The sequence below is a fragment of the Camellia sinensis genome, chromosome 5 (assembly GCF_055761805.1).
Source record: "Camellia sinensis isolate YWXY chromosome 5, ASM5576180v1, whole genome shotgun sequence".
NCBI classification, from domain to species: Eukaryota; Viridiplantae; Streptophyta; class Magnoliopsida; order Ericales; family Theaceae; genus Camellia; species Camellia sinensis.
This window is the reverse complement of record NC_138965.1, coordinates 133,215,612-133,287,700: the sequence shown is the minus strand read 5'-3', so window position 1 is coordinate 133,287,700 and position 72,089 is coordinate 133,215,612. Positions and strand designations below refer to the sequence as shown.

At 39.7% G+C, this 72,089-nt stretch overlaps 3 protein-coding genes and 1 long non-coding RNA gene across 5 annotated transcripts; 2 read left to right on the top strand and 2 right to left on the bottom strand.

The window, feature by feature from the left end:
- Positions 1–7,827: 7,827 nt before the first annotated feature.
- On the top strand, positions 7,828–8,652 carry LOC114275566 (uncharacterized). The gene is made up of 4 exons (XM_082868016.1): positions 7,828–8,055; positions 8,137–8,214; positions 8,310–8,395; positions 8,551–8,652. Exons 1-4 carry the CDS (start codon positions 7,960–7,962, stop codon positions 8,615–8,617), a joined length of 327 nt encoding a protein of 108 aa, XP_082724142.1. The 5' UTR covers positions 7,828–7,959; the 3' UTR covers positions 8,618–8,652.
- Positions 8,653–10,740: 2,088 nt separating this feature from the next.
- On the top strand, positions 10,741–11,885 carry LOC114309030 (uncharacterized). The gene is made up of 5 exons (XR_014328882.1): positions 10,741–10,823; positions 10,978–11,081; positions 11,154–11,369; positions 11,474–11,539; positions 11,643–11,885. It is a non-coding gene; the product is annotated as an uncharacterized LOC114309030 (long non-coding RNA).
- A 30,691-nt stretch (positions 11,886–42,576) lies between these two features.
- On the bottom strand, positions 42,577–49,042 carry LOC145790871 (zinc finger BED domain-containing protein RICESLEEPER 2-like). 2 transcript variants are annotated; one of them, XM_082869822.1, is made up of 6 exons: positions 48,746–49,042; positions 46,862–46,945; positions 44,099–46,072; positions 43,946–44,008; positions 43,769–43,825; positions 42,577–43,037 (listed from the first exon to the last, which is right to left on the bottom strand). In XM_082869822.1, the coding sequence occupies exons 3-4, from the start codon at positions 46,044–46,046 to the stop codon at positions 43,983–43,985; spliced, it is 1,974 nt and encodes a 657-aa protein (XP_082725948.1). In that variant the 5' UTR covers positions 46,047–46,072; positions 46,862–46,945; positions 48,746–49,042; the 3' UTR covers positions 42,577–43,037; positions 43,769–43,825; positions 43,946–43,982. The 2 variants fall into 2 exon arrangements, with proteins under 2 accessions (XP_082725948.1, XP_082725949.1); XM_082869823.1 differs by lacking the exons at positions 46,862–46,945; positions 48,746–49,042 and having other exon boundaries at positions 44,099–46,646.
- On the bottom strand, positions 47,068–47,793 carry LOC145791694 (zinc finger CCCH domain-containing protein 18-like). The gene has a single exon (XM_082872110.1). The coding sequence runs from the start codon at positions 47,791–47,793 to the stop codon at positions 47,068–47,070; it is 726 nt and encodes a 241-aa protein (XP_082728236.1).
- Positions 49,043–72,089: the final 23,047 nt, after the last annotated feature.

Sequence of the window (72,089 nt, the reverse complement as noted above, 5' to 3'; positions counted from 1 at the left end):
CTAGTCCCTAGGAAGCACAGATACAGATACGGGATACGGATACGATACGATACGGATACGGCGATACGAAAATTTTTGAAAAACTAGAATACGGATACGGCAGGGATACGTTCGTAAAAATATTATTTTTACAATTTTTAGTAATGCAGTATGCATAAAAATAAGACAACTTGATAAAGAAGAAAGATTCCTACAAAACTAAGAGTCTTCAAGGTCAATAGCTTCAACTTGTTCCCCCTCATTAGTGAATCTCACAGGACCTTAGCTAAAGCCAAAAAATCATTATTAAATAAAAATTTCCGCAAATATACTTTTTTAAGTCATCAATGATTACCTAGAAAGCATGGATACGGATATGGCGATACGTCAAAATTTGAAAAAGTATGATATAGGTACAGCAGGAATACGTTCGTAAAAAAAAAAATATTTTTATAATTTTAATAATGTAATATGTATGAAAATAAAACTTAAAGTAAATTAATAAATAAAGAGAGAGATTCCTATTAACCTAAAAGTGTTCAAACATTCATAAAACATCCAAAACTAAAAACAAAAGCAAATGTAAATTAAACATCATCCTTACATGCCAACACCAAAAAAAGAATGAGAGCAAAGACAAGAAACGTGAGAGAGCGAGAAAACGAGAGAGAAGTGAGAGAGACAATAAGGATACATCAATTTGACAAATTCTATTACTTTAACTCTTACTATGTTCCTCTTATCAAAGAATTAAACAAAATATTATATGTAATATGTAACTTCGAGTATCCGATACTTCAAAATTAAGTATCTGATACTTCAAAATTAATAAAAAATTAATTAAGAAGTATCCGACACTTTTAAGAAGTATTCGATACGTATCCGCGAGTATCCAACGAGTATCGATATCCGATACGGATACGTCTCCCTTTTTGAAGTATCCGTGCTTCATAGACTAGTCCGAATTGCAGCTTTCAAAAACTGGCCTTTTCAGCAACTTCTTATAAAACAAGCATTAAAAATTCTTTAAATTTAAAAAATGACCAAGATGGATGCTTTGAAAACACAACAGAATTTGAGCCAGTTGGAGCCTATGTTACACAGACTCTTCTATTTCCCCCAAAGTACCCGTGTCCACCGGATATGACAAGGGTAAGGGTGTAAGATATGTGTCCGACACTCGTACCCAATTTAGACACTCAGATCCTTTAATTTGTGACAATACATGAAGAAGAAGAAACTCATATTTGTTAGTAAAGCAATATTTTTAGACTAATAGATGAATTAGATATAAAAATTTCATATTTTTTCTCAATCATATTTAATTTTAATATATTTCTGCATAATTTAAAACATCTCATCCGAAAATATTATATAATATGCAATATATATGTGCATATGATGTGTCCCCGTACCCATATCCAATTTTGGATACATATCCCAAGATCTTAAGATTTAAATTTATGAAGGTCTGACGCTTGGATACACACCCACACCCGCACCCGATACTCCGAGTCCATGTAACATAGGTTGGAGCTATTAATAGGCACTGATCTGATCTTTTACAAAATAAATACTGCTCTATACACAATAGAGAATGACCCATATTTTATCAAATGTTTGATCACTTTCTTTGTATCATAAATATGCTGTTACAGAAATCAGAATACATAATCGCACTAGCCAAACACTTTTCCAATCATTTTAACTGTATTCAGTTACTTGAAATGATTTCAAGACAATGCAAAACAAATTAGCCCAACTACAAACCCACCATGAAAAATAGGGCTGAGCAAGGAATCCGTGAAATTCGTAATCCGATCCAGTCCAGTCCAATCCGATAGGTTTGGATTGGTTTTTTGAATCCGCGGTTCGGTTCTGGATTGAAAAATTAAAAATCCGTAGTCCACGGATTGGTTCCGGATTGAACCCCACGGTTCCGGATTGGAACCGATCCGAACCGTATACAAATAGTCTATATTTTTATTATACATCCTCCCCCATAGTATCTTCTCTTATTCTATATAAAATCTAAACTCAAACCTAAAACCGTATAATATCTTATTTTATTACTTTTGTTTGTATTTTCTTATGGTTGTTTAAATTCAAGAACAGTATGTCACTATTATAGAAAAACATGTTGCTATTATGGAAATGATATAGCGCTATGTTTATATTTTTATGAAATTAAAGTGTTATATATATATATATATTTGTTATTTAATTATGTGAATCCGTGGTCCTAAACCGATCCAATCCGTATTTAAATGGATTGGTTCGGATTGGTTCCATGATTTAAACGGATTGGATTGGTTCCAATTTTTCAAGAACCGTAGATAACGGATTGGTCATGGTTTTACCCCAATCCGGTCCAATCCGGACCATGCTCACCCCTAATGAAAAAGGAAAAATCAGAACCTAGGAACATGCAGTCTATGTACTTCATACCACATTCACAAGAGAAATCAAATAACACTCCCTACAACATCCAAAACCAATATCAAATCAACAAATTACTATAACAACAAATTACATAAACAATTCAGATCAATGCAACAAGCCTTGATTTTACCACTTTCAAACAAATGGACCATTAATATGACAAATTTTCAAAAAAATTAATTACTACATCAATAGATTGAGTATTCTTTGTAAAAAAAAATTGAGAGCAGCTATGATGTAAACCTTAAAAAGGTGCATATAGAACACACTCTACCACTAAATACCATACCATAGATCATTAATATGACAAATTTTCAAAAAAATTAATTACTATATCAATAGATTGAGTATTCTTTGTAAAAAATAATTGAGAGCAGCTATGATGTATACCTTTAAAAGGTGAAAATAGAACACACTCTACCACTAAATACCGTAAAATGATTTACAACCTAGTTTGATTTTTAGCTTTCAAAAACAGTTTATAAGTTTTAAATTCGTATTTTTATATTTTTAATGATTTTTAAAAATATTGTAATCAATTTTTTTTAAAATTTTTTAATTTTAATATACTCAAAAAGAAAACAAAATATAAAAATGTATTAAATCTTCATTTTTTTTTTGTGCAATTTTTATATTTGGTAAATTTTTAAATTTTTTTTATAATAAATATCAAACTTTTGAAGTATATTTAAATTAGGTGTATTTAAAAAATAAAAAAATTATGTAAAATATTAAAAAAATTTACTAAAAAATAATAATTTCAATTTTCTGAAACCAACTATGATAAATATTTCTTACCACAAATAACTCTTATCAAACCCAATGAATTTGCCATTTGTAACTTCAACCATAAACTAACATAACACACGCACAAAAAAAAAAAAAAAATAATTGAAACTTTCTTACAATAATTTTTATGGAGCAGCACATCATAGATTTCACATAAAATTTTATAAAAAAAAAAAAAATCTCACGTCTCAAATACCCACAAAATTCAAAATTTCCAAATCATATAAAAAATAATAATAAATCAAAAAATAAATGCTATTTATTACAGAAAAAGAAAAAAAAATTAATATTTAAAATTTCAATTAGTATGGTGTGAATTTAAACTTGATCCGTATGTTTCAAATTCCTCGTACGCTATAATGTTTAAAATTTGAATATACGATGAGAATTTAAACTTGATATATAGAGATTCGTATATTTCAAATTCCTCGTACCACATAACAATGGTGTTTACCTAGGAAGCACGGATACGGATACGGGATATGGATACGATACGATACGGATACGGCGATACGACAAAATTTGAAAAACTAGGATACGGGTACGGCGGGGATACGTTCATAAAAAATATTTTTTAACAATTTTTAGTAATGCAGTATGCATAGAAATAAAACCTAAAGCAAAAGACAACTTGATAAAGAAGAAAGATTCCTATAAAACTAAGAGTCTTCAAGGTCAATAGCTTCAACTTGTTCCCCTTCATCATTGAATATCACAAGACCTTAGCTAAAGCCAAAAAATCATTCTTAAATAAAAATTTCAGCAAATATACTTTTTTAAGTCATTAATGATAGCCTAGGAAGCACGGATACGAATATGGTGATATGGGGATGTGGATATGGCGATATGTCAAATTTTGAAAAAGTACGATACGGGTACAGCGGGGATACATTCATAATTTTTATTTTTTTTATATAATTTTAATAATGTAATATGCATGAAAATAAAACTTAAAGTAAATTAATAAATAAGTAGAGGGATTCCTATTAACCTAAAAGTGCTCAAACATTCATAAAACATCCAAAACTAAAAGCAAAAGCAAAAGCAAAAGCAAAAGCAAATGCAAATGCAAATGCAAATGCAAATTAAACATCATCCTTACATGCCAACACCAAAAAAAGAATGAGAGCAGAGAGAAGAAATGTGAGAGAGTGAAAAAGCGAGAGAGAAGTGAGAGAGACAACAAGGATACATCAATTTGACAAATTCTATTACTTTAACTCTCAGTATATTCCTCTTATCAAAGAACTAAACAAAATATTATAAGTAATATATAACTTCGAGTATCTGATACTTTAAAATTAAGTATCCGATACTTCAACTGGATCTATTACAAAGTATTCTAGATGTTTTGCGTGATTTCAATTCGTTGAAACGTCTCTAGATGTTTCGCGCCACATCAGTCCTCTTAGATTTTGCCACGTGTGAGTCGTAGTCGATAAGAGCTGTCAGAGATGGACAGGGATTGTGCTCATCGGCAACTGGATCTATTACAAAGTATTTGCAATCGGGTAGTTGTACGAACCCAATTCGTGAAGATGTCTAGACTTTTTTTTGTAGTGTTACATAGGTGGCAATGTTTGGTTGGTGGAGGTGGTAGATGGGATGGAAAGGATTCCTTGTAACTGAAACAAGTGGTACAGGAGATGAATACCCAATAATCCAATAATAATTTTCCTGAATTTATGAACTATACTTGAAGGTGCCAATTTCTAACCCCCCGATCGGAACTTAATTTTTTTTTTTTTTTTTGGGCATGTTAGGTTTTTTTTTTTTTTTTTTAGTTATAAAAAAAATAAAATAATTTTTTTAATTTAATAAGACAAAATATCACATTTAACTCATAATTATTTTATTTTTTTTCTCATAAAAATTAAAAATTTATCACAAACGAGATTTTTTAATTCTAAATTAAAATAATTAAAAAATCAAAAAATCAACTCCTATCTTGGGTCAAATATATGAGTTAAAAAATTAATGTGTGAGAAATATTTTTTAATTAAAAAAAATATATAAAAATTATAGTATATAGGAATGAATCTTTAACTTTGTAAGTTGAATGAGAATGAATTTTTGATTTTTTTTATATGAATATTTTTTAAACTAACACTACAAGAAATATCTGTTTTGGAGGCGTTTTTGAAAACGTCACTGTTTCAAATATTTAATGACATTTTGTAAACGTCACCTTTTCGTTTAATCAAAACGGCGCCGTTTCATGAATAGAAGACGCTTCTGAACGCCTTCAAATGGTGTTGTCCCACGCGCTCTTTATCTCCGTCTTTTCAACCTTTATTTTGAATATAATAAGCTATTTTGATCTGATAAGCGAAAATGAAAATCTGGAGCTCTCTCTCTTTGCGCTGTCTAAGATCTTTCAAAATCGAAGTCACAGCCATTTCGAAGATCTTACATCGGTGATTCATCAGAGCCATTTCGAAGTTCTCTCTCAAAATCGATTCAGATCGGTGAGCTCTACTGCTGTCTAAACCCTAATGATCTCAAAGATTCAGATCGGTGAATCGATTCAGATCGGTGAGCTTCACTGCTGTCTAAACCCTAATAATCTCAGGGATTCAGCTCGGTGATTCAGAGATTCAGCATGGTCTCAACGAAACAGATTGGTGATTCATCAGAGCCATTTCAAAGTTCTCTCTCGAAATCGAAATCGAAGTTCATCTCAGCGATTTAGATCGGTGAGCTCCACTGTCTCTGTCTCTCTCTCTGTTTCTGTCTCTGTCTCTCTCTCAAGCTGAACTGATGGTGCAATGTCGATTTGGTTATTGAAATCAATCCTGTGAATTCTATGAATGGTTTTGATATTTGAATGTTGATGTCCTGTTGTTTCTTCTCACTGAACGTGCTAATTGTTTGTTGGTTCATATTTTGTTTCTGAAAATATTTCATTTTATGCTGCTTTTGAATGATTTTGATATCCTTTATGCTTGTTCAGTATGGCTGTTATTCTCTAGTTGGGATTTCAGAAGTGACAAACCTGCACGATCACACCAACACAAATTAGTGTTATGTTCAGATCATGGATTTATCAAGTGGAAAGTAAAAAAAAAAAAATTTTATTTCACTTCAGTTTCTTCTTGACTTTTCCCACCACAAGTCAATGATCGAAATATAGCCCAAGGAAAAAGCTGTTAAAATTGATTGTAGGATCTTAGGCTTGTGGCAAGAAATTTCTGATAAACTTGTTCTCTAGGAATAAGAAGCTCTGTTTCATCAACTGTTAGGACAATAGGATGATGAGTGTTTGTTTTTACCATGAATGCTCTTTCTTTTCAAAGCTATCTGCTATGTAAATATACCAAATATCTACGATTTTTCCCTTTCAAGTAATGATGTGGCTATGAATTATTTTAATGGCACCCCACGTTTTTCTCTATCTACATGCTTGTATTGCATGTTCATTGAAGCCATCAGTTGACTGGATTGCAGCTTCAGACCTTGGAGATGAAACTGCAAAATTGGCATTGGGCCTTTACTAGTTGTATGTTGGATATTCTATCAAATGTTTTTGAGGACAATGTGTTATTTCATTGTTCCTTGTGCAGGCACCAAAAGATCATGCTACTGCATGAGAGGCATTGAAGGTAAGTTTTATGGAATCTCTCTCTTCTTCTTTTTTGCCTTAGTTTTTTGGTGTGTGGCATCTTCTTTTTGTTCTTATATTTTTCTTCCCAATAGGTCACACATCTTCAATAATTTGTTTGTATTCAAATGGGAACTCTCTTGTTTTGCGAATCACATTATTTAAAACATAGTTTACATAACAGTCTACATGAGTGGCATCCCCATTGATTTTTTTTTTCTAATACATTTTTTTTTAAAGACAAGAAATTTTAGCTCTCCTTAAGAATAGAATAATTAAGAAGAAATGGATTTTGAAATAGGAAACTAGTTCTATGTGGATGAGGTGACCAGTTGTACAAAAAAGTGGAAAAGTATCAAGATGGTTGTGTGATTGCACGATTCCTATTAAGTTGAACATGTGAATTGAGGAGTAATTTGATCCATGTGGAGGGTGATTAAAAAAAAAATAGAGGAAAACCGAGGAGAACCTGAGATGTGGTGATAAGAAATAACATGATTAACTTAAATTTAATTGAGGATATAACTTCAAATAGAATCAATTGGAGGAAATAATTGACCCCAAATAATTGGGATATTGATTTGTTGAGTTGAGTACTTTTCAGAAGAAACAAAGAATATACACACACCTCACATAATTTGTCTCTATTTACATTATTTATTTTCATGATTACAGAAGAACATTATTGGGAATTTTCTAACCTCTTTGTATTCGTTGTTGGCTATATGGCCAAATCTTCTGATTTTCCTCTTTCCCAGCAGTCTTCTGATTTGTTTGGAATTTGGTATAAATAGGTTTGTGATTGTTTCACTGTTTCATGTTTCTTCCGTTCACGCCATGTTATTTTTTATACCAGGATACATGTTATCTATAGATGCGTGTTTATCTATAGATGCATGTTTTTCTTACTTCCTTTTATTTTTATTATATTTTTAATCTTTTTGATAGTTGAGTGTTGAGCATACTATTTGTTCAAACCTAAGCAATGACCATCTTGATTGTTCTTAAGCTAGTATTGAGTAGGACTGCCATTAATTTTTTAGTTAGAACATTTTCACCAAATCATACAAATTTGGTTACCCAAACATTTTCAGAATGCAGCATGTGTCTTAGTTCCTGGTGGATTTGGAGATCATGGTGTGAAAGGAATGATGCTAGCTGCAAAGTATGCCAGAGAAAATAAAGTTCCATATCTTGGGATTTGCTTGACCATGCAGATTTCTGTTATTGAGTATGCTAGATCTGTAAGTGACGTTCCTTCCAATAGATTGACATGTTTCATATGACAGACCATGTACTAACCTTATTTTCATCACATGTTTTAGGTTTTGGGTTGGGAAAAGGCAAATAGTACAGAATTTGACAACGAGACACCCAATCCTGTTGTAATTTTCATGCCAGAGGTGCTTGCATTGTATTGCATTTTTTTGAGCTACTCCTTTGCAAGAAACACTGGTTATAGCAAATTAATAACCATCATCTTTCTATTTTTATACAGGGTTCAAGAACACATATGGGAAGCACAATGAGACTGGGGTGTCGCGAAACGCCGTTTCAGACTCCTGATTGTATCACTGCAAAACTGTAAGAGATATCAATGCTCCATTTAATAATTTCCAAAAGTGAACCCAACATCCCTTTCTGCGAGATATGAATGTCCACATTTTCCAATCAAGTTTCTTTGATTTTTTCATCTTCCTTCATGCATGCATAATACTATATTCTCTGTTTATTTCTAGGTACCATAATTCAGAGTATGTGGATGAACGACATCGGCATAGATACGAGGTTAGTTATGGAGATTGATTTGGTGGAAGAAAAGTGTTCATAGACATAATACTTATCATGGGATATATACTTGCCCATGGCATTATTGTTATAGGTGAATCCAGATATGATTGACTTTTGGTTGAGCTGATTTTCTTTACTAGACACTTGAGAAGGTCCTAATAATCGAACCTCATACTATTTTCCGGACCCTTTAGGTTGAAAACAAGTGCATAAATGTTTTTGTGTTTATTTGCTAGATGGCTTTCAGTTTCGGGATGAATTTCGCAATTTGCAGTTTTTATACGTTTACATGAGAAACACTAGTTTTGATAGTTTATTTTCTCAGTTCATGTTTGGTGGCTCAGAAAAGTATGTTCTTTTAAAGTCACATTATTTGAACTATTTTAATATCTTCATAGCTTACTCTTTTAGAGTCACAACAGCAATTGACTTTCTCCTTTTTTGGATGTCTGCAATTAGCATGTATTCCTGAATTTCACATACAGCTTTCTAGTCATACCTAGAAATTGAATTTGATTTATTTATTTATTTGTTTGGGTTCATGTGACTTTTATCAACTTTGATTGCTCAGTCATTAATTAATTTATTCTTTCAGGAACACTAATTGAAGACATTATGATTATCACTTTCAATGTGCAGGCCACAAATATTAAAAAATGTGAATGAGGTGCTGACCTTATGGAACTTCCATATTGTACCGTTAAGGTAAATAGTAGTTTTTGTCTTTGAGTTTTAGGATATGTAATTATCATTTTAGCATCTCTAGTATTATTTTGTCCGTTGAGAACAAGATTTAACGCAATTTAGTTGCACCAAATTAAGTATTTCAAGATTTATGAATGAAATAAACTAAGCATATCCTCCCAAATTTCTTTAATATGCCACAGGTGCATCGTTTGATGTGCCTAGAGCTTAAGAAATGCATCGACAAAATCTCGCAGATATTTTCGTCCATTGAATCTTCTCGACCAGGATGCCAATCAGGAATGAAGGTTCTGTGCGCTTTACACCTTGCCATGGAGAGAGCCAATTCACTTATTCTGCACTGCTCTGAGTCTAGTAAACTCTACTTGGTATTTTTCACTACTATTTACATAATTGATTAAACTGTTGTGATTTTTTGTTTTAATTTTTGTTGAACATGCTTATACCAATATTGTCAATCTATCGTGTGGGATTGAACATGCTTATACATATATTGTCAATCTAATGTGTGGGATTGAGTTTCCATTAACCACCTCATCAACTGAAAGAAAATTTTCATTCAATCTTCAACCTCAAATACTTCCAAAAGCCAAACAAAATGGGTCACAGCAGAATCGAACTTTACATAATGTAAAGCAGTTTTGTCAGTGAGGTTCACCTCTTAAATGTTATAATATTTATCCACCTTCTTGTAAGGACATAAGAAGATAATAAATTGAATGGCTTAATCACAATATATGATTATCCTCGTGTGTATATATATATACTAAATTGAGGAGGTTACAATTTAGGAAGGTAGAATAACAATAAAATCAAATATAAGGAAATATGCCTAAAATCCTGTAATCACACAATATACTGGATTCATACAATATACAGGATTCACATATTCCAACAAGGACCGTCTAGGTTAGATCTGTGTGAGGTTCTATGATTGAATTGATTATATTAAATTATATTGTGTGGAAATAACTGAATAAAGTTCTATATTTATATCTACAAAAATTATATACTTTAGGAATTGTCTATATTGAGTTCCAGTAAAGCATATGTAAAAACTCTATCATAGAACTTACATTCAGCAAAAAGAAATCTAATAGTCTTATCAAAGTAAGGAATGATGGTCTTTTATTACAAGGGAAATTGGAATAATATAAATTGAAGTTTTATTTTTGGTGCAAATGATAAAAGTGCACATTAAACATTTTTTTTTTGTTGTTTTTTTCACACTACTTATCTTAGGAACTATTTTTTATAATTTAACCCCTAACTATTACTTTTCACTTTTTAAATTCTCATGTAATTTAACAGCACAATATTAAATGCTATTAAATGAAATTATGAAATGGATGTTATACATGTGCATTATTCTATTTATTTATTTGGTTGTTTCCAGGTAATTAAGAACCAATCTGACCTCATTGATAAAAGATGAGTGTTTTACTCAGACATAAGAGATGACAATCCATTGAATTCCATTGTGTCAAAAGTGAAAATTGTGCAACTTGCGGCAAAAGTATGACCATCACTTACTTCTGGCTACTGATATCTTTGTCTGTTTGTTTTTATTCTTATGATTATTTTTGTCTCTGTTTGTGTGTGTGTGTTTCTAAAACTCTGTTCCTGTTTATTGCTTTCCAAGTTTCTGAAATGTTTTCTCTGTGAAACAGGCTGACTTGGCTGAAAAAGAGAATACTTTTGTCTTCAGACTTGTATTATGATATGGCATATTCATTGCCACACTTTTCGTTTACAACTCTAGATACAGCTACAGGTTAGTATGTTTACCCAAGGACTACAATCATTTTTTAAAATGAATTCTTCTAATAGATGTTGTCTGCTTCAGCAAATCCAGAAAACTTAAAGATGGATAGTGATGCATCCTCAATAAGTGAAGCTAGTTCAAATAGTGCACTAGGAGACAACTGACGCTGCAAAGTCTTCCCAAGTTTCTAGATGTCAAGAGTATCGGATGACTTTACTAGATTTATACTCTGGATGTGGAGCCATGTCAACTGGTCTCTGCCTTGGAGCATCCGTATCTGGTTTGAAACTGGTTACTGTAAGTCATGAAGTGATTGTAAATGTGATTTTTGTAAAACTTGTTCTTCTATGCACTCTTCCATGCAAAGGCTTATATATGTTTTATTTGTATTTGTTTATTAGAGGTGGGCTGTGGATATAAATTCTAATGCATGCGAAAGTCTAAAGTTGAACCATCCTGAAACTGAGGTAGTATATTTGTTCCCTTTCCTTTACTTTTTTTATTAGTAATTTATATATATATATATATATATATATATATTTATCAAGGACAAGTCCAAAATGATTATAGGTGAGAAATGAAGTAGCAGAAGATTTCCTATCTTTGCTTAAGGAGTGGGAAAAGCTTTGTAAAGAATTTCAATTGTTGGGTTCCCATCAATCAGAAGATTCCAATTCTGAACAAAACAGCTTGGACAGTGATGATGATGTTGATGATGGCTCTAAGGTTCCTTCTGGAGAGTTCGAAGTGGGAAAATTACTGGCCATTTGTTATGGTGACCCAAACAGTGTCAACAAACATGGGCTGTATTTTAAGGTATATAGACTTTAACCAAGAATGACCTATGAATGTCTTCCAATGTGATTGCTTGCTTTCATGGATTTTTTTGCCTCACCAACTTAATTGATCAAAACAGATGCTTATTTTGATGAACAAATTGGTCACCTTTTGTAGTTCAAAAAGTAATAAACACTTAACATCTGAAGGAAAGAAGGAAGAAAACTAGTTCGCATGTCTCCGTTGTCCCTTGAAAACAAATTTATATTGCCTGTCCAGTTATATATGTGTATGTGTGCGAGTAAGTGTAGATACGTACATTTGTTCACTTGTCTGCAACTATGACTGATGTTTTTATTGTCCTGTGTTTTTAAACTTTTATTGGCTTTAAAATTTTTCAGATATCAGGTGGTTGGAGACACACCATGGCACTGACATCTGATGGAAAACTTTACGGTTGGGGTTGGAATAAGGTTGATGACTTAATTCTCCTTTATTTTTTTTAATTGAATGCTACTGCATCTCTATATCATGAAAAAGTTTGCTAGTTTGATAACAAACAGAAGAAGGTATTGCTATCTCCATCAACCAATTCGAACTTTCTTTTTCTTGTACAGTTTGGACAGGTTGGTGTTGGTGACAATGTTAACATGAGACAATAAGGCATAAACTTGGGTTTAACCTGCAATTAATGAGAACCAGCATTGGGGAATGCCTTGCACATAAATGGAAGAAGGACCTTGTTTACTTGATTGTTTAAACTTCGATTGTTGCCTTAAGTTAAGAGGACTCATGAATTAACCCAAAGCATTTTCTAGTATTTGTTAGCCAAAAAACATCCTTAAAATATAGTAGTTTTGCCCAAACACATAAAACACTTGGTCATTATTACTCAGTCTCTTGTTCTTAGTAGCAAGAAGTATGCAAATCAGATGGCACCTGAAACATTGAGTTGCAGTCTCACAAAATGAGACACACATCATTATCAAATGTAACATAATTATCCTTTCGGCCTGATTATTTATCATTGTGGGTATTTCATATTCTACCCGGATTGTGTTTATGCCCCGTTTACAACCTGCACGACCTGATTAATCTGTTAGGTCTGAACCGTTTCTTGCTGTATTCTGATCTTAGTATATATTATATGTTATTATGGGGATTAGGGATATGAGATTGGAGTGATTAATCTGTTAGGTCTGAACCGTTTCTTGCTGTATTCTGACTGCAGGGAGTATCTTTTTCCCATGGCTGACATTGTAACTCCAAATTTAAAAGAAGCATCTGCTTTACTTGGTGGTGTTCAATTGGAAACAGTCGACGACATGCGTTCTGCTGCAAAATCTATCCATGACATGGGTCCACGGTTAGTGCTTTGCATTTGAGTTTTTATTCTTTTTGAGTTAGGCTTATCAGAAGCTGACAAACTTTTCCACAATCCCTCCAAAAGTAGGAAAAATTATATTTCGACACCTTGTTGTTTGGCACCATGTCACTTTAGCGTTGAATTTACTGACATGACACTTATCTAGTCTTTGTGAAGGTAACTGACACGTCACCTTTCTCATGGATTCAGTAGAGTCTATTAGTAGAAGTTTGGGCAATGATAAAGATATGAATGCCAATTGTGATTTGTGAGAGGGAGGTTTAAGTGTCACGCTAGGCACTGTGAGAGGCAGGTTTAACTTTGAGTTTGCATAGTCAATGTGTACATATGGGCTTGCTCTTTTATTTCTTAGAGCAGATTACTATTGTTATTCACCCAAAAAAAAAGATTACTATTGTTATTATGGTGGTTCATATTGTTATTTATTGAAATAAATGAAAAAACCAATTTTAACCTAGACAGAGTAATCTGATTATCACATTGTCTGAGCTTGAGGGATCATTTATCAATTCACTTTTTGCAGGTGGTTCATGTTGTAAATTCAGATTCCAGACTCGCAAATAATGATCTACCTGTTGATATCCAAAGGTTGAGATGTCGTGCTCTGTGTTATTCAAAGCGGACCTCAACCTGCTACACTTGAGGGCAGCATTTCACGAGCATATCGGTGATGTTATGGGTGCCTTGCGAGACTATCGAGTTGCTGTCTCTGTTGACCCAAACCATGAGATGCTGGAACTTCACAGCAGTCAAGAGCCATGAACCCCCAAAACACAAAATAGAATAAAAAAAAAAAAATGGGTTTTTTTTTTTATTTAAAATTTTAAATATTGTGTCACCATTGTATATTTTGTGAGCATGTGCAATGCCATGTCCATGTTTATCTTCTTTATAATTTTTTGGTAATCAATATCATGGACTGTCCTCACCACTGTTTCCAAATGGCATGGATTCATCAAGAATCAACACTTAAAACTACGGTAGAGTGAGTGTTAATTTATTTTGGAATGGATCAGCTACTGCATGGATTTAACTTATTGGATTTTTTTCTTGAAGGATGTTGTATTGGGTACTATTATAGATGTGAGGGAATAATAATCTCATAGAAATATGTCTGTACAAAATTTTATTCATTATTGCTATTTTACAAGTATATTTTTAAAGTTAAAGCTTACAAAATTAGTAGTTTAAAAAAAAAAAGGAAAAAAATCTATTGCGGCGTTTTTTAAAACGTCATTATAGTTATATTTTTAAAATAATAAAAAAGCTATTGCGACGTTTTTGAAGCGTCGCTGAATACTGTGTGACGTCATGTTACCGTTGCTGCGACATTTAGCGGCGTTTTTATAAACGCCGCCTATACTAATTTTACGACATTTTTAAAGCGTCATAAACTTATAGCGACGGCCGCGTCCTCGACGTTTGGTGGTAAGCGTCACTAAAGGAATTAGCGACGTTTTTCACACATATAGCGGCGTTTTTAAAACGCCGCTAAAAGTCATTTTTCCAGCAGTGTAAATTAACTAATTGTCAAGCAGGGACTACATATAATAAGTTGATGTTACTAATGGGATAAACAAATTTGGAAAAATAACAAAACATGGTAGGGGTTAAAAAAACAATACAAAATAATAATAAAATTTTTCATGGGTAGATAATTATTATTTTTGAAAACTAGAGTTGATTTGTAATTGGGGAAATTATTAAATATTTATAATATTTACTATTTTTTAGTAATTTTTTTTCCTAACATCACTAAGATATAATTTTCCCTTTTTATTTTCCCCAAATATTTATAGGCAATTATGTGTTAGTGGTATTTGGAAAAATTAATTACAGTTTAGTGGAAGATTTTTTTAAATTACAATAAAAGTTATAATTTTAAAAATAATTACTAGTCAATGTCATTTAGAAATTAATTGACAATTTTACCTTTTAATTCTCTCTTCTCTTTTTTTTTCTTCCCTCTTTTCTCTTAACTAGTTGGACCCCATACGCTACGAGTGTAGAGGTCACGCAACAGTTGCCATATGTTTTTTTAATATAAAATTTATGTCATTGTTGTTCTAAGATGCACGGGAAAAATATTGAAGTTGAAATATACATATGCAAATAACCAAGTATGGCCAAAAAAGCGGAAAAAAATTTAAATAAGAAATGAAACCAATTTGAGAGAAATATAGAAACGAAAAACATAAAATTAGAATTAAGAATTAGAAACCTTTAGATTTTTGATTTTGTCATATAAAGTGTCTCTCATTAATTTAGGAGGAAATAAATATACATGAGAAATAAAATCTAATCGATTCCAAAATAAAGCAAGAGAGGTTGATATTTGACCTAATATAAAAGCTATCCCACCCCTTTAATCCACAATGGATGCAATCCAAATGAAAGCATAGTTTTAATTTGTAGAAGTCAATCAAAGCGACTCATTGTGGAATACAAAATGTTTGCATACGTGAATTTAGATATCTGGTTGAATTTTTCAAATATCTTATCAACTTTATATGTGATCTCTCCTCTTTACTGAATTTTGGAACCATAGGAAAGTTTCGCCAATATAAATTAGAACAATGTTAAACTAATTTTTGGTTGTGGCAATGAGGTGAAAATAGTTTAGCGTTAAGAGTATGTTGATTGAAGAATAAGCTTGACATTGTATTCACTTGATAAAATGATGCAATGATTGTAGACAAAACTAATGAACATAACAGAAAACCATATCAACCAACAACAAAACAATTATTAAAAGAATAATCATTCGTAGCTCGAATCCCTCTTCCCTGAATCCCCCAACTGCCCAAAACGGTCGTTTTGGGCAGTTTCTTTTTTTTTTTCCCCTCATGTCTGAAACAGAGGAGAGCAGAGAGAAGAGAGAAGAAGAGGAAGAGGGAGAGAAAGAGAAAGAGAGAAAGAGAAGAGGGAGGAAGAGGGAATGGAGAGAGAGAGAGGGTCGCCTCCACCTCCGCCTCCGTTTTTTTTTCCAGCCCGGATCTGGAAATGATGAAGATGATGATGGTGATGATGATGAAGATGTGAAAATAGTGGATCTCGATCTAAAAATGTGTTGATGATGATGATGTTGATGAAGATGTTGTTGTTGAGGATCTGAAGAATGGTTGATTTTATTTTATTTTTTTCTGGATCTGAAGAATGGTTGTTGATGATGATGTTGATGAAGATCTGAAGATGAATGGCTTGTTGGGTGGTTGATGATGATGATTCTCTCTCTCTCAGCTACTCTCTTCTTCTTCTCTCTTCTTCTTTTTTGATTTTTCTTCAGCCAGTTATTGAAAAAAAAAAAAATTCAAAACGACGAAACGACATCGTTTTGAATTCGGGCTAAATTTGAGCTCGGCAGTTTCGAGCTACGTAGCATAATTAAAAAAGAAAGCACCAAAAAAAGAGGGAAAAAAAAGAAAGACTATCAACTTAATAAATGCTCCTCATTTTCCTTTTTTCTTTTTTCCCCTTATATTTACTGCCTTCTTTCCTTTTTTCTTTCTTGTACGAAAATGAACAGCTTGTCCATCCTTTTCATTTTACCTTCCCATTTTTTAATAACAAACTAAAATTTTGTTAATTTCGGTAGTGTTGTTGAAATTGAAATTAATGAGTTATCCATGCAGTAATTAAGTGCGACCTACACACTCTCAAATGGGAAGCTTCAAGTTAAAACTGCGACACCCTAATTATTTAATTAAATATTATATATAATTAGAATAAAATAAAATAGTGAATGTTATGTGATAAGGTGCAATTTAATTAGGGATTATATATTATCAAAAAAAAAAAGAGAAGAAAGAAGCAGGTATAGCTTTGGTAAATCACTAACTTAGGCCTCATAACTTTGATCAATCACCAATTAGAGGGTGTAGACACCCCATTTTTGACCGACCTTAAGACTCAGACATCATCGATTGAGCGCTCGGTGATTGCGCATGTTGTGCTCGTTCTGAGGTTATGGAGTCTCAGCTGAGAGCCTTGCCTCCGGACTTCGGGACTCTTCTGTGCTTTGCCTCGGTTTGCGAACCAGGTTCTGTTTTCTCTTCCTGAAGGGAGGGAGAGGTCTCGTAGACCATCTCTCAGTGGCCGTAGACCACTATTCCCGTTTGGAGACCAGTTTTCAATTTTCGGAGCCGTCGGCCGTGCGCCTCGGTTCAGGACCGCTTAACTTTCTCCGTTTGCTCTGGTTTTTGACACACACCTTGTTTCCTTTCTCTAGAGGGACACTGTGGCCCGAGAGACCGCCTTCGTGGTCGCACGCCACTTTCAATGCTTAACAGTCAGTTTTCGGGGCACCTGGCTGCGCGTTTTGGCCCCCGAACCATCGTTTTGCATCCGTCTTGGTTCATTTTTGGTATGGACCTTGTTTTCCATGTTTGGAAGGTGGTAGAAGGGTAGGAGACCAGCAATTCTTTTGGAGACCATCTCTCTCTCCTCCAACCGATTTTCTTGACAGGTAGGTGGTTTCCCTCACTTTTGGGCTACATTTACTGGTCTCTCATACCACCACTAGCTTGCTTTCAGCTTGGAGACCACCAATCAGGGTTGCCGACCACTTTTTGCTAACTTGACCATTTTGAACTGGTTGGTTGACCAAGGGAAGTGGTCGGCCGACCACCTGAACTGGTCGGCCAGCTCTCTGCATGTTTGTCTCCCTAAATGCTTGCTAGCTGTGCCAGCTGGAAGGCACAAAATTGATCCTCCATACACGTGTATGGAGGATCTACAAGCTTGGTTTTAAGCTTCTAGGAGAAGTTTTGAACCCTCTTGTCTATAAGAGAGATCCTCCTCTTCCTTGCTTAAGGTTCAGATTTTGGTTCTAAGGCATACAATATACATGTCTCTATATGTCTCTAATTCAAGCTCAAAGGTCCATTGTTCTTGCACATTTACACTACACCTCTTAGCCTAACACCTCCAACACCAACCTAAGCATCTTGGAAGGTCATGAGAGGTCCTAAGGTCTAAGTTTTTGGCCGCAAAGCTGCTGCAGTTGCTGAGCTTCAAGGGTAACACTTCTTTCCCTCTTTTTGGCATCTTTTTGTTCCATCTTTTAGCCTAGTTTTCAAGCATATTTGAGATTTTTCATAAACTGAAAAAAGTCTTATTTTGAGCTCCTCTTGAAGTTTGTTTAAGGTCATTTCTCTGTTGGGGGTCATCTACCTCCTTGCATGCTTGTCTTCATCTTGTTTTGAGCCATGCGTCTAGGCCATTGAAGTGAGCTTTGTTTGGCCTTCTAGCCACTAAAATACAATGAATTTTTAGTGGCTAGCATACTATTTTGAGCCCCAAAATCAGAGAGGGGTGACCCTCTCACCCCTTGTCTTGTTTACTAGCATTGTTGGCCTAACAAAGGGGCCTATATTTACACACTTCTTGAGCATGTTTCAGGCCATTTTTGGTGTGTTTTAGGACCTGCATGACCTCTGTCCAGAGCTGTTTTTTCCATGTTAGGTGTCCCTCTTGCATGTGTAGACTAACCCTCTTCATAGCATTTCAAAGGAGCCTTTACTTGCATGCTTCCTAGCCTCATTTTAGGCCATTTTCAGTGAGTTTTAGGGCCTTCATAACCTCTGTCTAGAGGTGGTTTTTCCATATTAAGTGTCCCTCTTGCATGTGTAGAGTGACCCTCTTCATGGCTTTTCAAAGGAGCCTATCATTCTTGCATGCATTGACCATGTTTCAGTGGGTTTTTGGGGTTTATTTGGCATGTCATACCTCTGAATTTTGCTAGTTTGGTAGCCTCTTTATTGTCTCACATACTTGTAATGCAAATCTCCTTTACTAGCTTGTGTTGCATGCTTTGTTGGCCCTTGATTTTAGCACTTTTTGGCCATGCCTTAAACTGATTTTGTGCATGTTTTGGACTGCCTTAGCTCTGTTTTTGTGCCTCATGGTTGAATGATGCTTGTTTTGCATGCTTGTAGTACAATATCCATGCCTAGCTTTGAGTTTTGAGGCCTATTGCATGCATATACTGAGGTGTTTTCATGTTTTGGGGCCATTGTGCATTATATTTCAGAGCTTATATGTATGCCATACTCCCATGTTTTCCACTCTTTAAATGCGTTTGAGAGTTGTGCATAAATGCCTCGTTTTTGGACCATTGCATGAGCTTCATTTCCATGCCTTTCGAGCCATTATTTTAGACCATATTCCCACTATCTTGGACCTGCCTAGGTTCTATTTGGGGCTAGTTTTGCCATTTGTGCATTGCTCTGAGTACCTCTAGTGTAATGCGCTTCACTAGTTTCGGTATTCGGTCCATCTAGCATGCATTGTGTGAAGTGTTTGCATGATTTGGGGTCATTGTGTATCATATTTCAGAGCTGGAAAATGTATGATTGCATGCCATATTTCATCCCCTGCCATGCTTTGGTAGAGTGGCATTTGATGCCTTAGGTTCGGTCCTCTGCATTTGTGCATATTCACATGTGTTTTGTTGCCTAATTTCATCATGTATGGCCACTGATTTGAGTGTGGCTGAGGTCCACTCCTTTTAGTTTAAGTCCATCTTGCATCGTGTATGCCATATAGTTCATGCTGTTGCATGTTTGGCCATTGCGTTGTGTGCCTTGATCATCTCATTGATAGTCTTCATATGTGCATATTAGTTTCCATGTGTGCATCGCGTATGCCATATTATGTCATGAGCATTGAGTATGCCATTCGTAGTTCATAGCATTGCATATGCTAATTGCATGTGTGCATATCATCCCTCGCATGCTAGCATGATTAGGTTGCATTGCATTTAGGGTTGCATGTTAGTCACATTGTGTATGCCATCTCATTGCATTGTGTTTGGGGTAGGGTTAGTCCAAACACGAGAAACGAGGGACGTTTCGTACTTAAAGTGACGAAACGTGTCTCAATTTCCGGTCGCTGACACTCCGGATTACCCATGATGGAGTTTAGGCCTTGTTGTGTTTATAGGTGCATTCATTTCACATTGAGTCGTGCAATTTGACTCCTCGGCCATCATGCATCGAGATGGGTGATTGATGGCACGAGGATCGAGGACAACACTCCCTAGAGCTTGTGCAATGACGGGGAGAGTGGTCGTGCGCACATGTGTTGAAAATTCTTTGCCATGCCCCTTTCTTGCTCTCTGTTGCAGCAAACCAGAAACCAGCAGCCTTCCAGAGCTTTGTACAATATTCCGGGATCAATTGCGAACAGAGGCACATTGGGGCAATGCGAGGAATTTCCCGACAAGGCGACTCGAGCATGCATGCATCTTTCATCATTCAGAACAAAGCTGAGGCGGTCCATAGATCTGCATGCTAGTTTATTTCGTTTCTTAGTTAATTTGTTAATTAATTAGGGTTTTGTAATATTTAATTAGCTAGAGTAGTTAATTATTTATTTGGTCTGTATTATTTATTCGGACCCTCCGAGAGAGGGAAATGTTGTAATAAGTGTGCGTGTGTGTGATGTATGTCTTTCAACCCCACGTCTTTCTCCCTTTTATTTACCAGCTTATGATGGTTAGATTAGGGCATGTTTCAATTAGCATACTTATGCTCGCATGTTTGCATTCATTCATCTATATTGCATGCACCGGGCTCGGCGCATCATACTAACTGCATCGTATTTCAATTCCAAGTTGAACACATGTTACCTGTAGCATCTCAAATGCCATCTTAGAATAGCCGAGCCTATCTTAGTTGCATTTTTGCATGTGTTGCATTAGGCATTTCAGCATAGTTAGGATTCATGCATGATTTCTAATTAGCTTCTTTCTTTGGCTTGGAGTACTCGGTAAGTATTTATACTTTAGCATCCTTGCATGCGTGTGAGTGACTGCCATGATAGCATGCTTACCATGAGGCTATTTGCTTATGTGATATAACTGCCTGAATGTCTGTGGGTGAAGGTTGGATTATTTAAATTGGAACAATTCTTCGAATGTGAATTTTAAGCCCACTTGAGAGTGGCAAATCACCATGTTTTCTAAGCCCACCTGAGGGTGGCAAAATCCGCATTTTAGCCTACTTGCGAGTAGCAAACCGCTTTCAAAAACAAACATGAGATGTTTTGTTCCAACTTAGACGATCTAGTGTATTCTTGTATGCTGTGCGCATCACATAGTAAATCTAGGCTAATAACCGGAATAAGGGCACATAATGTTTTCAAAATTCGATATCATAGTTAGTAGAGGCCGATATTTGATCGGGCGAGTGGGGGTGCTCACGAAGTGACCGTCCCCAATCGTACCCAAGTTCTCGAGCCGAGGCAACTTTGGTGATGACGGACACGTGGCCTTAGGCAACGAGTCAGGGTTTCCTAAATTCCTCAAAAATAAAATATTTAGGTGGCGACTCTGTATCTGGCAAAGCAGTCCATGTTTGGCACTTCTTTCTAAAAATCTATTTTTCAAAACGATTTGCCGGATTTGGACTCTTTGATGATTCATCGGTCTTGCATTGCACTTCTCGAGATTAGATACAGGACCGTGACATTGAGTCCGAACTGTAGTGAGCCCAATGAACAAAACGGGATTCCCTCCCGGGACGTTCGGGGACGTCTACAGTTTCTGGCGACTCTGCTGGGGATTTAGAGAACTTGACTCGAACTCATGATATCTTGTTTTGATTACACTTATGTGTTTCTTTGCATTGCATTTGTAGTGGTGCGCCTAAGTCACAGTGTTTGCCGTCTGCTATTCCTGAACGGTTTGCCGGAGGCTCGCTTCGAGAAGCGTGCCATAAGGCTAACCGGTTATGGGCTTTGCCACGATGGGAACACAAACCCCGGTTTTACCGGGGCACCCTTTTGACCATTCGACCTAGTGCATATTCGGAATCCATAGTGACCATTCCAAGCTAGGACAGGTTGCTTACCCGATTGTAGGTTGTGTGAAACCGTTGCGTGTGTAGTGAAACCCTAGCTCCTGACAAAATAGGATAGGGAAAACCCTATCCCTCCATAGGGGTGTTTTGGCTATCACTTGTTTGTTATGTGCTTTTAGAGTGCGTCTCTATAGGAATGCATGTATCAGTTTACAAGTTTGGGTATCAGGCCTGCGGGCACCAGTTTAGTATTTTGGGAATCAGTTATCTGCGGGTATCAGATTCAGTTTTGGAGGCAGTGATGTGGGAACAATGATCAGTGTTTGAGAACAGTCTATTCAGCTTATCAACTGTGTATTGTGATGCCCAACTGTGTGTTGTGTGTTTATTTACGCTGTTATGCTGTCCGTTTGTCTGGTTGTTTATTTCCTTATTATTGCTTTTATTTATCTTTTTGCTAGGGTAGTTTAACACAATAGCTTCCAACCAAGCAGATATTCCCCAAGCACTCTGGATTAGAGGTCGCCGACTCCGTCGATCTGAGGATCTGGTTGACGGACAACCAGTGTTCTATTCTTTACCCCCGGTTGTCAGGCGGAGGTCGAGAAGACGCAGTGTATCGGTACCGAGATTGCCAGATCAGTGGTCTTTGAATAGTCAGGCTGAGATTTTTGAGTCTATTACAAAAACAGATATACCGGTAGTTCAGTCAAATCAGAACAGTATGGCAGGAATGGAGGAGGTGGTCCGTCAGCTCCAAGAGAGTATGAGAGTCATGCAGCAGGACACTGTCCCTCAGGTAGAAGTCGCCAAACAACATGCCGAAGTCATGGCCCAGCAGGCCGAGCTAATTACTCGGCTACAGCAGCAAGTCGGAGCATCAACTTCACATCAGGTTCCTCCCCCACCGAGGGTCCCAATACCCGGAGAAACGGCGAATGTTTAGAATGTCCAGGAGGACACAGATATCCCAATGGGACCGGCTCTGCCCCCGATTCTACCTCAACTATCCAAGGCACCCACGCCTATCAATCTACCGGATTCCCCCTTCGAGTTCGAGGTGGACCCCACAGCGTTGAAGTTGAGTAAGCTTGAGAAGTAATTCAAGAAATCCCAAGGGGTAAAGTCCATCCCAAACATTGAGGACGGGTATACCGACGCGGCTGTGACATTGCCAGATGTGTTCAAGATGCCACAAATCGACCGCTTCGACGGGTCCGGGGATCCCATGGTGCATCTACGTTTGTTTTCGGACATACTGAGGCCGATGGGCCTAACTAGACTACAGAAGCTTTCATTATTTGGCCAGACCCTGTCGGGTGTGGCGGCCATCTGGTACGCAAAATTGGAAGACGATGTCAAGCGGAACTGGGATGAGATGGCCGAGGCTTTCATTGCACAGTACTCCTATAATACACAAATCGAGATTACAACCCGTTATCTCGAGACGACAAGGCAGGAGCCTAAGGAGAGCTTCTCTGATTTTGTGACCCGGTGGAGGGCCAAGGCCTCAATGATGACCCTTAGGCCAACTGATAAAGATCAAATACGGATGATTGTGCACAATCTCCAGCCTAAGCTCATGCAGAAAATGATTGTTCTCCCCTTTCCCACATTTTCAGATTTGCACGAGATGGGGGTACAAATTGAGGATGCTATGAAACAGGGTCTGATTGACCAAGACAGAGAGCAACCCAGGAGAACTTATAACCGCAACACCAATACCGGCACAAGCAATGTCGCAACTACCAAAGCTTCAGAAGTAAACATGGTCACCACCAATCCCCCAAGAGCCCTTGCGGCTACCCCATTCACCGGTGCATCTGGAAGTAACCCACAAACAACCAAATTCGCACCCCAAGGCCAAAGAACCTTCACCCTACTATATATGACCCTGTCCAAGGCTTTGGGGGTTTTAATTAGAAAAGGGCATTTGAAGCCCCCGGAACCGAGGCCATTGCCAAATCCACTACCTCCTTCTCATAACCCGGCAAAGTATTGCGCCTTTCACCAGCAACATGGTCACAATATCGACCATTGTTTCAGATTGTGTCATGAGATTTAAGATCTCATTGACAAACAAGTGATTATGCCTCCAGAAAAACCCAACGTCACAACTAACCCTCTACCACCACACAGCCAAGCTCCACCTTCCAAACGCATCAACTTTATCCAGACCGGGGTCACGTCATACGACCCCAACATCTATATTACTCCTTCTCACTTACCCAAGCCGGAGGTGTTCCTTCCCGACAGCACTGACTTGTGCATGTTGGACATCTCCAGAACCCAACCCGAGCCAATAGTGGTGCCTGTCAAAGATAGAACAGGGGAGATTTCAGAGAAGAATGGGGTTGTTGAAACAGAGTCTGAGCAGTCTGGGAGTTTTGCTGAGAAGGTATACAGTTCAAGTGACTACATTCTATTAGTAGGCCAGGTTGGGCCAAATATAGAATTGCCGGAGAGGGCAGAGCTTTGTGTGATCTAGGGGGATGGATTTGAGCAGAGGACATATGATTTGGCGGCTGTGGAAGAGGACTTTGCCAACCTCCAGTTTTTCAACGACCAAGATCCAGGGGACGCGACAGTCAACTGGTTTGATTTTGAGAAATCAGCAGAGGTTACTGGGTGGCTAGATGATCAACTGGATGTTGTGAAAGAATCCTAACCAGAACAGGGCCTGGCAGGGGCAAGAACATTAGTTGCGGCCGGAAGGGCCGGGAATCAGTTCGCATCGCTAGAGAGCATCGGTGCTAAGAATTTCGTTCGGGACTTGGGCATTGTGAATCCAGGAAATGTTGAACAGGCTGTGTTGAAACAGTTAGAATAAGAAAAGATCGAAGATTTCGAAAGAGCCAGAAAGGCTAAAGCTCCTGTGGGGGGTTGAGAGTGCTGTGTGCACAAGAACAGAACGTATTGTGAGTACAGGAATGCAAAGTGCAGCGGGCACAGAGATTTTTGAAACGGAGCCGGACAGGTGTCTATCGGCTGCCGATGGAATGTGGTGGGAAGACGATGATCTATGTCTTATCCACACAGATGAGGATTGGGGGAGCACTCAATCTAATGATACCTGGTACATCGGCGAAGTCGATCATATGACTAGGAGCGGGCTGTATTTCAAGCCCTCACATCTAGATCAACCAGAAGCGTCCGGGAAGGACAAGGAGGAAGAGAAACAGAAAGAAAAGCAACTCAAAGATGAGGCTGTGTTGAGACAGTTGAAAAAGATACAAGCAGACATCTCCATCTGGGGACTGCTTATGGCTTCTCGAGTACATAGACAGGCCGTCCTTTCAGCCATGGACAAGGCCAAACTCTCGATAGACACCACGCCGGAGTAACTAGTTGGATTGGTTTTTCTGGGAAGAGGTTCCCCGACGTTGACCTTTTCTGACAAAGAACTACCGCCTGAGGGCGCAAATCACAACAAACCTCTTTATATCTCTGTGGAATGTAGAGGCAAAATGGGTACCAGTGGTTCTTGTCGACGCGGGATCCGCCATTAATGTGTGCCCATCAAGGACGGCATATGCAATCGGGTTGAAGCCTGCGGACTTCGTATCCACTGCCCAGGTGATTCGGGTGTATGATAACACAAGTAGGGAGGTGATGGGGACTGTCAAAATTCAGACCCAAGTTGGTCTAGGACAACACGAGATCGATTTCCATGTCTTGGACGTTCCCGCAACCTTTAACTCACTTTTGGGGCGACCGTGGTTGCACCAGGTAAAGGCAGTTTCTTCCACCTTGCACCAGATGTTGAAACACCCTCACGGGAAGGGGGTAGCTATAGTTTTTGGAAATTCATCAATCCATCCGCTGCCGGAGGTGTCTACACCAGTCTTAGAAATCGAGCACGGTACGGAGGATGTGTTCTTATCAGGGTTTACTTTGGCTGAGGCTCGAGTTGTGCAAAACATTTTGGCCGATAGTGAGGGGTTGTATGTCAGCGTGCAGTTAGTGTATCTCATGAACAAGCTTCAACATATCCCTGGGATGGGACTGGGAAGAAGTGGCCGGAAGGGCATTGCAACATCGGCCGAAGTGCCGCACAATCCGCATATCTTTGGCTTGGGTTATTCGCCCACCAAAGAGGACTAGGTAAGAAAAGGCAAAGAAATGGCTGGGAAAGCCAGAGCAAAGAAGGCGGGGAAGCCTTTTGAGTTAATGCATCGACTTATCCAAGGTACCCTAAACGGACGCTTCATCCGGGAGGGGGAGGACTTTCCATTTTGTGGCTTCCCAGAGCCATGGCTGAATGTTGAGAAGAGGCGCCTGCCGGGTTTTGAGATCTTCTTTGACCTGCAGTTATCCGGGGATGATGTTGCCGAAGAGCAGACAGACCCATCAGCTGAGGTTGAGCAGTGTAAAAATGTGGATTTCGAGAGCGTTGAAGTTGAAATGGGGGTAGCGCTGGCTTGTCTACTTTCAGATCCTCCGATCGTACAGAAGTGCTTGGGGGATAACTTCTCGGTATCCATGATCGGGAATAAAATGGCTGTGAGCCCACCGTCAAATATTTTGGATGCATCCATCGCACCCTCTCTCATCTGGCAGTACGAGGAGGGATTTTTATCAAGCAGCACCAGGTCAGGTAGTGAGCCGGAATCTGATTCCACCGAGTTTGTAGAGTCTGAATCAGGTTCCAGCTCGACTGAGTTTGAGTCCGGTATTCCTGGGGGTGATAACCCGGATACCACAGTCTTGTCTAGGTCGTCTTTTTCTTTCTCTTTTGAGTCTGCTGTAACAGAAGAATCGGACGATTTGGAAATGCTTAATGAGAATGGAATTGATGGGGTTTCTGAGTACTTTTCTGTGCCCTTGATTTATTGTATTAATCAGGACTTTCAAAAATTTGATGAAAACGATGGGGAAGAAATTCCTTCGATTTTGCAACGCTTAATTGATCAAAAGCAGGAATGATTTGTTAAACCTTTAATTGATGAAATCACTACTATTAATGTTGGTACTGAGGAGGACCCGCGGCTGGTCCAGATCGAGTCCACGTTGTCTTCGGAGGAACGCGAGCGCTTAGTCGCTTTATTAAAAGATTTCAAAGTTGTTTTCGCATGGTCCTACGAAGACATGCCTGGAGTCGATCCTGAGATTGTACAGCACCGGATCCCTCTTGACCCAGATGCTCGACCCGTTAAACAGAAACTCAGAAGGATCCGCCCGGACTGGGCCCTCAAGATTAAAGAAGAGGTCACAAAGCAAATCGATATAGGGTTCCTGCTGGTATCCGAATACCTAGCTTGGTTGGCCAACATTGTTCCAGTGCTGAAGAAGGATGGCAAGATCCGGGTATGCGTGGATTTCAGGGATTTGAACAGAGCCAGTCCGAAGGAAGACTTTCCCTTGCCGCATATTGATGAGTTAGTGGACTTCACAGCGGGGTATGCTTTGCTTTCGTTCATGGATGGATTCTCGGGCTATAATCAGATAGTGATGGCACTTGAAGACCTAGAGAAGACTGTTTTCACCACCCCGTAGAGGACTTACTATTACAGGGTGATGCCATTTGGGTTGAAGAACGCTGGAGCTACATATTAACGGGCCGCGACCACAATATTGCACAACATGATCCACAAAGAGGTTGAGGTGTATATGGATGACATGATTGTCAAGTCCAAAGAAAGAGAGGGCCACTACACTGCCTTGCAAAAGTTCTTCCAAAGGATCAGAGAATTTTGGTTGCGGCTGAATCCTCAGAAATGCACGTTCGGTGTTACAGCAGGGAAAATGCTAGGGTTTCTGATTACACAGAGAGGTACCGAAGTTGACCTTTCTAAAATCAAGGCCATCTTAGAAATGCCACCACCAAGGACTGAAAAGAAGGTGCGAGGCTTTCTGGGTAAAGTGCAATTCATAAGACGATTTATCTCAAAATTAACCTTGACTTGTGAACCACTTTTTGGTCTCCTAAAGAAAGAAAAGAAATTCTAATGGGATGGCTGATGCCAAGCTGCCTTTGAACAGATCAAGGAATACTTACAGAACCCACCCGTATTGTCACTGCCTGAGCCGGGAAAACTATTGATTTTGTACCTTTCAGTGACTAAGACTACAATGGGCTGCATGCTCGCATAAGAGTCTGAGGACAAGGTGGAGATGACTATCTACTATCTGAGTAAGAAGATGCTGGAGTATGAAACCCGCTACACACCGTTGGAAAAGGCTTGCTTAGCCTTGGTATGGGCTACCAGAAAGCTGCGGCACTACCTGTTAGCTCACTTTGTAATGTTGGTTTCAAGATTAGATCCCATCAAATATCTCTTTGAGAAACCGACACTTACGGGTAGGCTAGCTTGTTGGTTGCTGTTACTTTTCGAATTCGATCTGAAATATGTGACGTGCAAGTCAGTCAAGGGAAGAGCGGTAGCGGAATTCTTAGCCGTTCATCTAGTGGAAGGAGGTGAAGCAGTTGAGTACTTATTCCCAGATGAGGCCATTTTGCATATCGAAGATGAAACTTGGACGATGTACTTTGATGGAGCGTCAAACCAATATGGGTATGGGATAGGGGTGTTGCTGATAGCACCTGATAATTCCCGTATCCCTCTAGCATTTAAGCTCTGGTTCAAAGTCTCGAACAACGAAGCAGAGTATGAAGCGTGCATTGCTGGTTTAGAAGCAGCCCTGGAACTAGGGGCAAAACGGTTGGATGTCATCGGGGACTCGAACCTGGTTGTATCTCAAGCAAAAGGAGATTGGAAAGTCAAAGAAGAAAAGATGATAATGTACTATCAGACCTTGGACTTGCTCATTCCTCGCTTTGAGAAACTAAACTTTCCTCATCTGTTAAGAGAGAACAACAGGTTCGCAGATTCACTAGCAACTCTATCTTCCATGATAGACATCCCTTTCGGAGTCCGGATGCGTCCGATCATCATTGACTAGAAATTTGCGCCAGCCTACGAGTCGATTGCTGCCATAGAAGAGGTTCAAGATGAAAACCCCTGGTATCACGATGTCTGGAACTTCTTGGAGAGAGAAGCGTACCCACCAGAGGCAAATGCCAAGGATAAAAGGGCGATTAGAAGAATGGCTGCTCAGTTCATCATCTGCGGGGGTAAACTGTATAAGAGAGGTCATTTGGGAATGCATAAGTTGTGCGTTGATACCGAAGAATCGAAGCGCTTAATGGAGGCCATCCATGGAGGAGAGTGCAGAGCGCATATGAACGGGGTAATGTTAGCTCGGAAGATTCTCAGACAAGGTTACTACTGGTCCACCATGGAGGAGGATTGTATCGGCTTTGTTTGGCGATGCCACAAATGTCAGATCCATGCAAACTGCATGAACATCCCACCGTCGAAGCTGTACAATATGACTTTGCCATGGCCATTTTCAGTTTGGGAAATGATGTGATCGGGGTCGTCACTTCGAAGGGGTGTAATGGGCATGAGTTCATCCTGGTCGCAATAGATTATTTCACGAAGTGGGTCGAGGCCCAATCTTATGCGGTGTTAAAGGCTTCGCACGTTGCAAAGTTCATCAGGAACAACATCATCTGTTGCTATGGGATCCCAAACGAGATTATTTCAGATAATGGTTCCCACTTCAAGAAGGAAGTAATTGACTTGTTAGAGAAATACAATGTGGCTTTTCATAAGTCATCCACATATCGGCCGCAAACCAATGGAGCAATCGAGGCCGCCAATAAGAACATCAAACACATTTTGCAGAAGATGGTGGAAACCTACTGGGACTGGCCAGATAAGCTGCCGTTTGCTCTGTGGGGTTACCGGACGTCAATTAGAACTTCTACTGGGGCGACTCCGTATTCATTAGTCTATGGGATGGATGCCGTTCTACCTATCGAGATTGAGGTTCTGTCATTGAGAGTGCTGGCTGAGTGTTAGATAGCCGAGGCAGATTGGTAGCAGAGTAGATTCGAAGAACTCATGCTCTTTGACGAGTGCAGACTGAAAGCACTGTACTATGTTCAGGGTTATCAACGCAGAATTGCCAGGGCTTTTAACAAGAAGGTCAAGTCCAAGAATTTGAAAGAAGGAGATTTGGTTCTCAAAGACAACTGAGCTCCCATCCACGACTCGAGGGGCAAGTTCAGACCTAATTGGACTGGTCCCTACATCATTAAGTCTATTTGGTCAGGTGGAACCGTCGTTTTAATGGACCTAGATGGCCTAGAGTTCTCACAGCCGATCAACATGGACAAGTTGAAGAAATATTACCCCTGAGTGGCTCGCTAGGCCGAAAACCTGAAAGGGCGACCTAGGCAAAAGTTAGAGCATGAAAAATTTGAAATTACAAAAATTGAGCTCGCAAGGTTGAAAACCTGCAAAGGGTGGCCTTGGCAAAAGTTAGAGCGTAAAAGGAGAGTGAAAATACTCGAGGGAACTTGAGCCTGAACTACGTAAGGCTTGATTCCCATCTTTGGGATACGTAGGCAACTTCACCTCGAAGTTCAGCCATAAACCTCTTCCCCGATCAACTCTGTCCATTTGATCATCTCGGTCATCTTTGTATATTCAACATTCAAGAGCCTCGGTTGTGATCTCCGGTGCAGTGCTATTTCAGACTAGGGGCAACTTTCCAGTTGCTGGGATCTGGGGTTGTGCGTCTCAGTGACAGATCTCAGGCGTGTCCAGTTCTGATCCATATCGAAAATGGTTTTGAAAAGTTTTAATAAAAGTTGATTTTGTTCAAATTAATTTTTTTACAACTCAGACCATTTTTGGACCAAAGCGAAAATTTTCAGTACCCACAACCTTCAATTTTATTGATTTCAATACAGAGTCCTCCTGCTCTTGCATACAAATTGAAGTTGTTTTTGGTTATATTCATAAAGAAAACTTGAAAGTAATAATAAAGCAATAAATCCGGGGCATAGCTGAGTCAGGTGTTCCTGCGCCCCCTCCCAGAGCTGGTCGAAGCTTCTGACGCTAAAGTAGGCCCAGTCTGTGCCTCTTCATTGAGCCAATCTGTGCACTCATCAGACAAAGTGCAACTGAAAGTGGGAGCGGGGGCCAGGAGTTCTCTCGTCCTCCACGCTGTGGCATACCGAGCAAACTGTGCGCCTCAGACCGGGAATGCAGTAGGGTACTCTATCCCCTCTGGCGGGCAAGTCTGATCATGGCTGAACTGGCACTGGAACCAGAAAGGAAAGTAAAACACGCAGTGCGCCAGACCAATCAACTGAATCCCAGTCTGCCGGAACATGCTGTAGCTCATTGCCAGTAGATTGAGCCAAGGACAACGCCAAGCAATGCGGTCTGCGGATAAATGGCACATCCAGTCGAACCACCATCCCTCATCAAGGGCATCGACTAGGCGTCGTCGGAAGAAGTAGCCACGAGCCGAGTATGCTGGGCAAGAGTCCACAACCTGTAACTTGTCCATCAACCACGCCTGGGGAGGGATGAAAAATGAGAGATTAAAGAATAGAAAGGTGTACGTTGAGAGAAAAGTGAGAAAAGGGCTTTGTGAGAAAAACCGAGCCTGAGGGCCGAGCGATGTGAGCAATATATATGTGAGATAGGGAGGGAAACATTACCTGCAGCAGTAGTGGACTCCCCGCAAATCTAGTCATCTCTTGGCGATGAAAAGCATCCAAGCCCATCAGTGTCTCGGCCAATGTCATGGCAATACAGCTCTTACCCTCCTTCAAGCCTTGGGCAACTTCAATCAGACGAACGCTAGATCCCCCGAAGCCTGAGGCAAGCAAGAAATGAGATAGCAGGCATAAACAAAGGGCATGTCGCCAAAAGCCTTGTCAATGATGGTCGCCGCGGTCACCGGGATCAGGAAAACGTTGAATCAAGCCGAGGATGTCCAATTCTCCGTTGCAGATCAGAGACCGAGCATCGTGCATAGTGAGCCCACACATTCATCTTAAGGCTTGAGCATGGTTGAAGTGGAGTTGGGGCAAGATCTCCTCATTGCGCTGGGATTCCATCAAAGCTTGGAAATCCTCGAAAGTGGGGCACATTTCTTGACCGCAAAAGCTAAAGACGTGTGTTACCGGATTCCAAAACCTTGCCATGGTATGGAGGAATGGAAAATGCAGCGGAGTGCGACTCAGCGTGAATAGTGTAATTATGCCGAAGCCCCGGAAGTTCAACTTTTCCGAGCCGTCTAAAGTAGCAATCCAAGCTGCGAGATTTTCGATGAGAAACGCCTCCATTTTGATGCAAAACTGAGATGGAATGAGAGAACCACGAAGTTGGAACTTTTAAAGAGGATAAGGCACTATTTGGGGACACGTGTCAAAAATCTGGTGGTCGCCAAACCAGGTGGTCGGCCGACCACTTTTTTTGGTAGGCCGACCACCCCTTTGGTCTCCAGGGCAGAAAGCTGGTTGGCCAGCCTCCTTACGTGGTCGGCCATGGAAAGAAGGTGGTCTTTGGTCTTTTCCTAGCCTCTAGAAGAGAGCTCCTTGCATTTCCGTGCGTTGGGAGTGTTGAAGGTCTGAGTTTACCTTTGTTTCGAATGCATTCCGTCGCCCGATTCGTTAGAAATAGTGTTTGCTTATCGAGTTGTTATTAAGTTTGCTTATCGAGTTGTCGTATTTGCTTATCAAGTTGTTGTTGAGTTCACTTATTAAGTCGTCAAGCTTCGCACATCAAGTTGTTACTCTCTGTTTATCAAACATTGTCGTGTTTTGCTTATCGAGTTGTAAACTTGCTGAGGTTTTTGTTGTTTCTTAGTAAGATAGGTTGTTTAGTTTGTTGCGTCGGTTCACTACTTGGCTTGGTGATATACAATGCTCAATTCCCATTCAATCTCATTTTTGTGCAAAATGATGCGATGCGATGATAAGAACATAAAATACAACACTTTTTGAACAAAGGGCCTTTTCATTCCACCATATTTTCTTTTTACAACATCTTACAGTAAGGTACAAGTTTTAAAGAAAATAAAACTGCCTAAGCTAATGTGCTACAATAACTAGTAAAAAGGAAAATAAAGTAGGAAACATATGCATCGGTGCCATCAAGCTCAAGATCGAGAGGCTCTCTTCATCTTCTTCGGCTGAACAACCTCTGTACCACCCCCATCGGCACCATCATCCGAATCGGAACTGCCATCCTCGGGATCCTTCCCAACATCACCTCCACTCTCAGAATTGGAGCCAGAGTCCTCCTCTCTACCTGCAGATGTCTCTGACTGAGGATGTGCAGACTCCTCCTCCTCACTGGACTTCTCATCATCTATGACGGGTGCTCTGTGCCTGCCTCGTCCACAAGATGAGCTCTCTTTCTCAGTCCCTTGAGAAGGCCTGGATGGCCCAGCCTGTAGTGGTGGGACCTAAAAAGGACAATTTGAGTGCATTAGCCGACATGTATATCCGATGTAGATGCAAGAATGATACATGGAATGTGTGCACACAGATATAGTATGTGAATGTGGTATGTCAGATGTGCTCTACACATGCAGTCAACCGATAAAATGAAGTGTCCAATTTCAATATGTCAGCAGAAATATGATAAATGCGGGGAAATTGAAAAGTACTTGAACACCGACAACAAACAGTAGCGTCTCCCTCCGCAAGACCATGCTCTCGAGTGAGGCCATCACGCCGAGCAATCCATCCATATACTCGCTCGGAGGCTGCAGACGCAAGTACAAGTCATCAGTAAATGAATGAATGTCTAAATATTCTGAATGATAAATCAAAATTGTAAAGCTCACCGGTGGCGAGTCAGGGTCTCTGACGTATCGGTGATCGGGCAATGCGGGTTCCAAGGGAATCGGATAGGATGTCTCGTACCGCCAACCAGTCAACTCGGTCGGAAGATCTAGCCATCCAGCATGATGGTAAGTCGGGGAAATCAGGGGAATCTGTCTAGCCCCACTCCTCGATGTGCTGGCCCTACTAGTCGAAGGAACATCTGCAGCCCGGGCTCGAGCCGACGATGATGCACCAGCAGCCCTCCTCGTAGGAGTACGGATACCTGTCAGTGGAGGCATCAAGTACGTATGGCGGTAGGTCGCATACTCCCCCTCCTCTAGGAACAACATAACATCATTACCCAACATAGCCATCTCGACCCCATGGGAAGTGAATCCCTCAGTGGATCGCATGTCATCTGGAGGTACTGAGGGGATACTCTGCTCAGTGTAGCCCATCGTCTGACGTAGAAAACGATCCCCTAGAAACTAGGCCCTACCAACTAGCCCCTCAAATAAGATCCTCTATTGAGAGCTGGCCCACCCTCCGGGGAAACGAAAGCGGATATCTCCCCCCCAACGGCGCCCAAGGCTGCCAAGTGATCTGTAGATAACCAGTTTATGAGCTGATTAGCTATCGCAAATGTGCAAGATGAATCAAAGCTAAAAATATGAAGAACTGAGAGTTCTGAATTACCTCGGTCGTCCGTACAGTATCAAAAAACTGCCGTAGGTAAGGCAGAGTCTCCCGAGCCCTCGGCCGGTACTGGCCCTCAAATACGAGAGAGTAGGGAATCGTAAGAGGCGTCGCCACCTCGAGCTCCGGGGCTAGCGTTAGAAAGTACGCGTAAACCCATAGCTGTGTAAAACAGGGCAGTAGCAATCAGAATACAGAATGTATAGAGAATATAGAAGGTTGAGAGCAGAGTCCAAAGTACAGAATGTAAAGTGTGCCGTGTATGCAGCGTATAGGTAATAAAAAGCAGAAATGTAAATCAAGGGGGCAAAAAAGTACCTCTCAGGCTCTCCAATAGCCGCCGACTATGTTCCCCCTCCCCCGGGAGGTCGCGCTCATGTAACAATAAAGGGTAGCAAGGCCGGCGCCACCCCAGTCGTACTGACTAACCTATGATAGGTCTACCAGAGCACTCAGCAAATAAAGGCCAATGGTGTTTCCCCTATCGGAGAACAAAGTGGTCCCAAAGAGGAACATCAAGAAACCTCGAGTGTACTGTTCTGTCTCCGCTAGAGTCTCGAGCATAGTATCCCTGTACTGCGATGTAACAATAAAGGGTAGCAAGGTCGGTGCCACCCCAGTCGTACTGACTGACCTGTGATAGGTCTACCAGAGCACTCAACAGATAAAGACTAACGGTGTTTCCCCTATCGGAGAACAAAGTGGTCCCAAAGAGGAACATCAAGAAACCTCGAACGTACTGCTCTGTCTCCGCTAGAGTCTCGAGCATAGTATCTCTGTACTGCGTGGAAAACCAAGTATACCTGACTCTGCCTGATGATCTGTCAATCGGTGGATGGACTCCTAACAGATAAATCCAAGCTGCCTCTCACTCGCCCATGTCTGCGTCATAGGGAACCGGTCGGCTGGCCACGTCAAGGCCAGTCAGTATCGCAAAATCGAACGGGGTCATCGTCATGTCCCCGGTAGCTGAGAAGTGGAAAGAGTTGGTGGTGTCCCACCATTTCTCCACGAGTGCCCCCATCAGTGTCCTGCTCCCAGGTGTAGACGTCCCCGAACGTCCCGGGTGGAAATCTTGTTTTGTTCATTTGAGGCTCACTACAGTTCAGGACTCAAAGTCATGGTCTTGTATCTAATCTCGCAGAGTACAATGCAAGACAGATGAATTGTCAAAGAGTCCAAATCCGGCAAATCGTTTTTGAAAACAGATTTTTTTTGAAAGAAGTACCAAACATGGACTGCTTTTCCAGATACAGAGTCACCACCTAAATATTTTATTTTGAGGGAAATTTAGGAAACCCTGACTCGTTGCCTAAGGCCACGTGTCCGTCATCACCAAAGTTGCCTCGGCTCGGGAACTTGGGTACGATTGGGGTAGGTCACTTCGTGAGCACCCCCGCTCGCTCAATCAAAGATCGGCCTCTACTAACCATGATATCTAGTTTTGAAAATATTATGTGTTCTTATTCCGGTTATTAGCCTAGATTTACTATGTGATGCGCAAAGCATACAAATATAGACCGGATCGCCTGAATTGGAACAAAACATCTCATGTGTGTTTATTTGAAAATGGTTTGATGGTGCTACTCGTAAGTAGGCTAAGATGTAGATTTGCCACCCTCGGGTGGGCTTAGAAAACAAGATGATTTGCCACTCTCAAGTGGGCTTAAAACTCACAATCGATGAATTGTTCCAATCCAAATAACCCAACCTTCACCCGCAGGCATCCAGGCAGTTATATCATATAAGCACATAGCCTCATGGTAAGCATGCCATCATGGCAGTCACTCACACACATGTAAGGATGCTAAAGCACAAAACTTACCGAGTATTCTAAGCCAAAACAGAAGTTGATTAGAAATCATACATGATCCTAAATATACAGAAATGCTTAATGCAACACATGCAAAATGCAACTATAGTAGGCTCGGCTATTCTAAGGATGGCATGTGAAATGCTACAACTAACAAGTATTCAACTCGAAATTGAAATACAATGCAGTTAGTATGATGCGCCGGGCCCGGTGCATGCAATACAGATGAATGATGCAAACATGCAAGCATAAGTATGCTAATTGAAACATGCCCTAATCTATCTATCATAAGCGGGTAAATAAAAGGGAGAAAGACGTGGGGTTGGAAGACATACATCACACGCACGCACACTTATTACAATTGTGCCCTCGCTCGGAGGGTCTGAATAAATAATACAAGCCACCTAATTAACTAACTCACAAGCTAATTAATTATTACAGAACCAAATTGAATAACTAGCTACAACTAATTATTACACAACTTAATTAATTAACGAATCAATTAACTAATTAATGAATGACAACAAGCAGGTAGGGAAAGCAGTAAACGGTGTTATTCCGGCTCTGTTTGAAGAAGGGAGGCATGCATGCTCGCTTCGGTTCTTCACCTCGAAATGCCTTCCGGTTGCTCTTTAGAGGCTCTGTTTGCAGGGTGTCTTCCAGTGCTTGTTGCTGGACCTTACCAAAAACTGCAGGGGAAGTCACCAGTGGCCTGCCGGCCATGGAAGGATCACTGTCGGCCAACAACAGGGCATTGTCGGCCAAGGGTGTGACACTGCCGGCCATCAGTGGTGCACTGCCGGCCACTGGTGTGCTGTGACACCAAACTGCAACAAAGCAAAAAATAGAGAAAAAGGAGGGTTTCCCAAGGACATGTACGCACCATGGCACTCCAAATCACCTCAAAACATCAAGGGAGAGGCCTAGTCGGATCCATGACTATCAATCTCGCATCCCGATGCATGATGGCCAAAGATCCAACTTGCGCAAATCAATATGAAAATGAATGCACAAATGAAGCGAGTAAAGCCTAGAACTCTATCATGAATCGTCAAGAGCTTCGGCGACCGAGAATTGAGACACGTTCCATCACTCGGAGTATGAAACGTCCCTCGTTTCCCGTGTTTGGACTAACACTTAATCCGAACAATGCAATGCATGTATGCTTTATGTAGCTCAAATATGCAATATGAGGCTCAAATATCCAAGGCATGCCAAATGCTATGCAACTAAGCATGCGAGTGTGCAAACTAAGCTAATGTAATGCAAACACACTAAGTATGCAACAAGGATACACAATGCAACTAGCTAAATGACGTGCAAACGTGCGAACGTGATATGATGCAAGCATGCGACCAATGTAATGCAACATGTCAAACATGCATTAGTGGGCTTAAACGATGAAGGGGCAGACCTCAGCCCATCCCAAAACAGTGGCCAAAGTGCAAGGAAGCAAGGCCAAAACAAGCTGATTAAGCATGTTCATGCAAGAGGCCAATGAAGCACATAAACTAGAGCTATATGATACAATGCTTACAGGTCTCAAACACCTCAAAACAATCACCCTACATGCCATATTGATGCTGAAAATGCCATGATCATACACCAAAACAAGCTCAAATGATATGCCCAAACAATGGACTCTCGAAGCACATGAACTACAACTATGTAATGCAATGTATGAGAGTTTTATCCATACCAAAACAGAGTTTCTACATGTTAATTTAGGGCCTAAAACATGCTGGAAAATAGTCAAAACAAACTAGAAAAGCATGCTCTCCTTTAGGCCATTCTAAGCATTTAAACCACAACCATGCAAAGCAATGCACAAGCTATCTTAACACCTCAAAACAGAGCTTAATCATAGCAAAATACGGACTATTGCAGGCCAAAGTTAAGCTAGCACATGTTAGGAGGATAGGCTAAAACATGAAACAAGCTATGGCTAGGGAGCAAAATTACACTACAAGTGTATTATGCAAGCATGAAGTGACAAAACCAACCCAAAAAAGATTCATGACATGGTAAAACATCACCAAAAACCCATTGAAATGGACTCAACACAAGCTAAGCACACATGCTACTTTGATGAGCTATGAATGGAGTTATGCTACACATGCTATATGCATGCAAAATATGACCAAACCAGCCATGGACAGGGCCAAGGTAGGTCCTAGGAATCACAAAAATAGGCCTGAACCAAGCCTCAAAGATGCATGGAGGGATGGTCCTTTGGAAGGCCAAAAATGCAAGCAAAGAGGAACACAAAGAGAGGGGACTACCCCCTCTGATTTAGGACTTCAAAACCACACCTCTACCACTAAAAATCCACTAGATTTTAGTGGTAGGAAGGCCAAACCAAGGCTAGCTTGGAGGCCTCAAGATATGGCTTAAAACAAAGCCAAACAAAGCATGCAAGGGGGCTACACACCCCAAACAGCAAAATGACCTTAACCAAACTTAAAAAGCACTTAAAAAAAGACTTTTTCCAGTTATAAGCAAAGCCTAAATCAATATGCAAAGAGGGCTAAAACAAGGTACAAGAAAGTGCAAAAATGGGGAAAATGCTCACCCTTGAAGACCCTCTCCGAAACCAGCAATTTTAGGGGATGGAAGCTCACTTTCAGACCTCAAGAAGACCTCCCAAGAAGCTTGGTTCAATGGTGGTGGTGTATATCTAGGTGTTGTAGTGTAAAAGTGCAAGGAAATCCAATTTCTAAGCACAAAACTCAAGCAGTATAGAGAGAAAGAGAGGTTTTGCCCTTCCAAAACTCAGAACCTCTTGCTAAGGAAGAGGTTTCTTCCTTATATAGAGGAATGAAAAGCCAAAGCTTCTTCAAGAAGCTTTGCAAGGCCTCCATCCCTCCATACACGTGTATGGATGGGAGTAAACAAAAATCTAGCTGGCTCAAAAGATCTGGAGGAAAACCAGTTGAGATAGGGGGGTGCCAGCCATCAGCAATGGCCGACAGTGGCTCACTGATGGCCGGCAGGGCATTACCAATGGCCGGCAAGAACCAAGACATAGCCGGCAGTGCCATGCGATGGCCGGCAGTGCACCAAAAGGTCCACTCTGACAGGACCTAGTCAAGGTCCAAAAAAGGGCAGAAAGGATACAGGGTCCGGGAAGCTCGAACCGGTGATGTTCTGCCGTGACAGTCGAGTACTCAGCGAGCAATCAAACTAGTTGTTGGGTGTACCTGCAAGCACAACCAAGTCTCGAGGACGGTAAAAAATGGGGTGTCTACAGCAGGGCCGCGAGATATCCCCGCGCAGAAGGGTCAGAACCCTGCCCCATCAACCAGATCACGAACGGTCCCTGGGAGCTCTGCGTACCACTCCCTAGCAATGATCGAGCCATAGCCCTGTGTAACACGGGAAGACACCTGCATTCAGAATGAACAGATGTATTCAGTTTCAAAATGAAAATATAAACTGTGTGCAAATCAAATTAGATACAATGTTGTGGACTGCGTGTTCAGTGTGTGCTGCATGTTCACAATCAGAAAATAGGCTGCGTGTTCAGAAATTCAAAAGTTTTGAACTGCGTGTTCAACTTTTAACAAGTGTGTGCTGCGTGTTCACCATCAAAGTTTCGAGCTGTGTGTTCAGATTTCAAAAGTTTAGGCTACGTGTTCAACTTTCAACAAGTGTGTGCTGCGTGTTCACAATCAGAAAATGGGCTGCGTGTTCAGAAATTCAAAAGTTTTGGGCTGCGTGTTCAACTTTTAATAAGTGTGTGCTGCGTGTTCACCATCAAAGTTTCGAGCTGTGTGTTCAGATTTCAAAAGTTTGGGCTGCGTGTTCAACTTTCAACAAGTGTGTGCTGCATGTTCACAATTAGAAAATGGGCTGCGTGTTCAGAAATTCAAAAGTTTTGGGCTACGTGTTCAACTTTTAACAAGTGTGTGCTGCGTGTTCACCATCAAAGTTTCGAGCTGTGTGTTCAGATTTCAAAAGTTTGGGGCTACGTGTTCAACTTTCAACAAGTGTGTGCTGCGTGTTCACTGTCAGAAAATGGGCTGCGTGTTCAGAAATTTAAAAGTTTGGGGCTGCGTGTTCAACTTTTAACAGGTGTGTGCTGCTTGTTCACAATCAAAAAATGGGCTGCGTGTTCAGATTTCAAAAAAAATGTGTGGGCTGCGTGTTCACAACCAAAAGCATGAGCTGCGTGTTCAGAAATTCAAGTGTTTGAGCTGTGTGTTCAAAATGCAAACATAATGCTGTGTTATAGACTGAGTGTTCAGAACAAGCTGTGTGCCAACTCAACAAAATTCTGTGTTGCGAGCTGTATGCTAAAACGAGCAAAGTCTGGTTATACATGAGCTGTGTGCTAGGTGGACCGGATGGTGTGTGAATGTGTTCAGAATGAGCAGATGAACATATATAGCGAAAGCATGAAATGTGCAGAAAAGGCAGAATAAATTGCAGAGAATGTAAAAATGAAGTACATACCTCTCGTGCCTGGTGAGAGAGGTGAGACTCCGACTCCCGTAGTAGCAGATCCGCGAGTGCTCGTCGATCAAAGTCGGTAAAATGATAGAAAGTGCTCACGGGAAGGATGTGCTCCGGAGGATCGTACCTCTCGGGGTCAAATGGCCGAATCCTTGGGGGCAATGACATGATGTTTGACTCACCCCCGGCACCTGGAGGACCTCTACCATGAGGGAAATGGCCTGCCATTTCAAGAAATCTGCAAAAAAGGAGCAAAAATGAGCAAAATGAGCCAGAATGGAAAAAAGTCAACAAAAGTCAACTCTCAGAAAATGAAAAAGTCAACAAAAGTCAACTCCCGAGAAAATGTTCCAAATGTCGAGACAAACTTACCCCAGGTGGTGAAAATGAAGAAAGAAGCTCCGAAATCAAATTTTAATCGGTCCAAAATGAAGACAACTGAAAGAATTCACGAAACAACTTTGTGTGGAGCGTTGGAAAACGCGTATAAAGAGCAGATCTGAGAGAGAAAATGGTCTAGGAAGGAAGGAGAACTGATTTCGGCCTTGAGGTTATGAGGAATAGTGATTGGGACATGTGCATTTAAAGATTTGAATGCAAAAGGACAAAACTGTCCTTGTTTTGGCAAGGTGGTCGGCCGACCCCCTTTCCTGGTAGGCCAACCACCCCCTTGCACCAAACCTGGTCGGTGGCCTCCCCAAGTGGTCGGTGGCCCTCCTGGGTGGTCTCCAATGTCTCTTTGAGCTCCTTGCAAATTTTGGTGGTGATCGGAGTCCCCGGCTCTCGAGAAAGTACAAGAAAAGTGCACTTTCCGGCGCAAAATCCCTCCGCGGGAACTTCAACACCATCTTTCGATACGTGTTTCCTCGTTACTCGTCAAGAGCAAGATGTATCCTTTTTCAGTACGTTGCGACCCCTCCGAGAGGTAAACCGGAGGTTGCGATTGAGTTGTCCTCATCGAAGCTTGCATTTCTTTGCTCGATGTTTTGTTTTAAATATGCTCGTAAAGTCACACTTATCCTGCATTATTATGCATGCCACTCGCATTATTATACACATTGTTTGCATTGTTGTGCACGTTTCACTGGTATTTTCATACCTCCATACTTAACTTGCGTTGTCAAGCACGTTTCTTCCCGCATTGCGATGCAGTTTTCCATCGGCACCATGTTTATCTGCGTTCGATATAGCGTTGAACATATGTTGCTAATAGGCCTGTCAACGGGTCGGATCCGGGTCGGATCTGTCAAAATCCGATCCGATCCGATTAACTATTAATCCGAATCCGAATCCGAATCCGATTATTGAAAATCCGATTATACGTGATCCGATCCGATCCGTTTTACACGGATATCCGATCCGAATAATCCGATCCGATCCGATCCGATCCGATCCGATCCGATCCGTTTTTTTTTCTTTTTTTTTTTTTTTTTTTTTTTTTTTTTTTTTTTTTTTTTTTTAAGCCAGCCATAAAGTCAAGAAAATACCAATTATAAAAAAAACATAGCAGCTTTTTATAATGAAAAGTTCATCTTGATGTTCTGACTTTCCTAAGGCAAATCATCACCAATGCAAAACATAACATCATTTCAAAGCATCTTTCCAAAACAAAACATCACAATTTCTCCCCTTGTGATACAATAAAAAATACATAAATGAGGGCTTTCACAATGTAGCATGAAGTAACAACAAAGAAAAACTTTTTTAAAAAAATATTCAATTCCAGCAAACTAAAAGTGAAATTGAAAGATATCTAGCATGTTTGACTAGCAACATCAAAATTGGAAACAAGTCTATTTCATTACACATGCTAAACATATGTTCTCAGATTTTGAACATACAAATCAAATCAAACAATACTAAGCTGAGCAGTCTAATTCAAAGCTTACAAGCCTAACCCAGCTCAATAACTCAACCTGATCATATCCCAGATAGAGTACAAAAGTCACTGTTGCATTCATGGTGTAAAAACAACTCAAAAGATGTCACCAGGTTTTGAGAGACAATGGAGCATCATTACAAAGCAACAAACCAATCACTTGGTTGCAAATTAAACGGTGATGTGATTCAGTTTCACTATCACCAATCATATCCAACTCAAAAAGAATAATTCCATCATTGACAAAAAAAAAAAAGTAACATCAGCCACCAAAACATTGCCACTGCATTCTCTAACTTACAAGAGGTCAGAATTTTATGACACACTTTTGGCACAAAAGTAAAACCAGAAAAAACTCATGAAAGACTCGTATGAAGAACAAGCTATGCTATACTATCTGAGAGCTAACAATAGTTTCCCAAACATGTTTGTGTCTCTTTTGGTCTTCTCTATTAGTTCTTCAGTATCTTCTCTTGTTCTTTGCTTCTACTACGATAACATCAGCCACCAAAACATCTGCAGAAGTAATTTTATCAATGTATCAGCAAGTGTAAGAGAAGATAAAAACAATAATGAAAACAATTTTGTTGATAAAGAGCAGTGGACCCAAGTAAAGTCACCGATTAGGGAGGAGACTTATTTTGTTATATATATATATATTTATATTTTTTGACAATTGGTAGGAGGGGAATAGAAATGGGAAAGCTGCATAGCAAAAATAACTCCATTTCAAAATCACAGGAAATCGACTGAAATGGGGTCTCATATGGTATATATTTTGACTCTTGTACCTTCAATATGCAGGCACCCAACAGATTTGGAAGTAGGCAAAATCAGCACAACCCTCTACCATCTTAACAAAATATTTTACAACTAAAGAAAGGATGAAGCAAACACATTTTCAAGCTCAGAGAGTCTATGATTCTTCTTTTTCTTATTGTCTGTTTTACTAAATACATACTGAAAGAGAACCACAAAGTCTAATTATGTACCAAGCCAGAGCCCACATCTTCGACAAGATTAAAGAGATGCATCACGGAGAATATATATTCAGACGATCTAACACATGTCAATCAATAATTAATCCTACAAATTTATAGGCCTCTAAAATTCTCAATCAATTTGCCACTCATCCAATACTTATTCACAGCTCAATCCAAGAATATCAAGCTCCAAGAAGAAAAGTTATGTAACCACATTTCACCGCAAGCAGTTCTAGTAAGAGATAATTAAAGCTATATACTCACGATTCTTCCAAGTCAATAACTTTAATAGCAACCACTTTGTTAAGCTCATTATCAAACCTGGAAATCAAGAAAGCTATTACCTTAATATGCAAACAGATTATCAAATTATGTCAGATACGAATTTCATAGATCACTATAAAGGCATGGGACAAGCCCCATAATCTGAACCATATTTACCCATCTACTTCAAGTGATTCGATTCAATTCAATCCATCTACTCATGTCTGCATTCTTCTACATCTGCAATTTGAAAATAATGTGACATTAAGATATTCATAGAACTAAACTAAATAACATCTAATTATTTAAAAATTTCAATATTTCACTTACTTCTATTTTTGGTTGATTCAATCCAATCATTGCAAGTGATCAAGGCCTCCACAATATCTGGAAGTAATGAAGCACGTGTCTCATCAATCACCCTACCTCTTACACTAAACGCCGCCTCTGATGCAACCGTAGTAGCAGGAACACTTAAAACATCACGAGCTATCCTTGCCAAAGTAGGAAATTTTGCTTTATTCACTTTCCACCAATGTAGAATATTGAAGCTCTCATTACTTGGAAACACCAACTCCTCCAAGTATTGCTCCACCTCTGATTTTTGATAGGCATGAATGTTAGAAGCACGTTCTTGGGCATACCACGCATGAAAAGCAGCCAAACTTTCTTGTTTCGAAGAACCGACAAGCAACTGACTACCACTTGAGCTACTATTTTCAGAAACAAGTGCAATGCTACTCATAGAATCAGAAGAATCACTCCTATGCTCATAAAAAAGATCAACAAAACCATTACGGACCCTCTGAATATGCTTATTAGCATCAACACCATAAATAAGCCCAAAGTAGTATTCCACCAAGTCCATTTTAAATCTCGGATCAAGAACCACTGCAATTGCTAACACCAAAGAACATTCTTCCCAATATTTTTGAAATTTCACTCTCATTGGACCGGCCATCAATCGAATGCAATCATACTCACTTTGCTCCCATTTTTTCATTTCAAGTTGAATAAGACAAATATCGGGAAAAAACACATTTGAAGTCGGAAAAGTGGTACCACTAAAGTGAGATGTAGCATCAAAAAAAATCTTCAAGCACCCACAAATCACATTTGCTACATTCCACTCATCCTCAGAAGGATTGTGCTTATATTGTTTGTCAATTTGCCCTAAGCGGTGGAATGCACTTTTCAAATCTAATGCAGCTTCAAGCATTGAATAAGTGGAGTTCCATCTGGTAGGAACATCCATGGGGACTTTCTTTTTATGATGTAACTTAACATGATTCATTGCAACATCAAATTTTTGTTTTCCATAAGGAGACCTCCCTAAATATCTCACACTTTCTCGGATTTTTGAAATAAGACTACCAATCACCTTCAAACCATCTTGAACAACTAAATTCAATATGTGCGCGCTACAACGCACATGAAACAATTGTCCACCCAAATGTAGTAATCCTTGGTCATGTAGCCATCGCTTTAAGAGTCTCACCATGACATCATTACTCGTTGCATTATCGACTACCATTGAAAATAACTTCTTATCTATGTTCCACTCTAAAATTAGATCTTTGATAAAACTAAACAAATGGTCTCCATCATGCGGGTAATCAATGCGTCTATAAGCAAGGATTTTCTTCTTCAACTCCCAATCATTAGTCACATAATGAGCAGTCAAACATGTATAGGCAAAATTCTGATGGTCTGAAGTCCATATATCAGTTGTCAAGGTGATCTTAGAAGAGAGTTCATCCAAAAATTGATATAACTTGGCCTTTTCTATTTCATAAACATCAAGGACATCCGCCCTAACAGTGTTACGAGAAACAAGTTTGAACATTGGTTGAAGATTATTACAAAATATTTCAAAAAATTCATGCTCAACCATGTTAAAAGGATAATTGTGCTTGATTACCATCCTAGAAAAATCCATACGACTTCTCTCTTGATCGAATTTAAAATTTGCAGCCTTAGGAGTAGATTCAGAAGCAGCCTTACTAGCAATCCTAGGGGCATTTGGCCCTTTAAGTACTGGACATGTCTTCGACAAATGATTTTTTAAATGACTAGTCCCTTTCCTACTCTCTCCAACAAATTCCCTATTGCAATGCTTACATCTAGCTATGTCATTTCCATTAGGTCCTTTAAATTTGACAAAGTCATCCCATACCTTTGAAGTTAGTTTTCGAATCCTCTTTGTGGGTCCTTGAGATACATCGTCATCCAACTCGGCATCATCAGCAGTAATAGGTTCGCTATAATCTGAAGACATCTTTGGCTCTAAAACTCAAATATGCACTACACAAGAAATCAAACATAAAGGAGCAGGAGTTCATTTAAAAATAGTGTGCACCAATTTGGAAATTATATAGATTTGTGACTTAGTGATTTTTTTGTGATGTTTTTTTAAACTGTCACTAAAACTTATAGTTAGTGACATTTTTTGTGACAATTTTTATATTGTCGCCGAAAATTAACAAATAGTGACGTTTTTTATAGTGTTTAATGAAAAATGGCATTAATTATAGGACATATTGGACAATAAGTCCACCTAGTAGGACATACACGTAAGTCCCCCTTTATTTACTTCTCTGTTTTTTTCTTGTTTTTCTTTTTTTGGGTGGTCATTATGAAGAAGTAAACTATGGTTCTTAATCCAGAGTAAACACAGGTTACCACCAAGAAAAGAGAGTAAACAGGCTTATTGCCATAGCAAATTGGGTAAACTCTTTCACGTACTATTCAATCTTTCAAGGAAACAAAGAGATTGTAATTCAGTATAGACAACAAGGATAACCATCCCCAAATCATTCACCCACATATAAAATGTTGGGAAATAGGAGTAAGAGAATGTGTCGTAAGTTATAACTAAATACACAACTTTTGGAATTTTCAAAAGACAAACAAAGATCTTCTTATATATATATATATAAAGGTTTCACAGTTTATCCTCAAATTAAGACATTCTAATTCTAATTATAATATACAAAGCATAGCCATCACTGTATTTAGCAATATAAAGGGCAGGAGCTAATTTATGTTGCAATGAGCAACAATGAGGAAGAAGTGTGGGTGTTCAGCAACTACCTGAGGTTTAATAATTTCTTGGACAGTCTTGAGAGCAAAATTTTCTGGTGGCCCTGACTCCAGTATGGCCCTCCTGAATAAATCCTGATTTACATATCATCGGTTCATAAAAATAGTCACACAATTAAAAAGTAACTAAATTTACACAACAACCCAAAAACAAAGAGTCAAATAGAGAAAAAGGAAAGCAGTTGTTTGTAACACATTTATATAATTTCGAATTCTAACTTTTCAAGTGACCTAGGTGAAAAAATCAGATCTTCATTAGCAACATCATTTGTACTAGGACTAAACATCTGAGTGAGGCTCTCTGGGAAAGGTTGTCCATGAAAGTACCTACAGTTACTTCCATGCTTACAAAACCCCTTATTAAAATAGTGACAAGCTTTCATTGGGAACTCGGATAGGGTTGGAGACCATGGGCTTCTCGCACACGTAGCTTCCGGGTAATAATAATCACTCGAAAAAGCTGAAATTCCTGGATTAACTGGCTCTAATTGATAATCCAAACCCATGAATTGAGTCTGATTTTGGAGTATGAAATGGGGGTTATGCATTGGTTGGTGATCGGGGTTGACTTGGGGGTCCCAGGAGGGATACGGAACCTTCAATGTTACAGGGGATGAAACCAGTGAGAAGGGATTAAAACCCGGGTTCATAGAAGGTGAAATTGGAGGTGAAACAACTGGTTTAGCCAAGTTCATCGAAGGTGAAATCGGAGGCGAAACAACTGGTTTCGACACTAAACCAAGTTGAATTTTGGTTTTGTATATCAAATTGTGGATTAAAGTGTCCGGTCCAAAAGCCAAACGAATCATTTCATGACCGCGGTCTTGTAAAAGAAGATACCCTATTATCTTCTTTGTAACATTCTCTGGTTCAAACTTCCGGATTCTACAAAACACAATATTAGAAGCCTCAAAAGAGTCCATTTTCACATCTAGTCACTCCTGAATAATTAATATAAAATAGAAATATTAATTTAATTGAAAAAAAATAAAGACCCGTATAGAGAAAGAACTTGCCAATCCAAATAATCTATTATTCAAGAACAGAAAATTATACATAGTGATCAAGTAAGAGTGATAAGTGATTTGTGTCAAACTTTACTGTCAAAAAAGAAAAGTATAAGCAAATCTAGGGAAACAATCACAATACACCCTTTACTACTTGTAAAAAAGAGAGAACAGAGAATATTGGAACAGATTTATCCAGATATAGAAACAAGAAAGATTGAATATTCGTCAAGATACAATCAATTGAAAGAATATTGCCGGGGGGGGGGGGAAACTACTTGTATGAATCTTTATATCATACTGATGAAAACCCACATAAGTATTCTACACATCTACTTAACAAAAAAAAAAAAAAAATAGTAAGATTTGAAAAACCCTCCAATCAAAAATATTCATTTGCTCTTTTTTCAAACTTGACCTTCAAAGTTCTTTCTTTCCAGATTCAAAACCCTCTACAAACTAAATTCTTTTCACACGCCCCAAATTTAAAAATTAAAATTAAAATTAAAAAAAAGATGCCCATAGTTATCAAAAACTATAAAATAAAAAAAATTAAAAAAAAAACTTCCACATTAACAAAACCCAACTCTCATTAACAAAACCCAACTCTCAAATCAATAAAAAGAAACAATAAATTCACGGTCTCCTTTGATCTTGTTCAATATTGTAACAAAACCCAACTCTCATTAACAAAACCCAACTCTCATTGACAGAGCAATAGGATCAGATCTGATACATACAACTTTAAACCAAGAATCAGATCTGATACGGGTAAGAATCAGATCGGCAACAAAAACAGATCTGATACGGGACAGAGACCCAACAAAAAAAATAAAAAATAAAAAGGAGCAGAGAGATGATCTCTTACAGTTCGTAGCTCCGATCTGACAAGATTTGGACTTCGTTCTTTGAAATTGAGCGTTATGAATCCAATCGGAGCAGAGAGCTCGATTTGGCTAGGTTCATCGTCATCAATTGGAGCATTTTCAGACGATGAGAGAGAGATTTGATCTTCAGACGATGAACTTCAACAACAGAACGCACTTTTCAGACGATGAGAGAGATCTGTTTATGAGAGATCTGATTTCAATGGAATCGGATTAGGCAAACAAACGGATTGGATCGGATTTATCCGAGTCCGACCCGTTTAAAATCGGGCTACACAGATACGGGTTAAACAGATATTCGGATTTGGATTTGCATAAATGGACCGGATTAATCGGATCGGATTCGGATCGGATTCGGGTTATACCCGATCCGTTGACAGGCCTAGTTGCTAACTATGTTGTGCTTGTTAAGTTTCTTCCTCTTTCAGGCACGATATTGTATGTACGGTTCATTTGAAGCTGGTGCGACCAGATGAACCGGACAGGTATTATCTTCTCCGTGTGAGACGTAGCGAGAATTGTAATTCTCTTACACTCTTACTACATGAAATGTAGTTTTGCTTTGCATTCTTGCTTAGAATTGTTGCATTTACTATAAATATTTGCTTCATTACAGCTTGCTTCTTTGCATGATCATGAGTTATGTTCGGCTCTGTGCATGTCTTTTGCATTTTGCCCCTGCCTGCGGGCACATCTCTTGTTTATCTCGCCTGTTTGCCTAAGTCTTCGGCCTAGTAAAAAATGGGTCGTCTCTGGACTTTGACATTCACTTCTGTCACTTATGACTTTCGAGTTCTGTCAAAGAGGGGCAACTGTAGGCACCCCATTTTTGACCGACCTTCAGACTCAGATGTCATCGATTGAGCGCTCGGTGATTGTGCATGTTGTGCTCGTTCTGAGGTTATGGAGTCTCGGCTGAGAGCCTTGCCTCCAGACTTCGGGACTCTTCTATGCTTTGCCTCGGTTTGTGAACTAGGTTTTGTTTTCTCTTCCTGAAGGGAGGGAGAGGTCTCGTAGACCATCTCTCAGTGGCCGTAGGCTACTTTTCGTGGCCTTAGACTACTATTCCTGTTTGGAGACCAGTTTCTGGTTTTCAGAGCCATCGGCCGTGCGCCTCGGTTCGGGATCGCTTAACTTTCTCCGTTTGCTCCGGTTTTTGGCACACACCTTGTTTCCTCTCTCTAGAGGGACACTGTGGCCCGAGAGACCACCTTCGTGGTTGCACGCCACTTTCGATGCTTAACAGTTAGTTTTCAAGGCACTTGGCTGCGCGTTTTGGCCCCCGAACCCTCGTTTTGCATCCGTCTTGGTTCATTTTTGGTATGGACCTTGTTTTCCATGTTTGGAAGGTGGTAGAAGGGTGGGAGACTAGCAATTCTTTTGGAGACCATCTCTCTCTCCTCCAGCCGATTTTCTTGACAGGTAGGTGGTCTCTCTCACTTTTGGGCCACATTTCCTGGTCTCCCATACCACCACTAGCTTGTTTTCACCTTGGAGACTACCAATCAGGGCTGCCGACCACTTTTTGCTCACTTGACCCTTTTGATCTGGTCGGCCGACCAGGGGAAATGGTCGGCCGACCACCTGAACTAGTTGGCCAGCTCTCTGCATGTTTGTCTCCCTAATTGCTTGCCAGCTGTGCCAGCTGGAAGGCACAAAATTGATCCTCCATACACATGTACAGAGGATCTTCAAGCTTGGTTTTAAGCTTCTAGGAGAAGCTTTGAACCCTCTTATCTATAGTAGAGACCCTCCTCTTCCTTGCTTAAGGTTCGGATTTTGGTTCTAAGGCATACAATATACATCTCTCTATATCTCTCTAATTCAAGCTCAAAGGTCCATTGTTGTTGCACATTTACACTACACCTCTTAGCCTAACACCTCCAACACCAACCTAAGCTTCTTGGAAGGTCTTGATAGGTCCTAAGGTCTGAGTTTTTGGCCTCAAAGCTGCTAGAGTTTCTGAGCTTCAAGGGTAACACTTTTTTCCCTCTTTTTGGCATCTTTTTGTTCTATCTTTTAGACTAGTTTGTAAGCATATTTGAGCTTTGTCATAAACTGAAAAAAGTCTTATTTTGAGCTCCTCTTGAAGTTTGTTTAAGGTCATTTTTATGTTGGGGGTCATCCACCCCCTTGCATGCTTGTCTTCATCTTGTTTTGAGCCATGCATCTAGGCCATTGAAGTGAGCTTTGTTTGGCCTTCTGTTTTGAGCCCCAAAATCAGAGAGGGGTGACCCTCTCACCCCTTGTCTTGTTTACTAGCATTGTTGGCCTAACAAAGGGGCCTATATTTACACACTTTTTGAGCATGTTTCAAGCCCTTTTTGGTGGGTTTTAGGACCTGCATGACCTCTGTCCAGAGCTGTTTTTGCCATGTTAGGTGTCCCTGTTGCATGTGTAGACTAGCCCTCTTCATAGCATTTCAAAGGAGCCTTTACTTGCATGCTTCCTAGCCTCATTTCAGGCCCTTTTTAGTGAGTTTTAGGGCCTTCATAACCTCTATCCTGAGGTGGTTTTTCCATATTAAGTGTCCCTCTTGCATGTGTAGAGTAACCCTCTTCATGGCCTTTCAAAGGAGCCTATCATTCTTGCATGCATAGACCATATTTCAGTGGGTTTTTGGGGTTTATTTGGCATGTCATACCTCTTACTGTTGCTAGTTTGGTAGCCTCTTTATTGCCTCACATACTTGTATTGCAAATCTCCTTTACTAGCTTGTGTTGCATGCTTTGTTGGCCCTTGATTTTAGCACTTTTTGGCCATGCCTTAGACTGATTTTGAGCATGTTTTGGACTTCCTTAGCTCTATTTTTGTGCCTCATGGTCGAATGATGCTTGTTTTGCATGCTTGTAGTACAATATCCATGCCTAGCTTTGAGTTTTGAGGCTTATTGCATGCATATACTGAGGTGTTTTCATGTTTTGGGGCCATTGTGCACCATATTTCAGAACTTATATGTATGCCATACTCCCATGTTTTCCACTCTTTAAATGCGTTTGAGAGTTGTGCATAAATGCCTCGTTTTTGGACCATTGCATGAGCTTCATTTCCATGCCTTTTGAGCCATTATTTTAGACCATATTCCCACTGTCTTGGACCTACCTAGGGTGTGTTTGGGGCTGGTTTTGCCATTTGTGCATTGCTTTGAGTACCTCTAGTGTAATGCGCTTCACTAGTTTCGGTATTCGGGCCATCTAGCTGCATTGTGTGAAGTGTTTGCATGATTTGGGGTCATTGTGCATCATATTTCAGAGCTGAAAAATGTATAATTGCATGCCATATTTCATCCCCTTCCATGCTTTGGTAGAGTGGCATTTGATGCCTTAGGTTCGGTCCTTTGCATTTGTGCATATTCGCATGTGTTTTGTTGCCTAATTTCATCATGTATGGCCACTGATTTGAGTGTGGCTGAGGTCCACTCCTTTTAGTTTAAGTCCATCTTGCATCGTGTATGCCATATAGTTCATGCTGTTGCATGTTTGGCCATTGCGTTGTGTGCCTTGATCATCTCATTGATAGTCTTCATATGTGCATGTTAGTTTCCATGTGTGCATCGCGTATGCCATATTATGTCATGAGCATTGAGTATGCCATTCGTAGTTTATAGCATTGCATATGCTAATTGCATGTGTGCATATCATCCCTCGCATGCCAGCATGATTAGGTTGCATTGCATTTAGGGTTGCATGTTAGTCACATTGTGTATGCCATCTCATTGCATTGTGTTTGGGGTAGGGTTAGTCCAAACACAGGAAACGAGAGACGTTTCGTACTCAAAGTGACGAAACGTGTCTCAATTTCCGGTCGCCGACACTCCGGATTACCCATGATGGAGTTTAGGCCTTGTTGTGTTTATAGGTGCATTCATTTCACATTGAGTCGTGCAATTCGACTCCTTGGCCATCATGCATCGAGATGGGTGATTGATGGCACGAGAATCGAGGACAACACTCCCTAGAGCTTGTGCAATGACGAGGAGAGTGGTCGTGCGCACATGTGTTGAAAATTCTTTGCCATGCCCCTTTCTTGCTCTCTGTTGCAGCAAACCAGAAACCAGCAGTCTTCCAGAGCTTTGTACAATATTCCGGGATCAATTGCGAACAGAGGCAAATTGGGGCATCGCGAGGAATTTCCCGACAAGGCGACTCGAGCATGAATGTATCTTTCATCATTCGGAACAGAGCTGAGGTGGTCCATAGATCTGCATACTAGTTTATTTCGTTTCTTAGTTAATTTGTTAATTAATTAGGGTTTTGTAATATTTAATTAGCTAGAGTAGTTAATTATTTATTTGATCTGTATTATTTATTTGGACCCTCCGAGAGAGGGCAATGTTGTAATAAGTGTGCGTGTGTGTGATGTATGTCTTCCAACCCCACGTTTTTCTCCCTTTTATTTACCAGCTTATGATAGTTAGATTAGGGCATGTTTCAATTAGCATACTTATGCTCGCATGTTTGCATTCATTCATCTGTATTGCATGCACCGGGCTTGGCGCATCATACTAACTGCATTGTATTTCAATTCCAAGTTGAACACATGTTACCTATAGCATCTCAAATGCCATCTTAGAATAGCCGAGCCTATCTTAGTTGCATTTTTGCATGTGTTGCATTAGGCATTTCAGCATAGTTAGGATTCATGCATGATTTCTAATTAACTTCTTTCTTTGGCTTGAAGTACTCGGTAAGTATTTATGCTTTAGCATCATTGCATGCGTGTGAGTGACTGCCATGATAGCATGCTTACCATGAGGCTATTTGCTTATGTGATATAATTGCCTAAATGTCTGTGGGTGAAGGTTGGATTATTTGAATTGGAACAACTCTTCGATTGTGAATTTTAAGCCCATTTGAGAGTGGCAAATCACCATGTTTTCTAAGCCCACCTGAGGGTGGCAAAATCCGCATTTTAGCCTACTTGCGAGTAGCAAACCGCTTTCAAAAACAAACATGAGATGTTTTGTTCCAACTTAGACGATCCAGTCTATACTTGTATGCTGTGCGCATCACATAGTAAATCTAGGCTAATAACCGTAATAAGGGCACATAATGTTTTCAAAACTCGATATCATGGTTAGTAGAGGCCGATCGTTGATCGGGCGAGCGAGGTGCTCATGAAGTGACCTTCCCCAATCGTACCCAAGTTCTCGAGCCGAGGCAACTTTGGTGATGACGGACACGTGGCCTTAGGCAATGAGTCAGGGTTTCCTAAATTTCCCAAAAATAAAATATTTAGGTGGCGACTCTGTATCTGGCAAAGCAGTCCATGTTTGGCACTTCTTTCTAAAAATCTATTTTTCAAAACGATTTGCCGGAATTGGACTCTTTGATGATTCATCAGTCTTGTATTGCACTCCGCGAGATTAGATACAGGACCGTGACAGTGAGTCCAAACTGTAGTGAGCCCAATGAACAAAACGGGATTTCATCCCGGGACGTTCGGGGACGTCTACAAGGGACAAGTGGGGAAAGGGCAAAGTGGCGCCTGTTAAGACATATGGCCGAGGGTAGATGCACGCTCACTACCTATAAATAGGTAGTGATTGACTGAGCATCAAAAAAAAAAAAAAAGTATATAAATCAATAAGTAAAAGGCAGCATACAAGTAGCAGGGAGTTAGTAATAGGAAACTAAAAGCTAAGGGTCAATCCTAAGGCTCTGTTTGTTTTCAGAGGTAGAATGGAGGAGATTGATAATGAGGGGATTACTAGTGAGGGGATTGATAGTGAGGGGATTAAGTAAAATTGTGTTTATTTTGATGATAGTTGTTAGCATAGGAATTGTTAAATTATTTTTATATAAAATAATAAAACAAAAAAAAAAATAAAAAATTAAACATTAATGTTCAAAAAAAATTCCCAATATGTAAAAAATAAAAAAATTTCTAATCCCCTTACTATTTTTCTAATACCACCTTCACCTCATCCATCGCAGTCCTCCCTTTAACCTCCATCTTAATCCCCTCTTCCATCCTAATCCCTTCCTCCAACTCTACAAACAAACACAATACTAAATAGCCCCACCTCCATCCTATTCCCATTCCATCCATTACACCCCAAAGCAAACGGAGTCTAAGGGAGCTAGTAGTACGAAACTAAAAGCTAAGGGTCAGTCCTAAGGTGAGTTCTATTATACCGTAAGTTATTATAATGTATTTTCTATATGTCTTGAGTCACCATAATATATTTTATGAATGCTTTGAGTCACCATAATTTATTTTATATAAATTATGTTTTGCAGTTATATTAATGTTTCAATTATGTGGATTATTTTCTGACCTCTATTTGCTTAAATGGAAACACATGGATATGTTTGCTTAAATTTTAGAAAGTATTTGACAAAGATCTTGTAAATAATTATTTTCTGTAAGTACCACCATGGGAGTCCCATGCCTTGGGGGACTTAAATAACCATTGGCCCCTGTTTGGTCACTTTGTGGTCCTCTGTTATCATGGATCCATTGATCCTTATTTTAATTGTCACTCCAGTGACTCCTGTTCTGTTTTGTCATGTGTCGTGGTTATAGTTATTTACCTAATTTCTGTATTTCAGTTTCTGTCATGACCCAACCCCAGGGCTTAGGGCTGGAATTGCAACTTACTACATAATTCTAATCGTAGCAAGTTAAATGGCGCAGACGGAGGCAAATAAAACATAATTAAACAAAAAATTTACTTCATTCTACTATTTTAGTAAAAGAAAATACATCTATAGGGCTTTTATTTATTTATGTTTTTATTATGTAGTGACCGGCCCTTAGTTAAAAAAATAAAAATAAAAGGAAGAAAAGGAAAAAATAAAATAAAATAATGGATCAGCATCAATTCTTGTTCAGGTTCCACTACATGAGGTTATGGGTCTTCCTTACATCTCGTCACCTGAAAGGGTAACAGCTATAAGCACACAGTAGAGTGAGAAATATTATGCTAAGAGTACAGGGAACACAAAATAACCATGGATAGTTAGTTAAGCTAATACATTTACATAACTTAATTTCAATAAACAAATTATTCAAAGTGGTAGAAACTGAAATACGAAAATTATGTAAATAAATAATCATAACCACGGTATATAACAGAACAGAACGGAGGTCATAGAAGTGATAGTCAGAATAGAGGTCAATGGATCCATGACAAACAGAAGACCACAAAGTGGCTAAACAGAGGCCAATGGTTATCTAAGTCTTCCAAGGTGTGGGACTCCCGTGGTGGTAAAACATATTCATTTATAAAATCACTGTCAAATAATTTCTAAAAGTTAAACAAACATATACATGGGTTTCAATTTAAGCAAATAGAGTTCAGAAATAATTAACGTAATCAAAATATTAATATAATTTATAAACCATAGATTGCGTAAAATAATTTATGGTAACCCAAAACATACGTAAAATATATTATGGTGACTCAAAATATAATATAACTCACCTTACTATTAACCCTTAGGCTTTACTTTTCACTATCATAAACCTTCTTGCTTATTAGTTCCCTATCTCCAATACCCTTGCATGTTTTTCTTCTTTTTTTTTTTTTTTTTGGCACTGATCTTGATCTCCTCCCCATTTATAGGGAGGCAAGCCTTGCCATTACCCACCACGTGTCCATAGCAATCTTCCTTAGATTTAGATTAAAATCTCTTAAATCTATATTGTTAGGTCCCTTTATTGTCAAATCCGCGTACAAACTTTGTTTTGATAAAGTTGAAATTTTTTCCAAGTTTTTATCTTTCCCGCTCGAGCGGAGCCATTGGCGCTCGAGCGTAATATGGGATAACTTAGTAGTTTGTCAGGTCTGTAAAAATACTGAGCTGTGTGATTTCGCGTTCGAGCGGATTCTCCAGCGCTCGAGCGGAACTCTATTTTGTCACACGCATGTTTTGTTGAAGCCGCTCGAGCGGGTTGTTTGGCGCTCGAGCGGAGATCGCGGACTTTGTTTGCCTATTTATATCTGTTTAAGAAGATTTTAGGGTTTACTTTTCCTAGATCTTATTCAAGAGTCCTAGGGTTTTGTTTGAGGTTTTCCTCTAAGGTTTTTGTGAGTTTTCCTTGATAAAATTGAATGAGTATTCAACTCATGAATTGAGAAGCACATGTCAAGGAGATTGTTCATCTACATACAAGAGTGATCTTCTTCGGTGGATTCCGAAGATTCAAACGTGGAGTTTCAAAGGAGTTTGATTCTGTACGTAGTCGTTTATTCGACAAGTGAAGTTGTGGATTCAACTTCAGGATTGATCAGTTCGAGACGAAGGTGTAGTGAAAGAGTTACAGAAGATTCAAAGACAAATTGACTGAGTTGGGTAATTTGTGTATTATCTTTGTAATATTTGTTTCTTCAGTAGTGGTTTGATTAGTGGCGTTTCGCCCGTGGTTTTTGATTACAAATGAAGGTTCTTCAATTGTGGTTTTTCTACGTAAAAATCGTTTGTGTCGATTTATTGTTTATTCAGAAAAACAACAATCTAAATCACTTTCGTAAGTGCTTGATGATTTAGATTGCGTGTTTTGAATAATTGGGATTTGGAATATTTTAATATTGATCTAATCACGAATCACTTAGGATTTTCACTTGGTATCAAAGCAGGTCACTCTTTGTTTTTATCAAAACTATAGGAGTGTGATTTTGTGTGATTAGTGATATGGATTCTATACGTGAAGGTAACTCGACCCATAGACCTCCTTTACTTGATGATACAAACTATTCTTATTGGAAAGCTCGTATGAGAGCATTTTAAAATCCATCGATGAGAAAGTTTGGCACTGCGTGATCTATGGGTGGAGTGAACCTATTGTCACCATTGATGGTATTGATATTCCTAAACCCCTTGATAAATGGGACACAGCTGATTACTAGAACTCGAGTTGGAACAATAAGGCTCTCAATTCCCTGTTTTGCTCCATCACACTTGAAGAGTTTCGTCGAATCTGCAGGTGTGAGGTAGCAAAAGAGGCTTGGGACATTCTTGAAACAATTCACGAAGGTACTACTTCTGTCAAAAGGTCAAAACTTCAACGTCTCACCTCTGCTTTTGAAACCCTTTTTATGCGCGATGATGAGACGTTTGATGATTTCTATGAAAAACTTAGTGATATCGTGAATTCTTGTTTCACACTCGGTGAAAATATCCCATAAGCAAAAGTTTTTGGAAAAATTTTGAGGTCATTACCCGAGAGGTTCCAATCAAAAGTGACAGCCATTGAGGAGGCTCAGAATGCTGATACCCTCAAGCTTGATCAGCTGGTTGGAAACTTGTAGACTTATGAAGCCCACCAGATTTCAAAGAAAAAACAAAAAGACAGTGTGGCTTTCACTAGTGCTCATGAGACTGCAAAAACTCCGAAAACTGAATTTGATTTAGAGTCTAAGATGACGGCTATGTTTACTAAACAGTTTAAAAAAATTTTGAAGAAAAAGAAGCCTAATTTCAAAAACCCTATTTCAAAAGACAAGAGTAATGAAAAATCCAAAACCTTTCCACCAAAACTTGCTCCTAAAACTGATATGAAGATTGTAAAGGGGCAAGGGGTCAAGTGCTATGAATGTCAAGGGTTTGGCCATATTGCCCTTGAATGTCCTTCGAAAAAGAATCGAAAGAAAGTCTACACTGTGACTTGGGATGATGAAAGCGGGTCGGAGCAAGAACCCGAAGAACCTGAATCCGGAGAAGACGAGGATAGTGCTTTCATGTCATTTTGGTCCACATTCACTCAACCTCTTCCTTAGCCAACGGAATTAGTTCGTGGTCAAAACCTGCATCATGCTCCCACCTTTGACAGGAGTAACTACCTGTATTGGAAGATCAAAATGATGGCGTTTCTGAGAGCTTTTGACCCAGAAGGCTGGCAAGCCATTGAAGAAGATACAGGAAGTGCTAACAATCCGAGCAATCATAGAGCCCTGATATCTATTCGTGGAGCAATTTCTGATGAAGAACAGCAACGGGTTACTCGCCGCACAAAGGCTAAAGATGCATGGGAGACTCTAAGCCAATTCCATGAAAGAGGAGATTCACCTTCACCACCATCCAGCAACTTTTTTGCCTTAGTTGCCCGACTGGATGAGGTCAAGAAGAATGAGAAGCAAAAAGATGATGATGAAACATCTACATCTGAAGACAATGATGAGATTACCGGTGATGATCTACAACAAGCTTAAGAAAAGCTTTATGATGAATCTTTGAATCTGTCTAAAATCAATGACAAACTCACTCTCAAGCTTAGAGCATGTGAAAGTGAGAATGTCAAGCTGAAAGGAGAACTTGTAGCAGCAAAGAAGAATATCATCAAGATCTCAAGTGACAGGCAAGACTTATGTGGAAAACTTCTATCCTGTGAAACTGAAAGGAATGAACTTCTAAAGGTGTATTCCACATATGAAGAGAAGCTTGAAAGTCTTGAGATGTCACAAGCTACATTGGAAGAGATAGTCTGTCAGAAAGATGAAGAACTCCGTATTGCTAGAGCCACTATTGCCATGTGAAACAAAGGTTCCAAATCTTTAGAAGACATCCTTGGGTCTCAACAAATGGGTTGTGACAAAAGTGGGCTAGGCTATGGTGCGACAGCTTACAAGGGACAGGCCTCTACTTCACATGACTTGCAGACTCAAGCAAAGGGAAAGCTGAAGGTAGACCAGGGTGATCCCTCTCTTCTTCTACCTAAAAGGGGTAAGATCAACAAAAAGAAGGTAAAACTTGTTTTTATTTGTCATCACTGTGGTAGGTATGGCCACATTCGTCCTTATTGCTATGAACTGTTTGGTAAGGTGTCTCAAAAGGGTAGAAATTCGAATACTTTTTGGGTTTGGAGACAACCTTACATGTCTAGGTGGCATACCAAGGTTCATAAGGGTGTTCACAACACTAAGACAGTTACCAAGACCAAAAAGATTTGGGTGAGAAAAGATGATTTGAGTTATTTAGTTGCTCACACTGCCCTAAAAGCACGTGACTCACACATGTGGTATCTTGATAGTGGGTGCTCTCGTCATATGTCCGGTAACAAATCCTACTTCACCTCCCTTGAAAAATATGAAGGAGGACTTGTTACCTTTGGAGATGGCGGCACTTCTAGAGTCATTGGTAAAGGCTCTATAAGTGTTGCTGGTCTCCCCAAGCTCGAAAATGCTTTTCTTATTGATGGCCTTAAAGCAAATCTTTTGAGCATTAGTCAAATGTGTGATTCCCACCATGAAGTACTGTTTTCAAAAAATAAATGTGAAATTTTGGATAAAAAGGGAAATACTGTCTTGCATGGGGTTCGCACATCTGATAACTGCTATGAGATTGTTACTACTAATGATCTCACTTGTCATTCTGCCATCATAAGTAACATTGATTTGTGGCATCAAAGATTAGGTCATATGAATTTCAAAGACCTAACTAAGATAGCCAACAAAGAGCTTGTGAGAGGAGTACCTAAACTGGGTAAGAATCTGAACCATGTGTGTGGGCCATGTCAACTTGGAAAACAGACCCATGCCCCTCATAAAAAGGTGAACAGCTTTACAACCAAACGTCCTCTTGAACTGGTTCACATGGATTTAATGGGTCCTACTCGCACTGAAAGTATTGGAGGTAAAAGACACATTTTTTTAACTGTTGATGATTTTACTCGTTTTTCGTGGGTAAATTTTTTAAGGGAAAAATTTGATACGTTTGATGCTTTCCAGGCCTTAGTCCTTAAAATCCAAAATGAACAGGGTGTTTTCATTGGGCGTATCATAAGAATCTGAACTGATCATGGTCGTGAGTTTGAAAATAGTTCGTTTTCGGATTTTTGTGATATGCATGGAATTAAGCATGAATTTTCTGCACCTATTACTCCACAACAAAATGGAGTGGTTGAGAGGAAGAACAGAGTTGTTCAAGAAATGGCTAGTGTCATGCTCCTTAGCAAGAAACTTCCTCCAAAGTTTTGGGCTGAAGCCCTAAATACTGTTGTTTATGTCATAAATCGCGTGTATTTAAGACCCGACACTTTACAAACTCCATATGAATTGTGGAAGGGATTGAAACCTAATGTAAAATACTTCAAAACTTTTGGGAGTAAGTGCTAAATTTTCAAAGATAGAGAGCCTTTGGGCAAATTTGACTCCCGAAGTGATGAAGGTTTTTTTCTAGGGTATTCAACCACTAGTAGGGCTTTTCTAGTCTATAGCCTGCGAGCTTCTTCTTTAGTGGAATCTATCAATGTGGTTATAGATGACACAGGTTCACCTACTCTAGCAACAAATGAGGATGACAATGGTGACTCCCCAATCTTGGATACTGAACCACAAAGTCAAAGAGAAGTTGAGGTCCAAGCACAAGAAGTTGAGACGGCACCATCCTCACAGGTAAGTCAAAGTCCAAAGAGTGCACAAAGAAACATCACTACTGATGCTTCTGTCACCGCAAGTCCTGAGTTCGAACCATCAGCAAGGGTGAAACTGAATCATCCAGCTCAACAGGTGATTGAAAGTGTATTAGATCGAATGAAAACGCGAAGACAGATTTAGGATGAGGTATCACATATGTGTTATGTTTCTTTAATTGAACCTAAGAATTTTAAAGAGGCCTTGCTAGATGATAGTTGGGTTAATGGTATGCATGAAGAATTAGGTCAATTTGAACGTAACAGAGTTTGGACTCTAGTCCCCAGACCTAGAGACATGAATGTGATAGGTACCAAGTGGATCTTTAAAAATAAATCTGATGAGAATGGTACTGTGGTTAGGAATAAAGCTAGGTTGGTTGCTCAAGGATACACTAAAGTAGAAGGTATTGACTATGATGAGATGTTTGCCCCAGTTGCACGTCTCGAATTTATTCGTATTTTGCTTGCTGTTGCATGTTATCTTGGTTTCAAATTGTTTCAAATGGATGTGAAAAGTGCCTTCCTGAATGGGTACTTGAAAGAAGAGGCATATGTTGAGCAACCAAAAGGGTTTGAGGACCCTGAATGTCCAAATCATGTCTACAAGTTAGACAAGGCTTTGTATGGGTTGAAACAAGCCCCTCGGGCTTTGTATGGGTTGAAACAAGACTTACTACCTTTCTACTTGATAATGATTTTCAAAGGGGTAGTGTGGATAAGACCTTATTTGTGAAACATACTAAGTCTCATATTCTTGTTGCTCAGATTTATGTTGATGATATTGTGTTTGGATCCACAGCTGAACATCTTGTGAAATATTTTTCGGATTGCATGACACATGAGTTTGAGATGAGCATGATGGGAGAGTTGTCTTATTTTTTGGGTCTTCAAATTAAACCATCTCCTTCAGGTATGTTTGTTTCTCAGTCTAAGTATGCCAAAAATCTTGTGTCAAAGTTTGGTCTTGAGTCTGCCAAACATGCACGTACTCCTATGAGTACCAGTCTTCACCTCTCCAAAGACTCCTCCAGAATTGATGTAGATCCTACCCTTTATAGGAGTATGATTGGGAGTCTTCTGTATCTTACAGCTAGTCATCCTGATATTTCCTTCAGTGTCGGTGCTTGTGCCCATTACCAAGCTAGTCCTAAAGAGTCTCACCTTCTTGCGGTAAAACGCATCATCAAATATGTTAATGGGACATTGGGGTATGTGGTTTGGTTTTCTACTGATACTACAACTGAAATTACTGGTTTTTCTGATGCCGACTGGGCAAGGTGTGCTGATGATAGGAAAAGTACACCCAGGGGGTGTTTTTACCTTGGGAATAATCTAGTTTCCTGGCATAGTAAAAAGCAAAATGCCATCTCTCATTCGACTGCTGAGGCTGAGTACATTGCTGCAGGAAGTTGTTGTGCACAAATGCTGTGGATGAAGCAAATGCTTCATGACTATGGGATTGAACAGAACACTCTCACTCTTTTCTGTGATAACACAAGTGCCATAAACATTTCAAAAAATCCCGTCCAACACTCTCGCACCAAACACATTGACATTCGTCATCATTTTATTTGAGAGTTAGTGGAAGAAGGCCTTGTTGTTCTGGAACATGTTCCCACTGAGCATCAAAAAGCTGATATTTTTAGAAAACCCCTTGATCTTCTTCGGTTTGAGTTTCTTAGGAAGACCTTGGGTGTTATGCTCAGTAGCTAGGGTGTTTCCTGTTTCCTTTAATGGGTATGAGTGGTTGGCTTATTGTATTCTTGGATGTGATAATCTCATTGTCTTTAAGTCCTGATATCTTTGCATCAAAAATTTATATGAACATTGCTCATGTTGCTTACAAGATCTTATTCGTCTTTGTTCATGGCTCATTTTGAATGCCCACACTCATTTACTTCATGATCTCATTCTGTACACATTCTTGAGATAAACTGTTGCAGGGGTTTCCGCACAAGTGATCACAGTTCTCTATGGACCACTAATAGTGTTTCTTGTACTTTCTCAGAGGAATTGACCTATACTGGTATAACATGGGTGATGTTGAGTCTCTTAACCATCTACTATTATTTTTTCACTTCCATGGTTTCTCCCTTAGTTCATTGAAATCCGGGTATTAGGAAAAGGCTACCTCAGAGGCACCAACCAGGCCATCCTTTTTGATTTCATTCTTCTCTGGTTTGGTCTCCATACTCTTGAGCGAGTATGCCACCAGTGAGTGCCCACAAGAAAGAAAAGTTCAAAAACATTCATTGATTGAGGGGGAGCTTTCGCGTTTACTTAACAAATACCTCGTGATTCCTAGTGGTTTGACTTTTCTCTATGATGGTCAGTTACTCTTGCCGGGGGTCCAGCCATCTGATCACTATGAGGATTAACTCTTGCTTTGTGACTCTCAAGGATTGCACACACACACATTTTATTTGTGAGCTCTCATGTGTGTTTTTGAGTTATGCATTCTTATGCTGCTTATGGCTTTGATTAAATTCTATCTGTTTTATTCATGACCTGGTGCTTCAATGTTTTTTTACAAATTTTTAGGACTCATGATTGATGGATTCTTTTATCCTAGGGTATAGTCATTCACTTGGACTCCCTGCGTGTTACAGGTCATCCTAGTTGTTTTTTGTTTTCATACAAAAAAAAAAAAGGTCTCCACTCGAGCGGACTGTTCCACGCTCGAGCGTGTTTTTTCGCCTTGCAGCATTTTGTCCTTGTTTTACAGTTCTGTGAGGGGTGTTTTTACGCTCAAGCGTCCTTATTCGCGCTCGAGCGGGTATCTGCTTGTCTTGCCTCACGCTTGAGCGGTACTCATTACGCTGGAGTGGACTTATTTCGTATAAAACTCCCTCCCTCAACTTTTCAAGTCATTTTTTTCCCCTCTTTTTTCGTCTCTCATCTCTAGGGTTTGGATTGTGGTCTAGTTGGGCTTGTTTTTTCCATTCTTCTTCCTCTTCCTCGCCGATTCCACCTTGGTAAGTGTTTTCCATCTCCTTCTCTGTTATTTTCAGTTCACATGGGGGTTGTATTTCGGGTTTTTGTTTGTTTTGTGTCCAGTTTTTTTTCCCCTTCCCTCACACACTTTCACTGAGTCTTGGTTTCTTCTTAATGATTGTTTTCTTGTTTTTTTCTTATGTCGTTTGTTGTGTCATTAGGCCTAGGGTTTCTCATTGTTAATTTTTTATGGTCTCATGTCTCTCCTGTTTTGGTTGGTTTGATTTCGTTGTACTAGATTGCTATGGTGAGGTTTGGTTTATATTTGCACATTTTTGGATCCTGTTTAAGTGCTTTCTTAGGATCCTTATTTCTTTAATATTAAGCCCTGCATCTGTCATCCATGTTTATGCATTGTGCTTGTGAGTTCCATCATATTGTAAGTCTCATATTTGTTTTTTTTTCCATCTCATTGTTACTAATGTTACTAATGTTATCTATGTTTTGTTGCTCTACTCTTTGGGTTTGTTTAGTGTTGGGTTTTTATTGTGTCTTGAGTCACCATGTCTGCTTGTAAGCGCCGAAAGTCTACTGTGTTGCGTCCTGCATTCAATTCTGAGAGGTTTCAATCTGCTAAACAAGCCAAATTATTTCGTAAGTCTTTTGCAGCTCGGACTGTTCACCTCGAACGAAATGTCCAGCCCAATACTTTTGAGTCCATTCACATCCGTCCCTTGTTTGCCCCCTTAGGTGGTGACTTAATTTTGTCATTTTCTGGTCGCCAAAATCTTGACTGGGTTCGAGAATTTTTCTGCAATATTGAGCAAATCAGTGACATTGAGCCTTCCTTCACCACTTGGGTTAGGTCTAAATCCATCACTGTCACTCCTGATCTTATTCGCGGCCTTTTTAAGATTGATCAAGTGTTTCCTGAACACTTTCCTTTCCCAGTCCGTCCTGCCTGTGACTTTAATAATGTGGCTGAGTTTTTATGTGGTACTCCCTGCCCTTAGCCTCAGGGTTCATTGATTAAACAGTTTGAACTCCTTCCCGAGTTTAGACTGCTTAATCTAATTGTCTGTGCTAATCTCATTGTGACCACCCACTCATCTGAAATTAATCAAGACCAGGGGTTCGTTTTGTTCTATCTTGCTCATCACATGTCCATTGACCTTGCCACACTAATTATTAGAAAGATGATAGGTGTCTTTGGGAACAAACAGTTAGGACTCCCGTATGGTTGTATGATCAACCGTCTTTTGTCCGAGCTTGAGGTTCCAGTTTTCAAAGATGATGAGTTTGCCTTCCCATCTCGGCCTTTCACTAAAAAACCGTTTCCCAGAGTTGGTCTCATGTTAAGGGGGAGTTTTCTCGGGCTGGTACTTCTGCAGGTACCGCTACTGGCCTTGCTGAGGAGGCTGAGTTTGATGCTGCCACAGCTGGTGGTGAGGCGGATGCTGTTCCGCCTCGAGCGTTTTGTGACCAGCTTCAGCATTTCGAGGATGCTATGACTCAGCGATTGGACTTTTTGGATGCTCGATTTGATGCTTTTGATGGCCCCCTCGGCTAGTTGGAGCAGTCTGCCATCCAGACTACCACTCAGCTGGAGCACATTATTTCCTTACTACAGCTTCAGCAGCCTCCACCTGATGCCTGATTTGGTTGTTCATTTGCCTGTTGTCTTCTTTCTCCTGGCTAAAAAGGGGGAGAGTTTTTGGTGGTACATGTTTAGATATTTATTTGGATATTTTTATACTTTGTCTATTTGGATATTTGGATACATGTTTAGATATTTGGATATTTGGATACTTTGTCTTGTTGATATTTTGCCATCCATTCCGGTTGTTTTTCAGTATTGTGAATATCATTTTGGATCTAGTATCACGGTTATCTTTATAGCTATATCTCTTTTTATGCCATTCCACAGTTTTTGTTTTTCTTGGTATGTTGGTTGTTCTTTCATAGGTGTTTGTTGGATGCATTATTTCGAATGGCAGGATTGTTTTGGATGGATTATTCGCATGGCAGGATTGTTTTGTTGAGAATATAGTTGTTTTAGTGTTATTCTTTTCCTGGCTGTTACATTGTCTAGTGCGTGTGTTTAAGGAAAATTGTTTAGAAAAGTTTTGTCCGGGAATTGACAAATGGGGAGATTGTTAGATCCCTTTATTGTCAAATCTACGTACAAACTTTGTTTTGATAAAGTTGTAACTTTTTCCAAGTTTTTGTCTTTCCCGCTCGAGCGGAGCCATTGGCGCTCGAGCGTAATATGGGATAACTCAGTAGTTTGTCAGGTCTATAAAAATACTGAGCTGTGTGATTTTGCGCTCGAGCGGATTCTCGAGCGCTCGAGCAGAACTCTGTTTTGTCACACGCATGTTTTGCTGAAGCCGCTCGAGCGGGATGTTTGGCGCTCGAGCGGAGATCGCGGACTTTGTTTGCCTATTTATATCTGTTTAAGCAGATTTTAGGGTTTACTTTTCCTAGATCTTATTCAAGAGTCCTAGGGTTTTGTTTGAGGTTTTCCTCTGAGGTTTTTATGAGTTTTCCTTGATAAAATTGAATGAGTATTCAACTCATGAATTGAGAGGCACATATCAAGGAGATTGTTCATCTACATACAAGAGTGATCTTCTTCGGTGGATTCCGAAGATTCAAACGTGGAGTTTCAAAGGAGTTTGATTCTGTACATAGTCGTTTATTCGACAAGTGAAGTTGTGGATTCAACTTCAGGATTGATCAGTTCCGAGATGAAGGCGTGGTGAAAGAGTTATAGAAGATTCGAAGACAAATTGACTGAGTTGGGTAATTTGTGTATTATCTTTGTAATCTTTCTTTCTTCAGTAGTGGATTGATTAGTGGCGTTTCGCCCATGGTTTTTGATTACAATTGAAGGTTTTTTAATTGTGGTTTTTCCATGTAAAAATCGTTTATGTCGATTTATTGTTTATTCAGAAAAACAACAATCTAAATCACTTTTGTAAGTGCTTGATGATTTAGATTGCGTGTTTTGAATAATTGGGATTTGGAATGTTTTAATATTGATCTAATCACGAATCACTTAGGATTTTCATATACTTATCTTATTAACTTCCGGTAATTATATTTTGGCCTCAATTCTTTAAAATAATTATATTCCCCTTCGTTTGATAAAAACACAAACTAATCCCTAGTTAAATGACACTTTATCGCATACCGACAGAAAATTAATTATTTTATTTTACTGTCACTCCCACTAGTATTAATATTATTATCATGATTGGTTGTAGTATTAATTAAATATTTAGGGTGTCACATTTCTCCCCTCCTAAATAGAAGTTTGTCCCCAAACTTGACATACCTTAATTTTCAAAGATGTGCGGAAATTTGGTTCGCATTTGACTTTCCATTTCCCAAGTAGCTTCTTCGACTTGATGATTTCTCCACAAGACTTTTACCAGAGGTATAGTCTTGTTTCGGAGAACTTGATCGTGACGATCGAAAATCTGCACTGGTTACTCTTCATAAGAGAGGTCCTCTTGAACTTCCAAGTTCTCATAGTCGACGACATGTTCTGGATCTCGGAGGTACTATCGGAGCATCGAAACATGAAACACATTGTGGACATTGGACAGTTCATGTGGCAGTGCAAGGCGATATACAACAGGACCAATCCTTTCCAGTATCTCGAATGGTCCGATGTAACGTAGGTTTAACTTTCCTCACTTTCCAAATCGGATAACTCCTTTTGTTGATGAGATCTTAAGGAACACATGATCTCATATTTGAAATTCCAAGTCCCGTCTCCGTGTATCTGCATAGCTTTTCTAGCGTCTCTGAGCAGTGCGAATTTGCTGTTGGATGGGTTGGATTTTCTCACTTGTGACTTGCACGATCTCAGGGCCAAATAGTTTCCTATCCCCGACTTCCATCCAACACAGAGGTGATCAACATTTCCTTCCATACAGAGCTTCGTACAGTACCATTCAAATGCTTACTTGGTAGCTGTTGTTATAGGCAAATTTCACTAAAGGTAGGTGCTCATCCCAGTTACCTTTGAGGTCCAACACGCGTACATGTAACATGTCTTCTAACGTCTAGATTGTTCTTTCGGACTGCCCATCAATTTGTGGGTGATAAGCAGTGCTAAACTTTAGTGTGGTTCCTAAAGCTTCTTGCAATTTGTTCTAGAAGTGAGACACGAAGCGGGGGTCTCGGTTAGACATGATTGAAACTGGGGTACCATGCAAACGAATAATTTCCTTGATGTATAAAGTGACAAACTTATTAAGAGAGTACATGATTTTGATTGGCAGAAAATGCACCAACATCGTCAATCGGTTTACTATAACCCATACTGCATCATTCTTTAAAAATGACTGTAGTAGCCCGACCACAAAATCCATAGTAATGTGCTCCCATTTCCATTCAGGAATAATGAGTGGTTGCAGCAGTCTTGTAGGTCTCTGATGTTCTACTTTAACACGCTGACAATGCAGACATTTGGAGACATGGCTTGCTATGTCTCTTTTCATTCCTGTCCACCAGTAGTGTTCCTTTAGATCATGGTACATCTTTGTGTTGCTAGGGTATACTTCAAATCTCGAGCTATGAGCGTCCACTAATATCTTCTTCTTGAGTTCCGGAATGTCAGGTACGCAAATTCGATTTTGAAATTTTAGTATCCCATTGCTTATAGTGAAATCAAGATCAGGCGTACTCCTTTGCTCTTCGTACTTTCTCTTCAAAAGTTTATCTTCACATTGGTGTACTTTAATTTCTTTAATCAATGCAGGTTCCACGGTTATATTGGCCAGTAGTCCATTGATCTTGCAGGAAAGGAGAGTACACGTCAAACTTTTGGTCATCTTTCGGCTCAGTGCGTCTGCCACCGCATTAACTTTGCCTGGATGGTGATGGATTTCTACATCGTAGTCTTTTATAAATTCTAGCCACCGTCTTTGCCTCATATTCAGTTCTTTTTGTGTGAATATGTATTTAAGACTCTTGTGATTAGTGTAAATTTTGCAAGTTGCACCATAGAGATAATGACGCCAGATCTTGAGGGTGAAGACCACTGTAGTTAAATCTAGATCATGAGTTGGATAGTTTTTCTCATGAGTCTTTAGTTGGCGTGAGGCATAAGCAATGACTTTTCCATTTTGCATAAGAACAGAACCCAAACCATTGTATGAGGCATCACTATAAATTACGAACCCATCTGCTCCTGTAGGGAGTGCTAGTATAAGAGCTGACATAAGTTGACTTTTTAATTCTTGAAAGCAACGCTCTTGTTTGTCAGTCCATTCAAATGGTGTGTTCTTCTGAGTTAGATGGGTCAAGGGTGATGCTATCTTTGAGAAATCTTCCATGAAACCTCGGTAATAGCCAGCTAGACCCAAGAAACTTTAAATTTCTGACACATTAGTAGGTCGTGGCCAGTCCACGATTGCTGTAACTTTTTGGGGGTCAACTGAGATGCCATCTTTATGAATGACGTGACCGAGGAAGTGTACACTAGTGATCCATAATTCGCATTTCTTCAACTTGGCATAAAGTTTGTGATCACATAGTGTTTGTAGGACCGTTCGCAAGTGCTGCTCCTGGTCTTGCGGTGACTTGGAGTATATGAGAATGTCATCAATGAAGACGATGACGAACTCATCAAGATAGGGTTTGAACACTTGATTCATGAGGTCCATGAAAGCTGCTGGAGCATTTGTGACGCCAAAATGCATGACAAGAAACTCGTAGTGCCTGTAACGGGTTCTGAAGGTAGTCTTTTTGATGCTTTCCGTTTTGACTTTTAGTTGGTGGTAGCCAGATTGCAAGTCAATTTTTGAGAATACTTGGGCGCTTTGAAGTTAATTGAACAAGTCATCGATTCGTGGTAGAGGGTATCGATTCTTGATGGTGACCATGTTCAGCTCTCGGTAATCCATGCATAATCTCATTGTGCCATCCTTTTTCTATATGAATAGTATTGGAGCTCCCTAGGGTGAGGTACTAGGTCGAATGAAACCCTTGTCCAGGAGTTCCTGGAGTTGAGTCTTTAGTTCTTTCAATTCTGTTATTGACATGCGGCAAGGGGCTTTTGATACTGGTTGAGTACCAGGTTGAGTTTCAATGGTGAATTCGATTTTCCGATCGATCGGGAAACCAGGTAGATCTTCAGGAAAGACATCTGGGAATTCTCAAACCACGGGGATTGCATCAACGGTGGGGGCCTCTTTTTGTGTATCGATCACATAACAGATATAGTTACAACAACCCTTTTTTAGAAGTCGTTGGGTTGTCGTGGAGGATATAATACAGGGAGGGTTGGAAACTCCAGTCTTATCAAAGACAAGCTCGGGTTAGTTTGGTAACTTGAGGGAGTCATTTTTGGCTTTACAATCAATAGAGGCGTGGTTGGCAACTAGCCAATCCATCCCTAAGATTACGTGAAAGTTCCAAATACGGAGGGGAATCAAGTCTACGTATAAGATTTTGCCTTTTAAGGATATTGTACATGATCTGTACACCTTAATACTACAGGCAGAATTACTAGAAGGAAAAGACACAGACAATATATATCCTAAGGGTTCGGGTGTTGATGCCAACTTGGTAGCAAAGTGTGGTGCAACAAAAGAATAACTTGAAATAGAGTTAATGAGAAAATGAGCTAAATGACCATAGACAAAAAGTATACCCGACACAACGTTTTCGGTAACTTCTGGTTTTCCACGTACCAAGGCAAAAGCCCTTCTTTGGCCTTTTTGGTCCTTCCTCTCTCCTCCAGGTCCTGTGGGTTTTTTGACTGGTCTAGAGGGGCTGGCTGTAGGTTTGGTCAACTTTGGACAATCCCTCAACAAGTAGCCAACTTGACCGCATTTAAAGCATGCTCCCGTATCTTGATGGCATTGTCCCCAATGAGCCCTTCCATACGTAGGGCAAGTTGGAATGGTGCCACCTCTAGGGTTAGTAGAACCTTGATTATCTGAGCTGGTTGTGCCCGTACTCACCCTCTTGGGAGGCACAATTCTGGATCTTCTGTTGTCTCTTTTCCAAAATCGCTTCTTTTGACTTGGTTCCCCGGAACGGGAGGCTTTAATTCCTTTTTCTGCAATGTATGCTCGGTCTACCACTTCTGCATGGTTTGGTAGTTTCAAAACCTCAAGCCTATCTTTGATTTCAGCATCCAATCCTGCTTCGAATTTCCTTGCTTTTCAAGCTTCGGGAGAGATGACGTATGTCGTAAACCGAGCGAGTTGTGTGAACTTGCTCTCATATTCGGCCACTGTTATGGTTCCTTACTTTAGATGTATGAATTCTGATGCTTTCTGTTCTCACGATGAATCTGGGAAGTATTTTTCGTAAAATACTTCCAAGAATCTTACCCAAGTTGCAATTTCTTCTTTCTCTAGAGTGAGAAGCTACCATTCCTGTGCATTATCTTTGAAAGTGAAAGTGGTGAAAGTTACCTTCTGTCTTTCGGTGTAGGGTAAAGCACAAAAAATCTTTTCCATGTCTTTAACCCAAGTGTCCGCTTCCATTGGGTCTGGATCGCTGGTAAATGTGGTGGGTTTCAGATCCTGGAGCTGTTTTATGGTAACTGGCTCCTTTTGCTGTTCCGGTATTCCATTGTTGATGTTAGTTTGCAAGGCTTGCAAAAAGCTAGTAACCGCTCTTTTCATGATTCTTTCCATCGACTCAGTGCCACTGACTGATGACTCGCTTCCAGTGGTGGAGCCAGAAAATCAAATTAGAGGGGGCACGTATTAATTATAATATTGAAAAATTTTACAAAAATATTTAATGCAAGTTTTTATGATTGATTTCGATAAATATCAAAAATATATATATATAATTTATAACTAGTGTATCATGGACAATATAAAAAAATATGGATATAAGTCTTAAAATAAATTATATAATGATAAAAAAAAATTATACAAAATTTGATTAAAAATTCAATATAATGATAATACCACGTCATCATTAGTATGTGATATCACAAACTAATAGTAAATAAACACATAGAGAGTGAACCTCACATGTCAAATGTAACTAACA

What these genes read in the sequence shown, in the direction of transcription:
- LOC114275566 (XM_082868016.1), top strand. Translation starts at nt 7,960, where the DNA reads ATGATGCTAGCTGCAAAGTATGCCAGAGAAAATAAAGTTCCATATCTT. An exon ending in TTATTGAGTATGCTAGATCT is followed by an intron (nt 8,056 to 8,136) that starts GTAAGTGACGTT and finishes CACATGTTTTAG; the next exon opens with GTTTTGGGTTGGGAAAAGGC. An exon ending in TTGTAATTTTCATGCCAGAG is followed by an intron (nt 8,215 to 8,309) that starts GTGCTTGCATTG and finishes ATTTTTATACAG; the next exon opens with GGTTCAAGAACACATATGGG.
- LOC145791694 (XM_082872110.1), bottom strand. Translation starts at nt 47,793, where the DNA reads ATGGACTCTTTTGAGGCTTCTAATATTGTGTTTTGTAGAATCCGGAAG.
- LOC145790871 (XM_082869822.1), bottom strand. Translation starts at nt 46,046, where the DNA reads ATGTCTTCAGATTATAGCGAACCTATTACTGCTGATGATGCCGAGTTG. An exon ending in TGAATCAACCAAAAATAGAA is followed by an intron (nt 44,009 to 44,098) that starts GTAAGTGAAATA and finishes TTCAAATTGCAG; the next exon opens with ATGTAGAAGAATGCAGACAT.